The sequence below is a fragment of the Silene latifolia genome, unplaced genomic scaffold (genome assembly GCF_048544455.1).
Source record: "Silene latifolia isolate original U9 population unplaced genomic scaffold, ASM4854445v1 scaffold_215, whole genome shotgun sequence".
In the NCBI taxonomy this organism is placed as follows: Eukaryota; Viridiplantae; Streptophyta; class Magnoliopsida; order Caryophyllales; family Caryophyllaceae; genus Silene; species Silene latifolia.
Window position 1 is genome coordinate 1 of NW_027413171.1, and position 63761 is coordinate 63761.

Sequence of the window (63761 nt, forward strand, 5' to 3'; positions counted from 1 at the left end):
TGTTTTATGTTGAAAAAGGCTAGAGATGAGGTAATATAATGAAATTTGTGCATTGAAAATGGTTTGATGGATGTTCCCTTTCATGGACCTCCTTTCACTTGGATGAATAATAGGCATGACAACGATCTTGTTTTAGAACGCCTTGATCGTGCTTACGCGACACAAGACTGGCTAAATTTGTATCCGGCTGCCTTTGTTCTACACCTTCCTATCCTTGTTTCGGATCATGCCCCGATCATCTTACATCTCCTTCCATTACTAAGCCTTTCCGTCGCCATATCGTCTGGATAATTGGTGTTTGCAATTCCGGAAATTGCGGATATAGTTGGTCGTGCATGGGCAACTAATATCTCAAAGTTCTTCTATGTTTTCTCTATCTCGTAAGCTGGCTTTGGTTCGCTTTAAGGTGATGGAATGGGTGATCAACCACCGGACTTCTCATGACATAAATTGGGCAGATATAAGTAATGACCTTGATTGGTGGAATGGACATTTCGAGACCTATCCTCTTAGGTGTTTATTGCGATAAAAGGAATGCTTATTTGGGTTCCATTCAGAAACGTTATGACTATTGGGTGCAACGTGCAAAGGTTAAAGCTACAGTTTTGGATGGAATCCCTACACGGTTTCTCTTTTCTCGAGTTAAAGCGTTAAGCTCAAAACAAAGAATTTTAGCTCTAAAGGACTCTAATGGTACCTGGCTCCATTCCCCTGCTGACATTTCTGATGAAATCAACACTTTTTTCAGCAGCTTGTATCAGTCTTCTTGTGGTCTGAATAATTCCCAAGAACTTTTAGACTCCTTGGACCTACCTGTGCTTTCACCCGCAGATCATAATATTTTGATGGCTCCCTTCTCTGAGAATGATATTCTCCGTGCTTTACGAAATATGGATGGTTCTAAGTCCCCGGGTCCGGATGGCATTACTCCTAAATTTTTCAGATTTACTGGCCGCTGATTGGCACCCAAGTTTCAAAAGCACTTCTTAGATTTTTAAATTCAGGAGTAATGTTAAAGGAATGGAATAAGACACACATTGTATTGGTTCCAAAGGTTGACAAATCGGGAGACTATAACACGGTTCGACCAATCGGCTTGTGCATCGTCATCTACCGCCTTGCTTCAAAATGTCTTGCAAATAGACTCAAATTGGTAATTTCATCTATTGTCTCTGAGACGCAACAAGCTTTTGTTCCGGGTCGTCTAATGTCCGATGGTTGTATTATTGCTCAAGAAATACTTCATTATATTAATAAAACCAAGAAGGGTACAAACTGTTACTTTGCCATGAAATTGGACATGCATAAAGCCTTTGACAAGGTTTCTTGGCCTTTTCTAGCTGCTATTTTACGTAGGTTTGGTTTCCCGGTCTTCTGGCAAAATATTATTTGGGAATGCATTTCTTCCGTAAGCTATAATATTTTGATTAATGGAGAGCCTTCCTCTACTCTTCATCCATCATGTGGCTTACGTCAGGGAGACCCACTGTCCCCATATTTGTTCATAATATGTATGGAAATTTTATCAAAAATGCTTTTGCAAGCAGAGCAGCAGCGAATAATTCAGGGGCTCAAGATTTCGAGGTACGCACCACCAATCTCCCATCTTTTCTATGCTGACGACTCTTTCATTTGTTGTAAAGCAACTCCGGATTCATTTGCGGCTCTACATGATCTTTTCAAGAGATTTGAATTAGCCTCAGGACAGATGATTAATTTCAACAAGTCCTACATTAAATACAGCCCAAATACTCCGGGAGATTTCAAAACTCATCTTACATCAATTCTTCAAGTTCGGCCAGTTGACAATTTAGGCTTATACTTAGGTGTTCCAATTGATTTACCTCGGAAGAAGGTGCCGACTTTCTCCTTTTTGGTTGATAAGATTGCTTCCAAAGTTACATCTTGGTCGTCTCTCAACCTAACTCAAGCTTGTAAGCTTGTGCTTATCAATGCAGTCTTGATTGCCTCTATTAATCATGTTTTGGCAGTCGTCCCTATTCCAGTGAGTATATGCACCAAAATTGAATCTCTGATTTTGGCTTTTTGGTGGAGTCGGTCAGCAAATCATCGTTCTATACATTGGCTATCAAAGGATGTTTTGCAAGCTCCAAAATCCGAGGGTGGACTTGATTTTAAGAGTATCTCTGTTTTGAACCAGGCATCTCTGTTAAAACAATTTTGGCGAATTCAACGCTTTCCGCGGAATCTTACAGCTCGAGTTCTCACTTCCAAATACATGATTGAGGACTTTCCTTTACCGCAGATAAGGTCTAGAAGTTCTCGACCCTCTTTCTTTTGGTCTCGTATTTGTCAAATTGCGCGCTCTTGTTCAGATGGGATTGCCTGGAAGTTGGGAAATGGCAAGTTTGTTAACCTACTCTCTGACAAGTGGGTAAACGGGAATTCACCAAAAGTCCGGGTTTCTTCTCGACAGGATCAGGTTTCCCTCTCTAGCCTTCTTTTACCTAATGGTGATTGGAACCCTACGCCTGTATATAGAATTTTCGAGGTTGCGTCTGCTAGAGAAATTACTTGCCTTGAACACCCTCACCCTCCAACAGATGATTTCATTTATTGGAAATTTACTGAAGACGGTCGATATACAATTAAATCGGGTTACAAGTTTCTTTTTGGGGAGTCTCGGAGAACGCGCCCTTTGACATCGTTTCCCCATTTTCCATGGTTGACTTTATGGAAGATGAAGTACTCGACGAGTTTTTCAATCTTTTTTTGGAAAATTGCCCATAATATTCTCCCTAACCTTACAAAGCTCTCTCGTCGTGGATTTTCGATTGATATTCAATGCGCATTATGTGGGTCGGCCCCTGAAACTTTGGAACACTTATTTCGTAGCTGTACCATTGCGCAACATATTTGGAAGTCAAGTTTGCTTGGGATTAATGTTCATTCCAACATCTGCGTTCCTTTTGTCTCTTGGGTTGGAGACTTACTATCTTATTTGCACAACATCTCTGATTCATCCGATCAAAGACTTCTTTACTTACTATGTGTCTTCAAGTCAATTTGGTTATTTCGGAACAAAGTCATCTTTCAAGATAGCAAGATTGCTCCTGATCAAATCATGGATATTCTGCATTCTCTTATGAGGACTCATTCTCAATTTTCGTTCTTCCTCCCTACTGTTATGAAAGCTTTTCCTGAGGATATCGACACATATATTGGTCCCCACTGCATTTCAACAGTTCACTTTTGGGGTAAGTTACAAAAGCTTCATCACATAAACATGTTCGACTGTCAGTGGTCCGAAGACGCCAACTTGTTCACTGCCAACATTTGTATCCGTGCTTCGTCTCACTTTCAAGCTTCAGCTATTGTGTTGCTTTCAATGATGCAATACGCTCATGATAAAGACATTGTGTCTGCCACCTTTCATGTGGCATCAAAAAGACTACTCTCAGTTCTGGCTTCCCCAACGCCAGTCCCCATTTTCCTTTTTCGTACTTTACACCAGATTCGCGGGCTTATAACATGTCATCGTTTACTTCGGTCGTTTTCGTACTTTGCTACAAAGAGGCTAGGCTAATGTTGTATGTATCTATCCTGTTTATATATAATATAGTTCATCGTTGTCAAAAAAAAAAAAAAAAAAAAAAAAAAAAAAATAATGAAATTTGTGAGGAAAGTATATGGGTGCGATCATACCAGCACTAATGCACCGGATCCCATCAGAACTCCGCAGTTAAGCGTGCTTGGGCGAGAGTAGTACTAGGATGGGTGACCTCCTGGGAAGGCCTCGTGTTGCACCCCTTTTTTTCTTTTTTTCGTTTTTTCACGGTACTTTGCCTCCAAATTCTCTTGGTTTAATGATTTAAACGCGTAGATCTCGTCGAGCTAATAAACTTGAAAAAAAAATCCGCCCCAATCGGACTCTCCGGGAGCAAGTTACGGCCGTTCGGAGAGACGGGGACGTGACGGGATATTGAAAACTTGTTTTATGTTGAAAAAAGGCTAGAGATGAGGTAATATAATGAAATTTGTGAGGAAAGTATATGGGTGCGATCATACCAGCACTAATGCACCGGATCCCATCAGAACTCCGCAGTTAAGCGTGCTTGGGCGAGAGTAGTACTAGGATGGGTGACCTCCTGGGAAGGCCTCGTGTTGCACCCCTTTTTTTCTTTTTTTTTCCTTTTTCACGGTACTTTGCCTCCAAATTCTCTTGGTTTAATGATTTAAACGCGTAGATATCGTCGAGTTAATAAATTTGAAAAAAAAATCCGCCCCAATCGGACTCTCCGGGAGCAAGTTACGACCGTTCGGAGAGACGGGGACGTGACGGGATATTGAAAACTTGTTTTATGTTGAAAAAAGGCTAGAGATGAGGTAATATAATGAAATTTGTGAGGAAAGTATATGGGTGCGATCATACCAGCACTAGTGCACCGGATCCCATCGAGAACTCCGCGATTAAGCGTGCTTGGGCGAGTAGTACTAGGATGGGTGACTTCCTGGGAAGGCCTCGTGTTGCACCCCTTTTTTTCTTTTTTTCGTTTTTTCACGGTACTTTGCCTCCAAATTCTCTTGGTTTAATGATTTAAACGCGTAGATCTCGTCGAGCTAATAAATTTGAAAAAAAAAATCCGCCCCAATCGGACTCACCGGGAGCAAGTTACGACCGTTCGGAGAGACGGGGACGTGACGAGATATTGAAAACTTGTTTTATGTTGAAAAAAGGCTAGAGATGAGGTAATATAATGAAATTTGTGAGGAAAGTATATGGGTGCGATCATACCAGCACTAATGCACCGGATCCCATCAGAACTCCGCAGTTAAGCGTGCTTGGGCGAGAGTAGTACTAGGATGGGTGACCTCCTCGGAAGGCCTCGTGTTGCACCCTTTTTTTTTCTTTTTTTCTTTTTTTCACGGTACTTTGCCTCCAATTTCTCTTGGTTTAATGATTTAAACGCGTAGATCTCGTCGAGCTAATAAATTTGAAAAAAGAATCCGCCCCAATCGGACTCTCCGGGAGCAAGTTACGACCGTTCGGAGAGACGGGGACGTGACGGGATATTGAAAACTTGTTTTATGTTGAAAAAAGGCTAGAGATGAGGTAATATAATGAAATTTGTGAGGAAAGTATATGGGTGTGATCATACCAGCACTAGTGCACCGGATCCCATCAGAACTCCGCAGTTAAGCGTGCTTGGGCGAGAGTAGTACTAGGATGGGTGACCTCCTGGGAAGGCCTCGTGTTGCACCCCTTTTTTTTTTCTTTTTTTCGTTTTTTTCACGGTACTTTGCCTCCAAATTCTCTTGGTTAAATGATTTAAACGCGTAGATCTCGTCGAGCTAATAAATTTGAAAAAAAAACCGCCCCAATCGGACTCTCAGGAGCAAGTTCGACCGTTCGGAGAGACGGGGACGTGACGGGATATTGAAAACTTGTTTTATGTTGAAAAAAGACTAGAGATGAGGTAATATAATGAAATTTGTGAGGAAAGTATATGGGTGCGATCATACCAGCACTAATGCACCGGATCCCATCAGAACTCCGCAGTTAAGCGTGCTTGGGCGAGAGTAGTACTAGGATGAGTGACCTCCTGGGAAGGCCTCGTGTTGCACCCCTTTTTTTTCTTTTTTTCTTTTTTTCACGGTACTTTGCCTCCAAATTCTCTTGGTTTAATGATTTAAACGTGTAGATCTCGTCGAGCTAATAAATTTGAAAAAAAAATCCGCCCCAATCGGACTCTCCGGGAGCAAGTTACGACCGTTCGGAGAGACGGGGACGTGACGAGATATTGAAAACTTGTTTTATGTTGAAAAAAGGCTAGAGATGAGGTAATATAATGAAATTTGTGAGGAAAGTATATGGGTGCGATCATACCAGCACTAATGCACCGGATCCATCAGAACTCCGCAGTTAAGCGTGCTTGGGCGAGCGTAGTACTAGGATGGGTGACCTCATGGGATGGCCTCGTGTTGCACCCTTTTTTTTCTTTTTTTTTTTCGTTTTTTCACGGTACTTTGCCTCCAAATTCTCTTGGTTTAATGATTTAAACGCGTAGATCTCGTCGAGCTAATAAATTTGAAAAAAAAATCCGCCCCAATCGGACTCTCCGGGAGCAAATTCGACCGTTCGGAGAGACGGGACGTGACGGGATATTGAAAACTTGTTTTATGTTGAAAAAAGGCTAGAGATGAGGTAATATAATGAAATTTGTGAGGAAAGTATATGGGTGCGATCATACCAGCACTAATGCACCGGATCCCATCAGAACTCCGCAGTTAAGCGTGCTTGGGCGAGAGTAGTACTAGGATGGGTGACCTCCTGGGAAGGTCTCGTGTTGCACCCTTTTTTTTCTTTTTTTCGTTTTTTCACGGTACTTTGCCTCCAAATTATCTTGGTTTAATGATTTAAACGCGTAGATATCGTCGAGCTAATAAATTTGAAAAAAAAATCCGCCCCAATCGGACTCTCCGGGAGCAAGTTACGACCGTTCGGAGAGACGGGGACGTGACGGGATATTGAAAACTTGTTTTATGTTGAAAAAAGGCTAGAGATGAGGTAATATAATGAAATTTGTGAGGAAAGTATATGGGTGCGATCATACCAGCACTAATGCACCGGATCCCATTAGAACTCCGCAGTTAAGCGTGCTTGGGCGGGAGTAGTACTAGGATGGGTGACCTTCTGGGAAGGTCTCGTGTTGCACCCCTTTTTTTCTTTTTTTCGTTTTTTCACGGTACTTTGCCTCCAAATTCTCTTGGTTTAATGATTTAAACGCGTAGATCTCGTCGAGCTAATAAATTTGAAAAAAAAATCCGCCCCAATCGGACTCTCCGGGAGCAAGTTACGGCCGTTCGGAGAGACGGGGACGTGACGGGATATTGAAAACTTGTTTTATGTTGAAAAAAGGCTAGAGATGAGGTAATATAATGAAATTTGTGAGGAAAGTATATGGGTGCGATCATACCAGCACTAATGCACCGGATCCCATCGAACTCCATGATTAAGCGTGCTTGGGCGAGAGTAGTACTAGGATGGGTGACCTCATGGGATGGCCTCGTGTTGCACCCTTTTTTTTTCTTTTTTTTTCGTTTTTTCACGGTACTTTGCCTCCAAATTCTCTTGGTTTAATGATTTAAACGCGTAGATCTCGTCGAGCTAATAAATTTGAAAAAAAATCCGCCCCAATCGGACTCTCCGGGAGCAAGTTACGACCGTTCGGAGAGACGGGGACGTGACGGGATATTGAAAACTTGTTTTATGTTGAAAAAAGGCTAGAGATGAGGTAATATAATGAAATTTGTGAGGAAAGTATATGGGTGTGATCATACCAGCACTAGTGCACCGGATCCCATCAGAACTCCGCAGTTAAGCGTGCTTGGGCGAGAGTAGTACTAGGATGGGTGACCTCCTGGGAAGGCCTCGTGTTGCACCCCTTTTTTTTTTCTTTTTTTCGTTTTTTCACGGTACTTTGCCTCCAAATTCTCTTGGTTTAATGATTTAAACGCGTAGATCTCGTCGAGCTAATAAATTTGAAAAAAAAAATCCGCCCCAATCGGACTCTCCGGGAGCAAGTTACGGCCGTTCGGAGAGACGGGGACGTGACGGGATATTGAAAACTTGTTTTATGTTGAAAAAAGGCTAGAGATGAGGTAATATAATGAAATTTGTGCATTGAAAATGGTTTGATGGATGTTCCCTTTCATGGACCTCCTTTCACTTGGATGAATAATAGGCATGACAACGATCTTGTTTTAGAACGCCTTGATCGTGCTTACGCGACACAAGACTGGCTAAATTTGTATCCGGCTGCCTTTGTTCTACACCTTCCTATCCTTGTTTCGGATCATGCCCCGATCATCTTACATCTCCTTCCTGTTACTAAGCCTTTCCGTCGGCCATATCGTCTGGATAATTGGTGTTTGCAATTCCCGGAAATTGCGGATATAGTTGGTCGTGCATGGGCAACTAATATCTCAGGTTCTTCTATGTTTTCTCTATCTCGTAAGCTGGCTTTGGTTCGCTTTAAGGTGATGGAATGGGTGATCAACCACCGGACTTCTCATGACATAAATTGGGCAGATATAAGTAATGACCTTGATTCGGCTGGAATGGACATTTCAGACCTATCCTCTGCCGGTGTTTATTGCGATAAAAGGAATGCTTATTTGGGTTCCATTCAGAAACGTTATGACTATTGGGTGCAACGTGCAAAGGTTAAAGCTACAGTTTTGGATGGAATCCCTACACGGTTTCTCTTTTCTCGAGTTAAAAGCAGAAGCTCAAAACAAAGAATTTTAGCTCTAAAGGACTCTAATGGTACCTGGCTCCATTCCCCTGCTGACATTTCTGATGAAATCAACACTTTTTTCAGCAGCTTGTATCAGTCTTCTTGTGGTCTGAATAATTCCCAAGAACTTTTAGACTCCTTGGACCTACCTGTGCTTTCACCCGCAGATCATAATATTTTGATGGCTCCCTTCTCTGAGAATGATATTCTCCGTGCTTTACGAAATATGGATGGTTCTAAGTCCCCGGGTCCGGATGGCATTACTCCTAAATTTTTCCAGATTTACTGGCCGCAGATTGGCACCCAAGTTTCAAAAGCACTTCTTAGATTTTTAAATTCAGGAGTAATGTTAAAGGAATGGAATAAGACACACATTGTATTGGTTCCAAAGGTTGACAAATCAGAGACTATAACACAGTTTCGACCAATCAGCTTGTGCATCGTCATCTACCGCCTTGCTTCAAAATGTCTTGCAAATAGACTCAAATTGGTAATTTCATCTATTGTCTCTGAGACGCAACAAGCTTTTGTTCCGGGTCGTCTAATGTCCGATGGTTGTATTATTGCTCAAGAAATACTTCATTATATTAATAAAACCAAGAAGGGTACAAACTGTTACTTTGCCATGAAATTGGACATGCATAAAGCCTTTGACAAGGTTTCTTGGCCTTTTCTAGCTGCTATTTTACGTAGGTTTGGTTTCCCGGTCTTCTGGCAAAATATTATTTGGGAATGCATTTCTTCCGTAAGCTATAATATTTTGATTAATGGAGAGCCTTCCTCTACTCTTCATCCATCATGTGGCTTACGTCAGGGAGACCCACTGTCCCCATATTTGTTCATAATATGTATGGAAATTTTATCAAAAATGCTTTTGCAAGCAGAGCAGCAGCGAATAATTCAGGGGCTCAAGATTTCGAGGTACGCACCACCAATCTCCCATCTTTTCTATGCTGACGACTCTTTCATTTGTTGTAAAGCAACTCCGGATTCATTTGCGGCTCTACATGATCTTTTCAAGAGATTTGAATTAGCCTCAGGACAGATGATTAATTTCAACAAGTCCTACATTAAATACAGCCCAAATACTCCGGGAGATTTCAAAACTCATCTTACATCAATTCTTCAAGTTCGGCCAGTTGACAATTTAGGCTTATACTTAGGTGTTCCAATTGATTTACCTCGGAAGAAGGTGCCGACTTTCTCCTTTTTGGTTGATAAGATTGCTTCCAAAGTTACATCTTGGTCGTCTCTCAACCTAACTCAAGCTTGTAAGCTTGTGCTTATCAATGCAGTCTTGATTGCCTCTATTAATCATGTTTTGGCAGTCGTCCCTATTCCAGTGAGTATATGCACCAAAATTGAATCTCTGATTTTGGCTTTTTGGTGGAGTCGGTCAGCAAATCATCGTTCTATACATTGGCTATCAAAGGATGTTTTGCAAGCTCCAAAATCCGAGGGTGGACTTGATTTTAAGAGTATCTCTGTTTTGAACCAGGCATCTCTGTTAAAACAATTTTGGCGAATTCAACGCTTTCCGCGGAATCTTACAGCTCGAGTTCTCACTTCCAAATACAGTAAGGACTTTCCTTTACCGCAGACAAGGTCTAGAAGTTCTCAGCCCTCTTTCTTTTGGTCTCGTATTTGTCAAATTGCGCGCTCTTGTTCAGATGGGATTGCCTGGAAGTTGGGAAATGGCAAGTTTGTTAACCTACTCTCTGACAAGTGGGTAAACGGGAATTCACCAAAAGTCCGGGTTTCTTCTCGACAGGATCAGGTTTCCCTCTCTAGCCTTCTTTTACCTAATGGTGATTGGAACCCTACGCCTGTATATAGAATTTTCGAGGTTGCGTCTGCTAGAGAAATTACTTGCCTTGAACACCCTCACCCTCCAACAGATGATTTCATTTATTGGAAATTTACTGAAGACGGTCGATATACAATTAAATCGGGTTACAAGTTTCTTTTTGGGGAGTCTCGGAGAACGCGCCCTTTGACATCGTTTCCCCATTTTCCATGGTTGACTTTATGGAAGATGAAGTACTCGACGAGTTTTTCAATCTTTTTTTGGAAAATTGCCCATAATATTCTCCCTAACCTTACAAAGCTCTCTCGTCGTGGATTTTCGATTGATATTCAATGCGCATTATGTGGGTCGGCCCCTGAAACTTTGGAACACTTATTTCGTAGCTGTACCATTGCGCAACATATTTGGAAGTCAAGTTTGCTTGGGATTAATGTTCATTCCAACATCTGCGTTCCTTTTGTCTCTTGGGTTGGAGACTTACTATCTTATTTGCACAACATCTCTGATTCATCCGATCAAAGACTTCTTTACTTACTATGTGTCTTCAAGTCAATTTGGTTATTTCGGAACAAAGTCATCTTTCAAGATAGCAAGATTGCTCCTGATCAAATCATGGATATTCTGCATTCTCTTATGAGGACTCATTCTCAATTTTCGTTCTTCCTCCCTCTTTGTTATGAAAGCTTTTCCTGAGGATATCGACACATATATTGGTCCCCACTGCATTTCAACAGTTCACTTTTGGGGTAAGTTACAAAAGCTTCATCACATAAACATGTTCGACTGTCAGTGGTCCGAAGACGCCAACTTGTTCACTGCCAACATTTGTATCCGTGCTTCGTCTCACTTTCAAGCTTCAGCTATTGTGTTGCTTTCAATGATGCAATACGCTCATGATAAAGACATTGTGTCTGCCACCTTTCATGTGGCATCAAAAAGACTACTCTCGATTTCGCTTCCCCAACGCCAGTCCCCATTTTCCTTTTTCGTACTTTACACCAGATTCGCGGGCTTATAACATGTCATCGTTTCTGGTCGTTCAGCCTTGCTACAGGCTAGGCTAATGTTGTATGTATCTATACTGTTTATATATAATATAGTTCATCGTTGTCAAAAAAAAAAAAAAAAAAAAAAAAAAAAAAAATAATGAAATTTGTGAGGAAAGTATATGGGTGCGATCATACCAGCACTAATGCACCGGATCCCATCAGAACTCCGTAGTTAAGCGTGCTTGGGCGAGAGTAGTACTAGGATGGGTGACCTCCTGGGAAGGCCTCGTGTTGCACCGCTTTTTTTTCTTTTTTTCGTTTTTTCACGGTACTTTGCCTCCAAATTCTCTTGGTTTAATGATTTAAACGCGTAGATCTCGTCGAGCTAATAAACTTGAAAAAAAATCCGCCCCAATCGGACTCTCCGGGAGCAAGTTACGGCCGTTCGGAGAGACGGGGACGTGACGGGATATTGAAAACTTGTTTTATGTTGAAAAAAGGCTAGAGATGAGGTAATATAATGAAATTTGTGAGGAAAGTATATGGGTGCGATCATACCAGCACTAATGCACCGGATCCCATCAGAACTCCGTAGTTAAGCGTGCTTGGGCGAGAGTAGTACTAGGATGGGTGACCTCCTGGGAAGGCCTCGTGTTGCACCCCTTTTTTCCTTTTTTTCCTTTTTTCACGGTACTTTGCCTCCAAATTCTCTTGGTTTAATGATTTAAACGCGTAGATATCGTCGAGTTAATAAATTTGAAAAAAAAATCCGCCCCAATCGGACTCTCCGGGAGCAAGTTACGACCGTTCGGAGAGACGGGGACGTGACGGGATATTGAAAACTTGTTTTATGTTGAAAAAAGGCTAGAGATGAGGTAATATAATGAAATTTGTGAGGAAAGTATATGGGTGCGATCATACCAGCATTAATGCATCGGATCCCATTAGAACTCCGCAGTTAAGCGTGCTTGGGCGAGAGTAGTACTAGGATGGGTGACCTCCTGGGAAGGCCTCGTGTTGCACCCCTTTTTTTCTTTTTTTTTTTCGTTTTTTCACGGTACTTTGCCTCCAAATTCTCTTGGTTTAATGATTTAAACGCGTAGATCTCGTCGAGCTAATAAATTTGAAAAAAAAATCCGCCCCAATCGGACTCTCCGGGAGCAAGTTACGACCGTTCGGAGAGACGGGGACGTGACGGGATATTGAAAACTTGTTTTATGTTGAAAAAAGGCTAGAGATGAGGTAATATAATGAAATTTGTGAGGAAAGTATATGGGTGCGATCATACCAGCACTAATGCACCGGATCCATCGAACTCATGATTAAGCGTGCTTGGGCGAGAGTAGTACTAGGATGGGTGACCTCCTGGGAAGGCCTCGTGTTGCACCCCTTTTTTTCTTTTTTTCGTTTTTTCACGGTACTTTGCCTCCAAATTCTCTTGGTTTAATGATTTAAACGCGTATATCTCGTCGAGCTAATAAATTTGAAAAAAAAATCCGCCCCAATCGGACTCTCCGGGAGCAACTTACGACCGTTCGGAGAGACGGGGACGTGACGGGATATTGAAAACTTGTTTTATGTTGAAAAAAGGCTAGAGATGAGGTAATATAATGAAATTTGTGAGGAAAGTATATGGGTGCGATCATACCAGCACTAATGCACCGGATCCATCAGAACTCCGCAGTTAAGCGTGCTTGGGCGAGAGTAGTACTAGGATGGGTGACCTCCTGGGAAGGCCTCGTGTTGCACCCCTTTATTTCTTTTTTTCGTTTTTTCACGGTACTTTGCCTCCAAATTCTCTTGGTTTAATGATTTAAACGCGTATATCTCGTCGAGCTAATAAATTTGAAAAAAAAATCCGCCCCAATCGGACTCTCCGGGAGCAAGTTACGACCGTTCGGAGAGACGGGGACGTGACGGGATATTGAAAACTTGTTTTATGTTGAAAAAAGGCTAGAGATGAGGTAATATAATGAAATTTGTGAGGAAAGTTTATGGGTGCGATCATACCAGCACTAATGCACCGGATCCATCGAACTCGCGATTAAGCGTGCTTGGGCGAGAGTAGTACTAGGATGGGTGACCTCCGGGGAAGGCCTCGTGTTGCACCCCTTTTTTTTTCTTTTTTCGCTTTTTCACGGTACTTTGCCTCCAAATTCTCTTGGTTTAATGATTTAAACGCGTAGATCTCATCGAGCTAATAAATTTGAAAAAAAAATCCGCCCCAATCGGACTCTCCGGGAGCAAGTTACGACCGTTCGGAGAGACGGGGACGTGACGGGATATTGAAAACTTGTTTTATGTTGAAAAAAGGCTAGAGATGAGGTAATATAATGAAATTTGTGAGGAAAGTATATGGGTGCGATCATACCAGCACTAATGCACCGGATCCCATCAGAACTCATGATTAAGCGTGCTTGGGCGAGAGTAGTACTAGGATGGGTGACCTCCTGGGAAGGCCTCGTGTTGCACCCCTTTTTTTCTTTTTTTCGTTTTTTTCACGGTACTTTGCCTCCAAATTCTCTTGGTTAAATGATTTAAACGCTTTTTTCTTTTTTTCGTTTTTTTCACGGTACATTGCCTCCAAATTCTCTTGGTTAAATGATTTAAACGCGTAGATCTCGTCGAGCTAATAAATTTGAAAAAAGAATCCGCCCCAATCGGACTCTCCGGGAGCAAGTTACGACCGTTCGGAGAGACGGGGACGTGACGGGATATTGAAAACTTGTTTTATGTTGAAAAAAGGCTAGAGATGAGGTAATATAATGAAATTTGTGAGGAAAGTATATGGGTGCGATCATACTAGCACTAATGCACCGGATCCCATCAGAACTCCGCAGTTAAGCGTGCTTGGGCGAGAGTAGTACTAGGATGGGTGACCTCCTGGGAAGGCCTCGTGTTGCACCCTTTTTTTTTCTTTTTTTCGTTTTTTTCACGGTACTTTGCCTCCAAATTCTCTTGGTTAAATGATTTAAACGCGTAGATCTCGTCGAGCTAATAAATTTGAAAAAAAAACCGCCCCAATCGGACTCTCCGAGAGCAAGTTACGACCGTTCGGAGAGACGGGGACGTGACGGGATATTGAAAACTTGTTTTATGTTGAAAAAAGGCTAGAGATGAGGTAATATAATGAAATTTGTGAGGAAAGTATATGGGTGCGATCGTACCAGCACTAATGCACCGGATCCCATCAGAACTCCGCAGTTAAGCGTGCTTGGGCGAGAGTAGTACTAGGATGGGTGACCTCCTGGGAAGGCCTCGTGTTGCACCCCTTTTTTTCTTTTTTTCGTTTTTTCACGGTACTTTGCCTCCAAATTCTCTTGGTTTAATGATTTAAACGCGTAGATATCGTCGAGCTAATAAATTTGAAATAAAAATCCGCCCCAATCGGACTCTCCGGGAGCAAGTTACGACCGTTCGGAGAGACGGGGACGTGACGGGATATTGAAAACTTGTTTTATGTTGAAAAAAGGCTAGAGATGAGGTAATATAATGAAATTTGTGAGGAAAGTATATGGGTGCGATCATACCAGCATTAATGCACCGGATCCCATCAGAACTCCGCAGTTAAGCGTGCTTGGGCAAGAGTAGTACTAGGATGGGTGACCTCCTGGGAAGGCATCGTGTTGCACCCCTTTTTTTCTTTTTTTCGTTTTTTCACGGTACTTTGCCTCCAAAATCTCTTGGTTTAATGATTTAAACGCGTAGATCTCGTCGAGCTAATAAATTTGAAAAAAAAAATCCGCCCCAATCGGACTCTCCGGGAGCAAGTTACGACCGTTCGGAGAGACGGGGACGTGACGGGATATTGAAAACTTGTTTTATGTTGAAAAAAGGCTAGAGATGAGGTAATATAATGAAATTTGTGAGGAAAGTATATGGGTGTGATCATACCAGCACTAATGCACCGGATCCCATCAGAACTCCGCAGTTAAGCGTGCTTGGGAGAGAGTAGTACTAGGATGGGTGACCTCCTGGGAAGGCCTCGTGTTGCACCCCTTTTTTTCTTTTTTTCGTTTTTTCACGGTACTTTGCCTCCAAATTCTCTTGGTTTAATGATTTTAACGCGTAGATCTCGTCGAGCTAATAAATTTGAAAAAAAAATCCGCCCCAATCGGACTCTCAGGGGAGCAAAGTTACGGCCGTTCGGGAGAGACGGGGACGTGACGGGATATTGAAAACTTGTTTTATGTTGAAAAAAAGGCTAGAGATGAGGTAATATAATGAAATTTGTGAGGAAAGTATATGGGTGCGATCATACCAGCACTAATGCACCGGATCCCATCAGAACTCCGCAGTTAAGCGTGCTTGGGCGAGAGTAGTACTAGGATGGGTGACCTCCTGGGATGGCCTCGTGTTGCACCTTTTTTTTTTTTTTTTTTCGTTTTTCACGGTACTTTGCCTCCAAATTCTCTTGGTTTAATGATTTAAACGCGTAGATCTCGTCGAGCTAATAAATTTGAAAAAAAATCCGCCCCAATCGGACTCTCCGGGAGCAAATTACGACCGTTCGGAGAGACGGGGCGTGACGGGATATTGAAAACTTGTTTTATGTTGAAAAAAGGCTAGAGATGAGGTAATATAATGAAATTTGTGAGGAAAGTATATGGGTGTGATCATACCAGCACTAGTGCACCGGATCCCATCGAACTCATGATTAAGCGTGCTTGGGCGAGAGTAGTACTAGGATGGGTGACCTCCTGGGAAGGCCTCGTGTTGCACCCCTTTTTTTTTTTTTTTTTTCTTTTTTTCGTTTTTTTCACGGTACATTGCCTCCAAATTCTCTTGGTTAAATGATTTAAACGCGTAGATCTCATCGAGCTAATAAATTTGAAAAAAAAATCCGCCCCAATCGGACTCTCCGGGAGCAAGTTACGACCGTTCGGAGAGACGGGGACGTGACGGGATATTGAAAACTTGTTTTATGTTGAAAAAAGGCTAGAGATGAGGTAATATAATGAAATTTGTGAGGAAAGTATATGGGTGCGATCATACCAGCACTAATGCACCGGATCCCATCAGAACTCCGCAATTAAGCGTGCTTGGGCGAGAGTAGTACTAGGATGGGTGACCTCATGGGATGGCCTCGTGTTGCACCCTTTTTTTTTCTTTTTTTTTCGTTTTTTCACGGTACTTTGCCTCCAAATTCTCTTGGTTTAATGATTTAAACGCGTAGATCTCGTCGAGCTAATAAATTTGAAAAAAAAAATCCGCCCCAATCGGACTCTCGGGAGCCAAGTTACGACCGTTCGGAGAGACGGGGACGTGACGGGATATTGAAAACTTGTTTTATGTTGAAAAAAGGCTAGAGATGAGGTAATATAATGAAATTTGTGAGGAAAGTATATGGGTGCGATCATACCAGCACTAATGCACCGGATCCCATCGAACTCCATGATTAAGCGTGCTTGGGCGAGAGTAGTACTAGGATGGGTGACCTCCTGGGAAGGCCTCGTGTTGCACCCCTTTTTTTCGTTTTTTCACGGTACTTTGCCTCCAAATTCTCTTGGTTTAATGATTTAAACGCGTAGATCTCGTCGAGCTAATAAATTTGAAAAAAATCCGCCCCAATCGGACTCTCCGGGGCAAGTTCGGCCCGTTCGGAGAGACGGGGACGTGACGGGATATTGAAAACTTGTTTCATGTTGAAAAAAGGCTAGAGATGAGGTAATATAATGAAATTTGTGAGGAAAGTATATGGGTGCGATCATACCAGCACTAATGCACCGGATCCCATCGAACTCCGCGATTAAGCGTGCTTGGGCGAGTAGCACTAGGATGGGTGACCTCTGGGATGGCCTCGTGTTGCACCCTTTTTTTCTTTTTTCGTTTTTCACGGTAATTTGCCTCCAAATTCTCTTGGTTTAATGATTTAAACGCGTAGATCTCGTCGAGCTAATAAATTTGAAAAAAAAATCCGCCCCAATCGGACTCTCCGGGAGCAAGTTACGACCGTTCGGAGAGACGGGGACGTGACGGGATATTGAAAACTTGTTTTATGTTGAAAAAAGGCTAGAGATGAGGTAATATAATGAAATTTGTGAGGAAAGTATATGGGTGTGATCATACCAGCATTAGTGCACCGGATCCCATCGAACTCCCACGATTAAGCGTGCTTGGCGAGAGTAGTACTAGGATGGGTGACCTCCTGGGAAGGCCTCGTGTTGCACCCCCTTTTTTTTTTTTTTTTCTTTTTTTTCACGGTACTTTGCCTCCAAATTCTCTTGGTTAAATGATTTAAACGCGTAGATCTCGTCGAGCTAATAAATTTGAAAAAAAAATCCGCCCCAATCGGACTCTCCGGGAGCAAGTTACGACCGTTCGGAGAGACGGGGACGTGACAGGATATTGAAAACTTGTTTTATGTTGAAAAAAGGCTAGAGATGAGGTAATATAATGAAATTTGTGAGGAAAGTATATGGGTGCGATCATACCAGCACTAATGCACCGGATCCCATCAGAACTCCCGATTAAGCGTGCTTGGCGAGAGTAGTACTAGGATGGGTGACCTCCTGGGAAGGCCTCGTGTTGCACCCCTATTTTTTCTTTTTTTTTTTCGTTTTTTCACGGTACTTTGCCTCCAAAATCTCTTGGTTTAATGATTTAAACGCGTAGATCTCGTCGAGCTAATAAATTTGAAAATAAAATCCGCCCCAATCGGACTCTCCGGGAGCAAGTTACGACCGTTCGGAGAGACGGGGACGTGGCGGGATATTGAAAACCTGTTTTATGTTGAAAAAAGGCTAGAGATGAGGTAATATAATGAAATTTGTGAGGAAAGTATATGGGTGCGATCATACCAGCACTAGTGCACCGAATCCCATCAGAACTCCGCAGTTAAGCGTGCATGGGCGAGAGTAGTACTAGGATGGGTGACCTCCTGGGAAGGCCTCGTGTTGCACCCCTTTTTTTCTCTTTTTCGTTTTTTCACGGTACTTTGCCTCCAAATTCTCTTGGTTTAATGATTTAAACGCGTAGATCTCGTCAAGCTAATAAATTTGAAAAAAAAATCCGCCCCAATCGGACTCTCCGGGAGCAAGTTACGACCGTTCAGAGAGACGGGGACGTGACGGGATATTGAAAACTTGTTTTATGTTGAAAAAAGGCTAGAGATGAGGTAATATAATGAAATTTGTAAGGAAAGTATATGGGTGTGATCATACCAGCACTAGTGCACCGGATCCCATCAGAACTCCGCAGTTAAGCGTGCATGGGCGAGAGTAGTACTAGGATGGGTGACCTCCTGGAAAGGCCTCGTGTTGCACCCCTTTTTTTCTTTTTTTCGTTTTTTCACGGTACTTTGCCTCCAAATTCTCTTGGTTTAATGATTTAAACGCGTAGATCTCGTCGAGCTAATAAATTTGAAAAAAAAATCCGCCCCAATCGGACTCTCCGGGAGCAAGTTCGACCAGATTCGGAGAGACGGGACGTGACGGGATATTGAAAACTTGTTTTATGTTGAAAAAAGGCTAGAGATGAGGTAATATAATGAAATTTGTGAGGAAAGTATATGGGTGCGATCAAACCAGCACTAATGCACCGGATCCCATCGAACTCCATGATTAAGCGTGCTTGGGGCGAGTAGTACTAGGATGGGTGACCTCCTCGGAAGGCCTCGTGTTGCACCCCTTTTTTTTTCTTTTTTTCTTTTTTTCACGGTACTTTGCCTCCAAATTCTCTTGGTTTAATGATTTAAACGCGTCGATATCGTCGAGCTAATAAATTTGAAAAAAAAATCCGCCCCAATCGGACTCTCCGGGAGCAAGTTACGACCGTTCGGAGAGACGGGGACGTGACGGGATATTGAAAACTTGTTTTATGTTGAAAAAAGGCTAGAGATGAGGTAATATAATGAAATTTGTGAGGAAAGTATATGGGTGCGATCATACCAGCACTAATGCACCGGATCCCATCGAACTCCATGATTAAGCGTGCTTGGGCGAGAGTAGTACTATGATGGGTGACCTCCTGGGAAGGCCTCGTGTTGCACCCCTTTTTTTTTTTCGTTTTTTCACGGTACTTTGCCTCCAAATTCTCTTGGTTTAATGATTTAAACGCGTAGATCTCGTCAAGCTAATAAATTTGAAAAAAAAATCCGCCCCAATCGGACTCTCGGGAGCAAGTTCTGACTGTTCGGAGAGACGGGGACGTGACGGGATATTGAAAACTTGTTTTATGTTGAAAAAAGGCTAGAGATGAGGTAATATAATGAAATTTGTAAGGAAAGTATATGGGTGTGATCATACCAGCACTAGTGCACCGGATCCCATCAGAACTCCGCAGTTAAGCGTGCATGGGCGAGAGTAGTACTAGGATGGGTGACCTCCTGGGAAGGCCTCGTGTTGCACCCCTTTTTTTTTCTTTTTTTCGTTTTTTCACGGTACTTTGCCCCCAAATTCTCTTGGTTTAATGATTTAAACGCGTAGATCTCGTCGAGCTAATAAATTTGAAAAAAAAAATCCGCCCCAATCGGACTCTCCGGGAGCAAGTTACGACCGTTCGGAGAGACGGGGACGTGACGGGATATTGAAAACTTGTTTTATGTTGAAAAAAGGCTAGAGATGAGGTAATATAATGAAATTTGTGAGGAAAGTATATGGGTGCGATCAAACCAGCACTAATGCACCGGATCCCATCGAACTCCATGATTAAGCGTGCTTGGGCGAGAGTAGTACTAGGATGGGTGACCTCCTCGGAAGGCCTCGTGTTGCACCCCTTTTTTTTTCTTTTTTTCTTTTTTTCACGGTACTTTGCCTCCAAATTCTCTTGGTTTAATGATTTAAACGCGTAGATATCGTCGAGCTAATAAATTTGAAAAAAAAATCCGCCCCAATCGGACTCTCCGGAGCAAATTCTGACCGTTCGAGAGACGGGGACGTGACGAGATATTGAAAACTTGTTTTATGTTGAAAAAAAGCTAGAGATGAGGTAATATAATGAAATTTGTGAGGAAACTATATGGGTGCGATCATACCAGCACTAATGCACCGGATCTCATCAGAACTCCGCAGTTAAGCGTGCTTGGGCGAGAGTAGTACTAGGATGGGTAACCTCTTGGTAAGGCCTCGTGTTGCACCCCTATTTTTTCTTTTTTTCGTTTTTTCACGGTACTTTGCCTCCAAATTCTCTTGGTTAAATGATTTAAACGCGTAGATCTCGTCGAGCTAATAAATTTGAAAAAAAAACCGCCCCAATCGGACTCTCCGGGAGCAAGTTACGACCGTTCGGAGAGACGGGGACGTGACGGGATATTGAAAACTTGTTTTATGTTGAAAAAAGGCTAGAGATGAGGTAATATAATGAAATTTGTGAGGAAAGTATATGGGTGCGATCATACCAGCACTAGTGCACCGGATCCCATCAGAACTCCGCAGCCAAGCGTGCTTGGGCGAGAGTAGTACTAGGATGGGTGACCTCCTGGGAAGGCCTCGTGTTGCACTCCTTTTTTTTTCTTTTTTTCGTTTTTTCACGGTACTTTGCCTCCAAATTCTCTTGGTTTAATTATTTAAACGCGTAGATCTCGTCGAGCTAATAAATTTGAAAAAAAAATCCGCCCCAATCGGACTCTCCGGGAGCAAGTTACGACCGTTCGGAGAGACGGGGACGTGACGAGATATTGAAAACTTGTTTTATGTTTAAAAAAAGCTAGAGATGAGGTAATATAATGAAATTTGTGAGGAAACTATATGGGTGCGATCATACCAGCACTAATGCACCGGATCCCATCAGAACTCGCAGATTAAGCATGCTTGGGCGAGAGTAGTACTAGGATGGGTGACCTCCTGGGAAGGCCTCGTGTTGCACCCCGTTTTTTCTTTTTTTCGTTTTTTCACGGTACTTTGCCTCCAAATTCTCTTGGTTTAATGATTTAAACGCGTAGATCTCGTCGAGCTAATAAATTTGAAAAAAAAATCCGCCCCAATCGGACTCTCCGGGAGCAAGTTACGACCGTTCGGAGAGACGGGGACGTGACGGGATATTGAAAACTTGTTTTATGTTGAAAAAAGGCTAGAGATGAGGTAATATAATGAAATTTGTGAGGAAAGTATATGGGTGCGATCATACCAGCACTAATGCACCGGATCCCATCAGAACTCCGCAGTTAAGCGTGCTTGGGCGAGAGTAGTACTAGGATGGGTGACCTCCTCGGAAGGCCTCGTGTTGCACCCCTTTTTTTTCACGGTACTTTGCCTCCAAATTCTCTTGGTTTAATGATTTAAACGCGTAGATCTCGTCGAGCTAATAAATTTGAAAAAAAAATCCGCCCCAATCGGACTCTCCGGGAGCAAGTTACGACCGTTCGGAGAGACGGGGACGTGACGAGATATTGAAAACTTGTTTTATGTTTAAAAAAAGCTAGAGATGAGGTAATATAATGAAATTTGTGAGGAAACTATATGGGTGCGATCATACCAGCACTAATGCACCGGATCCCATCAGAACTCCGCAGTTAAGCGTGCTTGGGCGAGAGTAGTACTAGGATGGGTGACCTCCTGGGAAGGCCTCGTGTTGCACCCCTATTTTTTTTTCTTTTTTTTCTTTTTTTCACGGTACTTTGCCTCCAAATTCTCTTGGTTTAATGATTTAAACGCGTAGATCTCGTCGAGCTAATAAATTTGAAAAAAAATCCGCCCCAATCGGACTCTCCGGGAGCAAGTTACGACCGTTCGGAGAGACGGGGACGTGACGAGATATTGAAAACTTGTTTTATGTTTAAAAAAAGCTAGAGATGAGGTAATATAATGAAATTTGTGAGGAAACTATATGGGTGCGATCATACCAGCACTAATGCACCGGATCCCATCAGAACTCCGCAGTTAAGCGTGCTTGGGCGAGAGTAGTACTAGGATGGGTGACCTCCTGGGAAGGCCTCGTGTTGCACCCCTTTTTTTCGTTTTTTCACGGTACTTTGCCTCCAAATTCTCTTGGTTTAATGATTTAAACGCGTAGATCTCGTCGAGCTAATAAATTTGAAAAAAAAATCCGCCCCAATCGGACTCTCCGGGAGCAAGTTACGGCCGTTCGGAGAGACGGGGACGTGACGGGATATTGAAAACTTGTTTTATGTTGAAAAAAGGCTAGAGATGAGGTAATATAATGAAATTTGTGAGGAAAGTATATGGGTGCGATCATACCAGCACTAGTGCACCGGATCCCATCGAACTCCATGATTAAGCGTGCTTGGGCGAGAGTAGTACTAGGATGGGTGACCTCTTGGGAAGGCCTCGTGTTGTACTCCTTTTTTCTTTTTTCGTTTTTTCACGGTACTTTGCCTCCAAATTCTCTTGGTTTAATTATTTAAACGCGTAGATCTCGTCGAGCTAATAAATTTGAAAAAAAATCCGCCCCAATCGGACTCTCCGGGAGCAAGTTACGACCGTTCGGAGAGACGGGGACGTGACGGGATATTGAAAACTTGTTTTATGTTGAAAAAAGGCTAGAGATGAGGTAATATAATGAAATTTGTGAGGAAAGTATATGGGTGCGATCATACCAGCACTAATGCACCGGATCCCATCGAACTCCGCAGATTAAGCGTGCTTGGGCGAGAGTAGTACTAGGATGGGTGACCTCCTCGGAAGGCCTCGTGTTGCACCCTTTTTTTTTTCTTTTTTTTTTTTCAAGTACTTTGCCTCCAAATTCTCTTGGTTTAATGATTTAAACGCGTAGATCTCGTCGAGCTAATAAATTTGAAAAAAAAAAATCCGCCCCAATCGGACTCTCTCAGGAGCAAATTACGACCGTTCGGAGAGACGGGGACGTGACGAGATATTGAAAACTTGTTTTATGTTTAAAAAAAGCTAGAGATGAGGTAATATAATGAAATTTGTGAGGAAACTATATGGGTGCGATCATACCAGCACTAATGCACCGGATCTCATCAGAACTCCGCAGTTAAGCGTGCTTGGGCGAGAGTAGTACTAGGATGGGTGACCTCCTGGGAAGGCCTCGTGTTGCACCCCTATTTTTTCTTTTTTTCGTTTTATCACGGTACTTTGCCTCCAAATTCTCTTGGTTTAATGATTTAAACGTGTAGATCTCGTCGAGCTAATAAATTTGAAAAAAAAATCCGCCCCAATCGGACTCTCCGGGAGCAAGTTACGACCGTTTCGAGAGACGGGGACGTGACGGGATATTGAAAACTTGTTTTATGTTGAAAAAAGGCTAGAGATGAGGTAATATAATGAAATTTGTGAGGAAAGTATATGGGTCCGATCATACCAGCACTAGTGCACCGGATCCCATCGAACTCATGATTAAGCGTGCTTGGGCGAGAGTAGTACTAGGATGGGTGACCTCCTGGGAAGGCCTCGTGTTGCACTCCTTTTTTTTTCTTTTTTTTCACGGTACTTTGCCTCCAAATTCTCTTGGTTTAATTATTTAAACGCGTAGATCTCGTCGAGCTAATAAATTTGAAAAAGAAATCCGCCCTAATCGGACTCTCCGGGAGCAAGTTACGACCGTTCGGAGAGACGGGGACGTGACGGGATATTGAAAACTTGTTTTATGTTGAAAAAAGGCTAGAGATGAGGTAATATAATGAAATTTGTGAGGAAAGTATATGGGTGCGATCATACCAGCACTAATGCACCGGATCCCATCGAACTCCCGCGATTAAGCGTGCTTGGGCGAGAGTAGTACTAGGATGGATGACCTCTCGGGAAGGCCTCGTGTTGCACCCCTTTTTTTCTTTTATTCGTTTTTTCACGGTACTTTGCCTCCAAATTCTCTTGGTTTAATGATTTAAACGCACAGATCTCGTCGAGCTAATAAATTTGAAAAAAAAATCCGCCCCAATCGGACTCTCCGGGAGCAAGTTACGACCGTTCGGAGAGACGGGGACGTGACGGGATATTGAAAACTTGTTTTATGTTGAAAAAAGGCTAGAGATGAGGTAATATAATGAAATTTGTGAGGCAAGTATATGGGTGCGATCATACCAGCACTAATGCACCGGATCCCAACAGAACTCCGCAGTTAAGCGTGCATGGGCGAGAGTAGTACTAGGATGGGTGACTTCCTGGGAAGGCCTCGTGTTGCACCCCTTTTTTTTTTCTTTTTTTTCTTTTTTTCGTTTTTTTCACGAAACTTTGCCTCCAAATTCTCTTGGTTTAATGAGTTAAACGCGTAGATCTCGTCGAGATAATAAATTTGAAAAAAAAATCCGCCCCAATCGGACTCTCTGGGAGCAAGTTAAGACCGTTCGGAGACACGGGGATGTGACGGGTTATTGAAAACTTGTTTTATGTTGAAAAAAGTCTAGAGATGAGGAAATATAATGAAATTTGTGAGGAAAGTGCATGGGTGCGATCATTCCAGCACTAATGCACCGGATACCATCAGAACTCCGCAGATAAGCGTGCTTGGGCGAGAGTAGTACTAGGATGGGTGACCTCCTGGGAAGGCCTCGTGTTGCACCCCTTTTTTTCATTTTTTTCGTTTTTTCACGGTACTTTGCCTCCAAATTCTTTTGGTTTAATGAGTTAAACGCGTAGATCTCGTCGAGATAATAAATTTGAAAAAAAAAATCCGCCCCAATCGGACTCTCCGGGAGCAAATTACGACTGTTCGGAGACACGAGGATGTGACGGGATATTGAAAACTTGTTTTATGTTGAAAAAAGGCTAGAGAAGAGGTAATATAATGAAATTTCTGAGGAAAGTGTATGGGTGCGATCATTCCAGCAGTAATGCACCAGATCCCATCAGAACTCCCCAGTTAAGCGTGCTTGGGCGAGAGTAGTACTAGGATGGGTGACCTCCTGGGAAGGCCTCGTGTTGCACCCCTTTTTTTTTCCTCTTTTCGTATTTTCACGGTACTTTGCCTCCAAGTTCTCTTGGTTTAAGGAGTTAAACGCGTAGATCTCGTCGAGATAATAAATTTGAAAAAAAAAATAATAAATTTGAAAAAAAAATCCGCCCCAATCGGGCTCTGCGGGAGCAAGTTACGACCGTTCGGAGACACGGGGATGTGACAGGATATTGAATACTTGTTTTATGTTGATAAAAGGCTAGAGATGAGGTAATATAATGAAATTTGTGAGGAAAGTATATGGGTGCGATCATACCAGCACTAATGCACCGGATCCCATCGAACTCGCATGATTAAGCGTGCTTGGGCGAGAGTAGAACTAGGATGGGTGATCTCCTGGGAAGGCCTCGTGTTGCAATCCTTTTTTTCTTTTTTTCTTTTTTTCACGGTACTTTGCCTCCAAATTCTCTTGGTTTAATGATTTAAACGCGTAGATCTCGTCGAGCTAATAAATTTGAAAAAAAAATCCGCCCCAATCGGACTCTCCGGGAGCAAGTTACGACCGTTCGGAGAGACGGGGACGTGACGAGATATTGAAAACTTGTTTTATGTTTAAAAAAAGCTAGAGATGAGGTAATATAATGAAATTTGTGAGGAAACTATATGGGTGCGATCATACCAGCACTAATGCACCGGATCCCATCGAACTCCGCAGATTAAGCGTGCTTGGGCGAGAGTAGTACTAGGATGGGTGACCTCCTGGGAAGGCCTCGTGTTGCACCCCTATTTTTTCTTTTTTTCGTTTTTTCACGGTACTTTGCCTCCAAATTCTCTTGGTTTAATGATTTAAACGCGTAGATCTCGTCGAGCTAATAAATTTGAAAAAAAAATCCGCCCCAATCGGACTCTCCCAGGAGCAAATTCGACCGTTCGGAGAGACGGGGACGTGACGGGATATTGAAAACTTGTTTTATGTTGAAAAAAGGCTAGAGATGAGGTAATATAATGAAATTTGTGAGGAAAGTATATGGGTGCGATCATACCAGCACTAGTGCACCGGATCCCATCGAACTCCATGATTAAGCGTGCTTGGGCGAGAGTAGTACTAGGATGGGTGACCTCCTGGGAAGGCCTCGTGTTGCACTCCTTTTTTTCTTTTTTTCGTTTTTTCACGGTACTTTGCCTCCAAATTCTCTTGGTTTAATTATTTAAACGCGTAGATCTCGTCGAGCTAATAAATTTGATAAAAAAATCCGCCCCAATCGGACTCTCCGGGAGCAAGTTACGACCGTTCGGAGAGACGGGGACGTGACGGGATATTGAAAACTTGTTTTATGTTGAAAAAAGGCTAGAGATGAGGTAATATAATGAAATTTGTGAGGAAAGTATATGGGTGCGATCATACCAGCACTAATGCACCGGATCCCATCAGAACTCCGCAGTTAAGCGTGCTTGGGCGAGAGTAGTACTAGGATGGGTGACCTCCTCGGAAGGCCTCGTGTTGCACCCCTTTTTTTTTTCTTTTTTTCTTTTTTTCACGGTACTTTGCCTCCAAATTCTCTTGGTTTAATGATTTAAACGCGTAGATCTCGTCGAGCTAATAAATTTGAAAAAAAAATCCGCCCCAATCGGACTCTCGGGAGCAAATTCGACGTTCGGAGAGACGGGGACGTGACGAGATATTGAAAACTTGTTTTATGTTTAAAAAAAGCTAGAGATGAGGTAATATAATGAAATTTGTGAGGAAACTATATGGGTGCGATCATACCAGCACTAATGCACCGGATCCCATCAAAACACCGCAGTTAAGCGTGCTTGGGCGAGAGTAGTACTAGGATGGGTGACCTCCTGGGAAGGCCTTGTGTTGCACCCCTATTTTTTCTTTTTTTCGTTTTATCACGGTACTTTGCCTCCAAATTCTCTTGGTTTAATGATTTAAACGCGTAGATCTCGTCGAGCTAATAAATTTGAAAAAAAAATCCGCACCAATCGGACTCTCCGGGAGCAAGTTACGACCGTTCGGAGAGACGGGGACGTGACGGGATATTGAAAACTTGTTTTATGTTGAAAAAAGGCTAGAGATGAGGTAATATAATGAAATTTGTGAGGAAAGTATATGGGTGCGATCATACCAGCACTAGTGCACCGGATCCCATCAGAACTCCGCAGTTAAGCGTGCTTGGGCGAGAGTAGTACTAGGATGGGTGACCTCCTGGGAATGCCTCGTGTTGCACTCCTTTTTTTCTTTTTTTCGTTTTTTCACGGTACTTTGCCTCCAAATTCTCTTGGTTTAATTATTTAAACGCGTAGATCTCGTCGAGCTAATAAATTTGAAAAAGAAATCCGCCCTAATCGGACTCTCCGGGAGCAAGTTACGACCGTTCGGAGAGACGGGGACGTGACGGGATATTGAAAACTTGTTTTATGTTGAAAAAAGGCTAGAGATGAGGTAATATAATGAAATTTGTGAGGAAAGTATATGGGTGCGATCATACCATCACTAATGCACCGGATCCCATCAGAACTCCGCAGTTAAGCGTGCTTGGGCGAGAGTAGTACTAGGATGGATGACCTCCTGGGAAGGCCTCGTGTTGCACCCCATTTTTTCTTTTTTTCGTTTTTTCACGGTACTTTGCCTCCAAATTCTCTTGGTTTAATGATTTAAACGCGTAGATCTCGTCGAGCTAATAAATTTGAAAAAAAAATCCGCCCCAATCGGACTCTCCGGGAGCAAGTTACGACCGTTCGGAGAGACGGGGACGTGACGGGATATTGAAAACTTGTTTTATGTTGAAAAAAGGCTAGAGATGAGGTAATATAATGAAATTTGTGAGAAAAGTATATGGGTGCGATCATACCAGCACTAATGCACCGGATCCCAACAGAACTCCGCAGTTAAGCGTGCATGGGCGAGAGTAGTACTTGGACGGGTGACCTCCTGGGAAGGCCTCGTGTTGCACCCCTTTTTTTCTTTTTTTCGTTTTTTCACGGTACTTTGCCTCCAAATTCTCTTGGTTTAATGATTTAAACGCACAGATCTCGTCGAGCTAATAAATTTGAAAAAAAAATCCGCCCCAATCGGACTCTCCGGAGCAAATTCGATTGTTCGGAGAGACGGGGGACGTGACGGGATATTGAAAACTTGTTTTATGTTGAAAAAAGGCTAGAGATGAGGTAATATAATGAAATTTGTGAGGAAAGTATATGGGTGCGATCGTACCAGCACTAATGCAACGGATCCCATCAGAACTCCGCAGTTAAGCGTGCATGGGCGAGAGTAGTACTAGGATGTGTGACCTCCTGGGAAGGCCTCGGGTTGCACCCCTTTTTTTTTCTTTTTTTTCTTTTTTTCGTTTTTTTCACGAAACTTTGCCTCCAAATTCTCTTGGTTTAATGAGTTAAACGCGTAGATCTCGTCGAGATAATAAATTTGAAAAAACAATCCGCCCCAATCGGACTCTCCGGGAGCAAGTTAAGACCGTTCGGAGACACGGGGATGTGACGGGTTATTGAAAACTTGTTTTATGTTGAAAAAAGTCTAGAGATGAGGAAATATAATGAAATTTGTGAGGAAAGTGCATGGGTGCGATCATTCCAAAGACTAATGCACCGGATACCATCAGAACTCCGCAGATAAGCGTGCTTGGGCGAGAGTAGTACTAGGATGGGTGACCTCCTGGGAAGGCCTCGTGTTGCACCCCTTTTTTTCATTTTTTTTCGTTTTTTCACGGTACTTTGCCTCCAAATTCTTTTGGTTTAATGAGTTAAACGCGTAGATCTCGTCGAGATAATAAATTTGAAAAAAAAAATCCGCCCCAATCGGACTCTCCGGGAGCAAATTACGACTGTTCGGAGACACGAGGATGTGACGGGATATTGAAAACTTGTTTTATGTTGAAAAAAGGCTAGAGATGAGGTAATATAATGAAATTTCTGAGGAAAGTGTATGGGTGTGATCATTTCAGCAGTAATGCACCAGATCCCATCAGAACTCCCCAGTTAAGCGTGCTTGGGCGAGAGTAGTACTAGGATGGGTGACCTCCTGGGAAGGCCTCGTGTTGCACCCCTTTTTTTTTCCTCTTTTCGTATTTTCACGGTACTTTGCATCCAAGTTCTCTTGGTTTAAGGAGTTAAACGCGTAGATCTCGTCGAGATAATAAATTTGAAAAAAAAATAATAAATTTGAAAAAAAAATCCGCCCCAATCGGGCTCTGCGGGAGCAAGTTACGACCGTTCGGAGACACGGGGATGTGACAGGATATTGAATACTTGTTTTATGTTGATAAAAGGCTAGAGATGAGGTAATATAATGAAATTTGTGAGGAAAGTATATGGGTGCGATCATACCAGCACTAATGCACCGGATCCCATCAGAACTCCGCAGTTAAGCGTGCTTGGGCGAGAGTAGAACTAGGATGGGTGATCTCCTGGGAAGGCCTCGTGTTGCAATCCTTTTTTTCTTTTTTTCACGGTACTTTGCCTCCAAATTATCTTGGTTTAATGAGTTAAACGCGTAGATCGATCTCGTCGAGATAATAAATTTAAAAAAAAAAAAAAACCCCAATCGGACTCTCCGGGAGCAAGTTATGACCGTTCGGAGACACGAGGACGTGACGGGATATTGAAAACATGTTTTATGTTGAAAAAAGGCTAGAGATGAGGTAATATAATGAAATTTGTGAGGAAAGTGCATGGGTGCGATCATACCAGCACTAATGCAACGGATCCCATCAGAACTTCGCAGTTAATCGTGCATGGGCGAGAGTAGTACTAGGATGGGTGACCTCCTGGGAAGGCCTCGTGTTGCACCCCTTTTTTTCTTTTTTACTTTTTTTCGTTTTTTCACGAAACTTTGCCTCCAAATTCTCTTGGTTTAATGAGTTAAACGCGTAGATCTCGTCGAGATATTAAATTTGAAAAAAAAAATCCGCCCCAATCGGACTCTCCGGGAGCAAGTTAAGACCGTTCGGAGACACGGGAATGTGACGGGATATTGAAAACTTGTTTTATGTTGAAAAAAGTCTAGAGATGAGGAAATATAATGAAATTTGTGAGGAAAGTGCATGGGTGCGATCATTCCAGCACTAATGCACCGGATACCATCAGAACTCCGCAGATAAGCGTGCTTGGGCGAGAGTAGTACTAGGATGGGTGACCTCCTGGGAAGGCCTCGTGTTGCACCCCTTTTTTTCTTTTTTTTTCGTTTTTTCACGGTACTTTGCCTCCAAATTCTTTTGGTTTAATGAGTTAAACGCGTAGATCTCGTCGAGATAATAAATTTGAAAAAAAAAATCCGCTCCAATCGGACTCTCCGGGAGCAAATTACGACTGTTCGGAGACACGAGGATGTGACGGGATATTGAAAACTTGTTTTATGTTGAAAAAAGGCTAGAGATGAGGTAATATAATGAAATTTCTGAGGAAAGTGTATGGGTGCGATCATTCTAGCAGTAATGCACCAGATCCCATCAGAACTCCCCAGTTAAGCGTGCTTGGGCGAGAGTAGTACTAGGATGGGTGACCTCCTGGGAAGGCCTCGTGTTGCACCCCTTTTTTTTTTCCTCTTTTCGTATTTTCACGGTACTTTGCCTCCAAGTTCTCTTGGTTTAAGGAGTTAAACGCGTAGATCTCGTCGAGATAATAAATTTGAAAAAAAATAATAAATTTGAAAAAAAAATCCGCCCCAATCGGGCTCTGCGGGAGCAAGTTACGACCGTTCGGAGACACGGGGATGTGACAGGATATTGAATACTTGTTTTATGTTGATAAAAGGCTAGAGATGAGGTAATATAATGAAATTTGTGAGGAAAGTGTATGGGTGCGATCATACCAGCACTAATGCACCAGATCCCATCAGTACTCCGCAGTTAAGCGTGCTTGGGTGAGAGTAGTACTAGGATGGGTGACCCCCTGGGAAAGCCTCGTGTTGCACCCCTTTTTTTCTTTTTCTTTTTTCGTTTTTTCACGGTACTTTGCCTCAAAATTATCTTGGTTTAATGAGTTAAACGCGTATATCTCGTCGAGATAATAAATTTGAAAAAAAAATCCGCCCCAATCGGACTCTCCGGGAGCAGGTCGAGCGGGACCTTAAAAACCGGCGCTGCTCGAGAGGCAATCCGGATTGCACGCTTTTTTTAAAAAACTCTTTAATTCGCGCGTGTGTGTGTGCTTTTATTGCTTTTTATTACTTTAGTTCTATCACCAAGTGTTCTTGCAGTTTTTGCGTGCGCCTCTGCCTATTGTGGACGGTCAAAATGAAGGAAACACGCTGCTATTCAGGTAAAAAAAAAGTCGATCGACTAAACTACATAGTCGATCGACCAAATTTTAAATGCAGAACTAGCGAAAAAGTCGATCGAGTGATAATAGTGGTCGATCGACGGAAAATCAAATGCCCAGAGTTCGAAAAAGTCAATCGAAAAAGTCAATTTGGAGCGGGAATGTAGCTATTTTGAGATGCGCAAAGAAGAAAGATAGCTAGGCGAGCAAAGGAAGAACTTGAAATTGCTAGTGCCTACTTTGAAGAGCTATATCTCGAGTTCTACAACAGATATTCAGGTGATTCCAATTGGAAATGAAAGCTTGTCCTCTTAGCTTTCCAACGCCACTGGAATCACCCTGTTTGCCCAAGTAACGAAAAAATGGCAGCCGTTTGAAGTTCAGCGCGCAAAGCAGGAAACTGTTGCTGGAAAGTACTCGATCGAGTAGAATTTTGCTCGATCGAGCCCTTTTTCTACTCGATCGAGTAGTGGCATTTATTGATTTACTCGATCGAGTAGATTTTCTACTCGATCGAGTGGTTTAAGCTTTAGTTACTCGATCGAGTGGTTTTAAATCACTCGATCGAGTGGATTCGCTATGGGTTTGGGCTTTTTAGCTTATTTCCGTCAATTAGGTTTAATAAATCCTATTTTTCTTATAAATAGGATAGTAGGACGTCATTGTAAACCCTCTCCCTTTTTCATCTGACACACTGTCAGACGTTACTTTTGCTCTATCATTGTTACTACCGCTTTTGTTCTTCATTTCCGGATCTTTTAATTTAGTAATTCTTTCTTCCCTTCTCTCTTTTTAATTTAATGTTTATTGTTCTTATTTCTTTTATTCTTGTTTCCCTTATTTCCATGTCTAGCTAATCCTCCGTAGTATGTTAGGATTAGGGAAGCCGTGGTAATAGCATGTTTTAATTGACTTGAATAGATTAGCTTTGCGATAAGAATTGTATTAGGCAATTTAATTGTTATCAGGTCGAATGAATGCATGCAAGAGACCAATTTATCTAGTTAACCCCGACCTGGATCGAAAGATTGGAAGGGAAGGCTTGCTTAATTACAATAGGTGATACCTAATTAGGGCGAAAGCTAAGTTAGGAGACCCTAGGGCGGTTTAAGGACCGAAAGGTGACGACCATAGCTCTTCTTATCAATAGTTTAATCGTCTCAGTAAACCCGATAGTGTAGCTGCCACGGTAGACCGACTCCTAGCATATTTCCCTCCTCTTACTGTTAATTCCTCGCATCTTTATTCCTCTCGCCTTAGCCTCTTAGTTTAATCAAAACATTTCAAACCCCCATTAGTGACATTAGACAGATAGAATAGACAAGTAGATAGTAAACCGCCTCCCTGTGGAGATCGACCCTACTTACCGCTGACTTCTGTTAGTAGTATCTAGGTATTTTATTTTTGGTACGAAACGACAGTATCACTCAGCCTGGACCACAACTTGGACTACGGAGGACACAACTGAGGTAAAGGTGAGGTACCGTGCCGAGCTTGCTTCACGCTCCTGAGCGAGGGAGGAGGCGGACGACAACTATGAGGAGGGCGATGACTAGTAGCAGCTGGCTACGACCTCCCCTTGTTGTTGGCTGGTTTGGGGAGGTCTTTTGTGCCCCATTTTGTGAGTTCTTTTTCTTTTCTGCTTTACTTGTATTTCATTTCGTTTTATGTACCCCTTCTCCCATATATTTTGATGCTGCTGGTGTTTGCTGAACACAATGAGGCCATTGTGTGATTTAGTTTGAGAGGGTATGCATCTGTCTATTTGCATCCATTTGCATTTTTGTTGCATTTTTGTTTACATGTTTATTGCATTTCCGTATGCATTGTTTTTCTTTTTTCCACTACTAAAAAAAAATCAAAAAAAAATTGAAAAATTGAAAAAAATACAAAAACATGTTTTCTTTTGCATATTAGGTCGAGTCGGAACGGTTAGATAACAATGATGAAATTGCTTCTGTGCTTTATTTTTCGCCTAAGCCTTGCTTTGCCATACTTGTACGGTTGTTGCATAATCTACGAGTTTGTGATCAAGTTTTCTAAACGAATAGACTTGACTTAATATCGGCAAACTACTCAAAATTTATGAGGTATAGAGCTTAATAAATTGATGACATTCATGATCAGTTTCAGTCTAGGATGAGAGTAGTACTCCTTATAAGACATGTAACATCAATTTGCATAAACATGATTTTTTTCTCTTAGTACCTGTATGCATTCGGGTTAGTGGCGATGTCACATGTGGAGAGGCATCCTTTTTCTTCTTATTCTACCCTTGAGCTTCACATTAGCCAAATTGACTTGTTTTGACCCAAATGTTAACTACAATCCTAAAGTAGCCTACCCTAGTCAAGCTAGTTTATTCTGTTAATTGTGGGAATGTGTTATCCGTCAGTTTGGTACTTGCATTGGATAATGAGAAGAGGATTGAATTGAGCCGAGAAAAAAAAATCAAATTCAAAAAAAAAAGAGTTGAAAAATCAGCAAGAAAAAAAAAAGAGATCAAATTGAAAAAGAAAAAGAAAAGAAAAAACGGCTGAAAAAGGAGAAAAAGAGAAGAAATTGTGTTGATTTTCACTCCCATATTGTCTTTATATATTACGGGGAGTCGTGTTTTATTGGAATGAGTGAGTTTTGCCGCATTGGCATTATTTTATTCTTTTAAGGTGGGTTTATGAGGCGGATGAGTTTACTTTTTGGTTCCGTTTGATACTAGGTTGACTCTTATCTCCACACTTCCAAAAATATTTTGCCCCTTTTTACCCAATTACCTCACTTTACCATATTTGTAAGTCCTCGGCATGTGACTTGGTCCTGTTTGGTTGGAATGCATATGTACGGTCGGTAGAGATAACTATCATGTTAGATTGCATGCATGTTCTTATAGGTTGCAGTTAGGTGAGTGACTATATTTCTTTATATCTTACATTATATACTCACCATGTTCTTTAACGAGTGATGAGCGACCCGTGAGAGTCCAATATACATGAGTCTTGCAAAGTTGAAGGTTTAGTAAGTTGTTTCATACGTATAACTCGTTTGCAATTGATTTTGCACATTAGTTTTGGCTGCTTGCATTAAAATTGGTTTGGGCGTATGAAGCATAGTTAGCTCTGAGATTGTCTACCGTTCCATTAGTTGTTTTTATCTTTAGTCGTTGCTTGCTTCGGAATAGGCAAGGGTTTGGTATGGGGAGGTTTGATGCGTGCTTCATTTATATGTTTTATCTTGCCATTTTGCACGCATTTCTATGCCATTTTGAGTAGCGTAATCTACTATTCTCCTTTGTTTCGGTTACTTTGGGTCATACTATGTTTCATGTAGGTTGTTGACCCAAGTGGTGTAGAATGAGCCAAAACCCGTCCTCGGAGTCGCACTTTGGATACTAGTGAAGCTTGAGCTCGGAAACGATCGTCTTGGAATGTGTGAGGCTGCATGGAAGTGTATGAGGAAGATGCTGAACGCTGCTGCTTACTGGCAAAAGTCGATCGACTTCTTGCTTTGGTCGATCGACTGGTTTTGCCCGAAGATGTGGTCGATCGACTGGTTTGTGTGGTCGATCGACCATTTTTACTTATCAGACCGTGTTTACTAAATCAGTTAAATCGGCCCATTAGTTGTTTAGTTAATAAATCTCAGCTATTGTTATATAGAGAAAATCGGAGAATATTATTAGGGTATCTTTCATATACTGTTAAAACACTTTTACACGTTACTTTGCTTTGGGATTCGGATTTGAGAACTTGTAGTCATTCCTCTTTCATTCGGTAATTTAATTCACCTTTCGTTTTTCAATTATTATTTTCTCTTATTCGTTTTACTCTTCCTTGTCTTGCTTTTATCGTATGCTTGATTATTGTTTCTATCTTCTTATCATGTTTAATTTAGTTATCATTATTGTTGTTAATTTCATTAATTCGATCATGAGTAGGTAATTTCTTCGTGCCAGGATTTAGGGGATCCATGGTTGCATGCCGGTATTTAATTAGGATATTAGATCTGGAATAATTGTATGTCTGAATTGTTAATCGTAGCAATTAATTCTTATTTAATTAGTTAAATGCATGCGGCTAATTATTTAATCTGGTGGCTTCCGACCTATATCGAGAGATTGGAAAGAGTGAGATCTGCTATGAACAATAGAATACTTTAAATAGAGCGAGAGCATATTAGAAAGTTTCTAGGGTGATTAGTGGACCGAAAGGATCTTATCACTACCCTTCAAGCCATAATTAGACTAATCTTTGACCCTACCTTTAACCGTTATTAGACCATGGTGAACCGACAATCCTAGTTGTCTTCCCTTATACTTTTAGACTCGATTTCTACACTTGATTTCTTTACTTTTCGCCACTTTAGTTTAGTATTCAAACAAATCAAACCCCTTTTTTTTTACTTAGACGGACTTATAATTAGCATATAGAACACGTTTGTCTCCATGTGGATACGATCCGACTTCCTCTACTACATTAGTTTAGGCCAGTGGTTTATCTTTGATAGGTGTGCGATTTAGCCGATCATCAACCCCTTTTCATTATGCCTCCACCGACTGCTCAGGTGAATACATATAACTCAGATGGTCTCTTATTTAATACGGGTCAAATAACACCTCATTTGGATTGATGGGACAAACTTATTACTAGTCTTGACTCTGGAGACATTTTGCTTTTTTCCTACGATTCTGTTTTACCTATTTTAAGTTAGTGCGAATATTAACTGACCTAGTACCTACCGATCTCGATCTAGATTCACTTGATCTAAATCATAAAATCTGATCAATTTACCACAATTCTTAAAATTAATTTAGTCAACTCTCTACAAATAGAGTTACAATCAAATAGTAAAAACATGAAATAACCAAATACTGACATGTTGTATAACCAGAGAATCTGGTGAGGTTGTTGTTCCAAAAATTTGGAGACTGGTTGGACAAGACCGATGAAAATAGATTCTCGATACTTCATCAATGGGTCGAGGATGAGGAGGCAATACCGTGTAAGATACTTTTCGAGGGAGATGATCATGTTGCTGACGCGAAGACTAAAATCTTTAAGGAAATTATTTTTATGAAAGAAAACATGGCGTCTGACACTCCGTTGCAGTATACTTAAATGCTCCAAAAAAATGGGGTGTACTTTTTCACATACGAATTTACTCTTTCACATACATCTTTTACAATTTTACCCTTCTTATTTTTTTCCTCCTTCACCCAATTGATTTTTTTTATCTCCCTTCGGCAACCCACTCCGTTTGACCTTACTCCGATCAACTGTGTTCCGTCTGACCTTACTCCAATTTAGCCCGGCTACGACATCATTTGTAGCGGTTGGCCTTGGTTCATAGTGTTGCAAGTGAAAACTTGCAGAGTTACAGTATTATGGCATCAAAATCCATTGAACGCAAGGAGTATAGTGATCAAATAATTAATTACACATTTACATTAGATGAGGAGACGATTCGAGTATACTGCAACTCACAACGTAATGCTTAGAAATCAATCATGAGATGAGTGTTTTTTATCATTAAAATCAATTCAATATCTATCATCCATGTTAGTGGATAGTATCAGTCGCCGAAGAATTAACCACCATGCCTTCCACTAACACACCACCGGTTCACCACCGGTCCATTAACCCTAATCGATAATAATTGATAAACAACTAAACACATTAATTTAACTAATTGATAAACCCTAATAATTTCAACATTGTGGGAGAAAAATTACTATACTAATTGGAAAATTATGATCCATTATTCGAGTTTTTAGAGCAATTAGATTCGATTCTAAGGAAAAAGGTACATACAAGAGTAATTTGTTTAGATTTAGGGAAAAAAAGGTATGATATGGAAAGTTAATGAAGGAGTGTATGTGGAAGAGTAAAATCCGTATGTGAAAAAGTAATTCCGATTTTTTTTATAACTTATTATAAAAGAGGATAGTACCATGACATGACTATTTGAGTGCGCTTGAGTCCTTATATTACGTCACTATTTACGGCTTTGCCATTCTTCAATTTTTTTATATGATTTCTACTCTCTGTATGCATCTTCATGTCTTTCGTCTTTCTTGTGCTCCGCATCGTCATCGTCATCTTACCTCCATCAGAAGTAATTCATTAACACTATCAACCGAAATTAATTACCATATTATTTGATTGACACCATATTATTTCATTCATCTATTCCAATCATTAGTACTTACCATTTCATTCTTTTTTTTTTCATTTTCTATGTTTCTATCATTTTAGTTGATAGTTTACTTTGTCATTTATTTTCAACATTATTCAACTTCAATCACTATACAAGATCCGGATTGCTTATTTGGTTTCTTTCGATTCGACGGATTGCCGATACACACATTTACCTTTGAATCGAACAAAAAAAGATAAACATTAGGTGAGGTAATCAAAATCTATTTCCTGAATTTTTGTTTCAAGTAGAGTTTTTTTGGGAGTAGAGAACATTGTGCTTATAAGTTTATATGAGTTTCGGTGTTTAGTACTTATTGATTTTTTTTTCCGTAATTTATTTTACAAATATGCTTATCAAGTGTTTGATGATCACACAACGAAAAATCAAATGCTATTTCTTTCTTTTTGGGTACAGTTTACATATAGTTTTAGGTAATTCAAAATTTTACGTATACGATGATCGATGTTGTTATAAAAAGAAAATGCTATGTTGTTTCTTTTACGTATTGAGCTGTCGAAAACCGTTGTTAAATATGGTTTACAACTAAATGTCCTTTTTTTTAGCTTTAAAAAATGCTAATCATTAGGCTTCCTCCTTTCGTGTTCTTGTATCATATGTATCCTCCACGTTATACATTTTGTCCGTATAGTATACATAAACTGTCTTATACATTTTGCCGAATGTACATGCAAATTCGTTGAAGTATTTAGTCTTTTACGTATTTTTATAACACAATCCTATTTTTAATGCTATACTTCATTGTCTTTACTACATCTAAATCTCCATACAAAAAATTTCGTTTTTTTGTAAGACATACCTGTCGAAAGTTTGCGACGGGTAATACTTGACCTGTCACAAGCTTGAACCATCACAAGCTTGTGACGGATATATTTGTCACAAGGGAGAGTTATTGAAGAAATAAATAAGAATAAATCTATTAACTAAAATGTATGTACTTCTTTTAAATTATTCTTTACACTTACTTTTGGTATAAAGATTTATGGACCCTAAAAATTAAATCAATTGATTAGTAATTAACGTATAGAAATGACCAACCCATAAAGAAAAGGTAAAGAAATTCGCAAATTTTTATTTCATATGGGCTGTTTTCCCGTTTGAAATAAGACGGATAAAAAGATTGCCATTTTTTAAGAAAATGTAACCATTGAATCTACAAAATTTTTTAACTAGAGATGTCACTTTTTACCCTGAAAATGATGTGAAAAAGAATGTAAACATGTTGCCATAAAATAAAAAATTTTTATTGTAGAATGACAACGTGTTATCCATCTTATTTAAGACGGAAAATAGTCGTCTGAAGCAAGACGCACTGAAAGAAATTATCAAAAACAGAGTTCACCAACACAACCTCCATAGTCCACACACTTAAAAATAACGACTACTATGCACATCATCTAGCATAGACAAAAAAGACTACTAGCAACAGTCCATTTATTATTCAGCGATTTTTTTACTAATTTATGAGTTGTGGGTGCCCTACAACTATTGTCTTCTTCTGCATGGTTGGCTTTTTGCGTTGATTTTTGGTGTTGACCAGGAGTATCCCCTACCGACAGCTGGGGCAATCTCCTTCGGGGTACTGAAGGCAATTTAATGGGTTGACCCCTCCCAAGTTTGGCTTTTTCATTCGCAAGAGTCAGGAATCGAACCCCTGACCACTTGTTTAAGAGATGAGAGCCCTTACCACTCACACCAGCCAACTTTGGTAGCTTTTTGCGTTGATGAAGGGCTAAGTTTGCATTAAAGTCTTCTGATTTTAGAGCTGCAAATAAATATCTTCCGGACAGTTGTACTACCATGCATGTATTCCTGTCCTATACTCTTCATGCGTATCGTCTATTACTCTAAAAGATATGCGTATGCCGTTCTTTTTAAGATAGACACAAAATAAATTTTTTTATTTGTAGAATGGACCTATGTTTTCTATAAATACATGAGCAACTATACCTCATTTTTCCTTATAACGAAAGCAAAAAAACAAAGAAAAAATTTCCGCTTTTACATTCTCTGTCTTCGCTTTACATCAACCTTAAATCGGTAATACGTTTACCTAATTTTCAAGTTCAGTTTGCATGTAATTGCATTTAATCATTTAATGTGTATGTAATTTTAGATGAATATATTAATGGTAGAGAATTGAATCGTTTTATTTTAACGTGTACATCTATTTGTAGTGTAAGATATTAACAAATACATATTACTTTTTAAATTGCAGCTGAAATTTCCAAATCAGAAACGGAGCCGAGTTTAGTGTGAAATCTCTAAAGACGTTTTAAGGTCAGTATGTGCTGAAAAATGTTATTTAATATTATTTACTTATAGTTTTTGCACTATATTAATATCATATTGGTTAGATGTTAAGTTTTTTTTAATAAAGAAAATTGTTCATTACAGTGCTATTATTAAGCGTCTCGGAATTTGTAGCTACGATTTGTCAAATTCAAAAATAACCAAAAAAAATAAGATTAATCGACTGCTCTACGTAGTTGTTTTTTTTAATAATTTTTTAAAACTTTTTTAGATTTAGTTAAAATTTTAAAAATTGAATTCAATGAAAATATTATTTCGATAAAACAATAAATAATTCAACTAATAGTCGTGAAACCACGTAAATGAGTTGTAGAATTACACCTCTCATAACGTTTATCCCCGATTAAAAGCAACTTTAAATCCACAAATGATGTTGTTTGCATCGAAATATAATTACTTAAAGACGAAAAGGATTAGAGTGGTATCACTTCAATAAAAGTAGAAAACTAATTTTATGTACTAGCATAAGTCAGTTTAGAGTGTGGATTTAAAACGGGAAAGATACTCATTTCATTTTTATTTTTGACGATTAATCAAACAGTTGATAAATATAATTGTATAAGTAAATTTATTATACAGAAATGTTCTTACAAAATTTAAGAAAAGCTTAAAAAAATCAAATTTAAAACAGCATATTCATCGTTGTAAATCGACTATGCAAAAAAAAAAAATCCAAAAGATACTAAAATTACGAAAATAGACAACTGTTGTATGTAGGTAAAATTCAATACCGTCGAAAAAGCTTTGTGGGATATAAAATATAAAATTACAGTGTAAGTTAACTTACATAAACGCTGACATACACTCAAGAAGATGTATCGTACTCTATTTCCTAAGTCTAAAACTAACAATAATCGTAATCTATTTCGTCAGTTTAACATAAAAACTTTAAATGTTTTTTTTTGTCTCCGATTGTGTTTTTCTTTTAGTTAATTACTGATTATTTTATGAATGAATATCATATCAGCTGTACTTTTATTTTGAAAAAAAAAATTTATATGTAATCAATAAGTTAATATTACGTTGAATTATAATTCCGTTTAAACTTAGTAGTATATACAGTTTATTTTAAAACAATTTTTTTTCATATTTTGATTACAGCTATACATAATTTATTTTGGTTTAAAATTTTTAATCTTGGAAGCATTTACCTAAATTATGTTATATCTCAAATAATTTCTTATTATTTTTTAAAATTATTTTAAATAAAAGGTTTCATTAATTGTTTTACCACATAGGAAAAAATGTTGTAATCAATTTTTTTTATTCTTTTTTATATAACGAGAATTACAAAAGTGTTTAATATTATATTTTTTTTTTGTAAATAATTTTTTTATATTTTGATTACAGCTATACATAATTTATTTTGGATTAAAATTTTTAGTCTTGGAAGCATTTACCTACATTATGTTATATCTCAAATAATTTCTTATTATTTTTTAAAATTATTTTAAATAAAAGGTTTCATTAATTGTTTTACCAAATAGGAAAAAGTATTGTAAACAATTTTTTTTATATTCTTTTTTATATAACGAGAATTACACAAGTGTTTAATATTATATTTTTTTTATAAGATATTTTTTATGAAGTTTTTTTTTCTTTCCATAGTTAATAACTGAAAATCGTTTATTCTATCTTACTAACTATCACAATGTGTTTACAAGGAAAAATAAGTTTCATTTTTTTTAATGTTTTTTTATGGTATTATGTACATAAACTTCGTAACAAAATACTAAAGAAAACCAATTATGCATTTCTAATTTATTTAAATTAATTGACACGTTAATGTTGTTTGGAGAATTTGTGGTTTATTTTCGTCTTTTTTCTGTTTCATTTTTTTGTATTGTTTTATGTACATTTGTTTTATTTAGATATTTTACTTGTGGTTTTAACAAAGGTGCTTTCATATTCATAAAAGCTATATAATATGCATCTACTGAAAAAAATTGCATCATACTCCCGTACAAATAAGCCACAAAAGAAAAGTCGTTCAATTTCATCACCTACTATTCTAAAGGGTAACCACTTCTCCCTGCAAACATATATGGCTTTTTCCATTCCTTTTTAGTGGTTTATAGCCAATTTCCACATTTCACATCCCACTTTATTAAATCGTTGTTAATAACTTTAAAGGATTTTCATTTCCTCCAGAACATCCAGCTGTTCTTCCTTTGCTTTGATTGTGTTTACACTGTGGCGCAAAAAAATTCAAAAATGAATCGAAAAATTTCTGCTGCTGCCAAGGAGATATATGTCTAGCACAGAACGTAATGCCGAATGACCCCCGCATGTTGTTCATGTCAAACGACGCTCTCTCTATAAATTTCAGAAAATATGTTATGTTGTATAAAGTTCTTTCGCTTTTACTTCCTTTGGAGTTAAGAAAGATCGTGAACTGGCGCAGAGAAATCGTGGCGTTTATAAGTTTAGAGTTCAAGGTCAAGTTTATCATTTCATTAACGACATTTTGCCGACTGAAGAACAACCTAGATATATAAAACTGTATTTTTTCGATACAGATCGAGAATTGTGGCATAGACTTCAGATTTCTCAATAAATTGAGAAGAATGTGATTCGTATTCTGATGCGTGTTATGTAAATGAACTCAGACACTCAATTCTTCAGATCCCTAAGAGAAGTGGGTATAGACGAGGAAAGTCATATTTTAATGAAATCAGATCCAATCCAGGATCAAAGAACGCACAACGCTCCAACGACATCGCAGGTTGCGACGATTTGGGTCGATGATGAAAACTCATCACAGCCTCCTCGACATGATGTCGTCATATATGCTAATTCTGGAACAAGTCACCGAATATTACATTATTACGGTTGCTATGATCCTTTGCAGTATCCTCTTTTGTTTCCTTTTGGCGAAAGTGGATGGCATAGACGTATTTATCGAGTCAGCAGCCATCCTAGACATCGTCTTGAACCCCAAACTTTTTCGATTAATAAAGTTCTTATACAAACAGCTGATGATTTACTTGAAAGCGAAGAACAAGGTTTCTGCTTTCAGATCTGTCTTTTTTTTGTTTTTTATAACAACACAGTAGCTAAAGTTGTTGTTTTTGTACAGTTGCAGGTACTTCTGAGTCTGAGAAAAAAATATCTTGTAGAGAGTACTACTGCTATCGATTGCAGATTCGCCCAAATGATTCATCGATTTTACTAAGAAGCGACCGTCTTCTCCAACAATATACAGTCGATATGTATATTAAAATTGAGATAACACGACTTGATTACATAAGAAATAATCAAAATATAATTCGCGCTGACCTGTATCAAGGAATCATTGACAACTACAACTCGGGATACACACGAGGCGCAAATATTGGCGAATTTTTATACTACACCGCTAGCTTTATGGGTGTAATCGTGACTTCCGGTGTCGCTATCTTTGTTCTATGACGGTAGTGCAACGTTATGGAAAGCCAGATATATTTCTGACTATGACGTGCAACCCTCGATGGCCAGAAATAGAACGAGAATTATTGCCTTGTGAAGAAGCGCAGAATAGACCTGATCTTGTTTCTCGTGTTTTTCGATTGAAACTTTTGAGTTAAAAAGGACATCGTATTCGGAAAATATTTGGTAATGTTGCCGGTTACGTTTACGTCGTTGAGGTCCAAAAGCGAGGGCTCTAACATGCACATTTTCTAATCATACTTGATTCTGAAAGCAAAATCAGAACGCCTAACTAGTATGATGAATTTGTTTCTGCAGAATTACCTGATGCTACCGAGAACCTTCACCTTTTCTCTGCAGTTGTTCGTCATATGATGCATGGTCCATGCAGTAGACAAAACCCTAGTAATCCTTGTATGATAAATAGTACGTGTAAGTACCATTACCCTGGTGAGTTTGCATATACAACAACAAATGGTCGTGATTCGTATCCAATTTATCGTAGAAGGCGTACGGGTGTTCAAGTGACTATACGTAAATCGAGGCTTAACAATGGATGGGTTGGTCCTTACAACCCATTCTTATTGGGCAAATATGACTGCCCCCTAAACGTTGAGATATGTTGTACAATTAAAGCAGTAAAGTATATGTACAAGTATGTATATAAGGGCCATGACCGTATTTCGTTTGCTGTTACTGATCCAAGCAACATCAGTCAAGAATCATTTGATGAGATTACCGCGTACCAATCAGCTAGATGGATTTCCCCACCGAAGGCAGCGTGGAGAATTTTTGGATTTCATTTGAACGAGATACATCCTAACGTTATTCCTTTACAAGTACACTTACCAAACATGTAAACAATTAGTTTTCAGCCGTGGGAAAACCTTGGGAATATTTTGAATGACAAATCTCACAACAGAACAATGTTAACGGCTTTTTCCAAGCAAAACGAAACTGATACTTTCTCTCAGACCTTATTATACAGTCAACTTCCCGAATATTATGTATGGCATAATAGAAGAAGGGACAGATTTTGGGCTCCTAGGGAGAAAGGATTTGCCTTAGGGCGTTTGGTTTATGCAAACCCCTCAGAAAGAGAACGGTATTATTTACGCCTTTTGCTCTCAAACATTAGGGGTCCGAAGTCTTTTGATGACCTAAAATCAATAAATGGCATAACATGTAGTTCTTTTAGAGAGTCGGCTTACATGCATGGATTGCTTGAAACAGATAACTCAATTGAAGAGTGCTTAGCAGAAGCAGTTCAATATCAAATGCCAGGAGCGCTACGCAGATTATTTGCAACTTTGCTCATTTACTGTCAGCCAAATAATCCAAGATTGCTGTGGGATAAATTCTATACTTTATTGTCGGAAGACTATGCATATGCTTTTCCTGCATAAAGGCATAAAGTGTTACAAATGACTGTTACAAATATTTGTTGCATACTTGAATCAATGGGCAAGAGTTTTAGTAAATTCAACTTTGGCGATCTGAAATTTGATGCTGCTTATTTCAGTCATTCAAAAACCAAAGAAATTGAAGAAGAGCTTAATATTCCAATCAGTTCTGAAGACATAAATGATGTAAACATGTTAAATGAAAAACAACGTCTTGCCTATAATACAATTTACAGAAGGGTTACAGAGAATGGGACTAGTTCTTTTTTCTTAGATGGCCCCGGAGGTACAGGAAAAACTTTTTTGTACACAACACTGCTTACAAATCTAAGAGCAAGGGGACTTATTTGTCTTGCAGTTGCAAGTTCAGGTATTGCAGCAGCCAATCTTCCGGGTGGTAGAACTTCAAATTCTCGATTCAAGATCCTTCTTGATATAGAAAATAACCAGAGTTCTCAAATCTCAAAGCAAAGTCCTTTGGCGGAACTTATTCGAGCATGTAGGTTAATCGTTTGGGATGAAGCTCCTATGGCAAAAAGATAGTCAATTGAATACTTTGAAAAAAACATTGCGTGACGTATGCTCAAATATAGAAATTTTGGCCGGAAAAATTGTCGTTTTGGGAGGAGATTTTAGACAGGTATTGCCTGTTATACCGAAAAGTACATTACAAGAGGCAATCAATTCCAGTTTTTTTATGTTTTCTTTGTGGCACGAACTTGAAAGACTTCATTTAACTGTTAATATGAGGGCTATGGGTGATCCTGCCTTTTGCGACTTCATTCTAAGTGTTGGTAATGGTTCCCATCCTTAAGAAAATGGGAAGGTTGTCAAATTACCAAGGTCGATTGTCATATCTGGAACAGAAGAAGCTACACTAATTGAACAACTCATTGACACAATTTATCCAGATACAACGACTTAATATAAACCCGTCTCTGACAACCAAAAGAGCAATACTAACTCCCAAAAATGATGACACACGGATGTTAAATTCTATATTAGTTTCTCGACAAGAAGGTGAACCATTTACCTACAGAAGTTTTGACGAAGCAACAGACGTCGCAACAGAACAATATCCAGTGGAGTTTCTCAATACACTTCAGTCAAGTGGTCTTACGCCGCATGAATTGGTCCTGAAAATACATAGTCCTATTATTTTGCTGAGAAACTTAGATCCTACCTCGGGTCTTTATAACGGTACATGGCTCATTTGCAAAGCCTTTGATAGAAATGTTATTGACGCCGAAATTGTTGTGGGACATCACAAGGGAAAAAGAGTCTTCATACCAAGAATTTCACTTCAGCCATCTCCTTCCGACAAATTTCCTTATCAATTCAGGAGAAAACAATTTCCGATTCGATTAAGTTTCGCAATGACTATTAACAAAGCGCAAGGACAAACGCTTAGTACAGTTGGAAAATATTTTCCTAGACCAGTCTTCTCGCATGGTCAATTGTATGTAGCCTTGTCAAGAGCAAGACAAAGCTCTGACATAACGGTTGCCATCCTTCCGCATTGTACGGAGACGTACTAGAAATATTGTATGTTACGAAGTATTAAATAAGGCGAAATAGAGGTAAATGTTTATGTAAGAAAAAAATTATTTTCAATGTACATTAATGTTGTTATACATAATTTTTTTAAGTTATCATCTTACTGTTTTACTTTTATTTTGAATGCATGTTATTTGTTTCCTGTTTCTGTTTTCCATTGTGGAACAATTAATAACGACATACAAAATACACCTTTATAAGCTATTGTTTGTTGTCTTTTACATGTTGTTCTCTGTTGCCTTCCTTGAATAACTACATAATTTTTTTTTCTAAAACAAAGACAATTTAATACGTTACATTAGCCTTGTTCTCCACAACCAAATTTATACAGTAATTTAGTTATCAGGTTTTCGTATATTACTTATGTTTAAAGTTTAAACAGATGATTTACTTTTTCTTTAAGACAAAATTGCTAATGTCCATCTCTGACATTGTTGCTATAAAATTGCAGGTTGTAATGGCTCCTCCAACAATACCGCTTTCCTCAGTAACGGAACGTAGTAGAAACTTTACTGTTGTTTTGATTCTTGAATCCATAAAGGCATCCAAAAAATCGACCCGAGGAGATAAAACGCTTCAAAATTTACTGTTTACTGATACAGAGGTACGACAATATATAAGAATTAGAATTACTTACATGTTTTTATTTACTGATTTACTTTTTTAACTTTACTTGTGTAATAGGGAACTGAAATGACTGCGACAATCTTTCAAGAGGATATTTCTTCTTTTAAAAATACTTTACATGAGGGCCATCAATATGAAATTCAAAATCCAATTGTAAACGTAATTCCTGAAAAACACAGATACGGAAATCAGATGTACCAAATGATTTTTCAGAAAGGTTTGCATATAAGTGACCTTGGTCAGACTGAAAGTACAAATACATATTGGGTGCCAGTAAATTCCTGTTGACGAGAATCTTGAACGCAGAGATAGAATAGGTATGTAATTTCGTCGTTATATTTACCTACTGTTTTCTAAACTTTATTGACAAGTCTTTAATTTTTTTTACTTTCTTCAATACAGATTTAGTTGGTGTCGCCATTTTTGTTCGGTCTCTAAGAAAAACTATAAATAGAGCTACAGGCGACGAAAACGAAGCAAGAGATATAATAATCGTCGATCATCAGTAAGTGCTTTAACACATAAATTCTTCCCTACAACAATATTTTTACAAACAATAGCATATATTTTTTAAGCTTACTATATATGCAGAATTACAGCTTGGCGTGCGCTTGCTCTAGAGCCTACTGAAAAATTTGCAAGAGCGATAGACTCCTTACCTGTTATTCAGATAACCCGTGTGAAGGCATCCGATTATAGAGGTATGTATACATACTATAAATTGGGTTCGTTTATAAACAAACCTATAATAACCATTTGCACGCATTACCAGGAGGTTGCTGGGAGACAACCCGTTTTTCAACTCTAAGATTAGATAGTATCGCGCCAGCCGCAAAAGAACTACGCATTTGGTATGTTATATTAATTTTTTCTTTATTGTACATGTTATTATCAAACAACATCTAAATATTGTCTAATTATAGGGCGACGGACAAGAAAGAATTTCTGAAAAATCTTAGTAATAATTTTCGTCCAAACATTTTTGGAGAAAACTCGAGTCAAGAAACCGAAACCTTACAAACGCCAGTACCGATTAGCGCTTTGCCAAACCAAGAGGTCTTTTGTTTTTTTTGATAATCGGGTTAAGAGAGTTCTATAATTTAGTAGCACGCTTAGCTAACCTATGAGCGTCTTTATTACAAATTCTAGGAACATAAGCAAAAGAAACGCAGTGAAAGTTTGCCGCTAATTCAGTGACATCTTCAACAGTATTCCTAATCCAATGTTTGAGTTGAGAACACTTCAGAACTTGAGCAAGAACCTGTAGACAATCAGAGAAAATTGTAACATGGAGGATATTGTGAGAGAGTGCCCACTTCAAGGCCTCCCCAATTGCCAAAGTTTCTGCTTGCTCAGCATTCTCAGCACTTCCTTTGATACAGAATTCAGACACAACCTTATTATCAAACATGATACTGTAGGGTAATATCCGTATAAAACCCATAATTTGAAGGATTATAACGCAAATTTAATACGTGATTTATAGTCATAAACGAAAACAACAATGAAACGATAAAGATAAGAATTAACCTTCGGTCCTAGTGCAAATTGGCAATGAGAGATCAAAGTAGATCTCCTCCTAAATGATGCACCCAAGATTGTCCGAGAAATGCCCTTGTGCTAGAAAGAATCCTCTAATTGCCTTGAAATATTGAGAGGATTGTTTTTTGTGAGTTTTCGTTGGATGAGAGATCCGAATTTTGAGAGGCAATTTTCTCAAAACCCTAATTATTTTGCAAATGATTATCATTAGGTTAACAAAGAGGAGAGGGCTCCCTTTTGTTCATGTTTGGCTCGGCCAAACCGAGTGAGAGGGAAGCTTTTGGGCTTTTCATTTCCTCTTCATATTAACTCGTGGTCCGATTCCAAATTCCTAAATGTATATGACGCGGTTTCATTATAAATCGTCATCGGTTATCGGTTATTAAAGCATCAACTAATAATACGTATTAGTTGAAACATTAATACATGTCCGACAAAGACGATATTGTATAATTATATTCAATATACATTTAATTAAATATAAAACGCTTATATTCAATTTACGAATTAACTGCTTAATTCGCCTTAGCCATTATTATTTAATCCGTATTAAATAAAATATCTCAACATCACATTTTGACTAATTATTAGTCAAATAACTCAGACTAACTGGTTAGTCAAATTTGGCATCTAAATGACTGTATTTTCATACCGTCACATCTCTCAAACGTATCCTATAGGTGTGACTTTTAGGGACCAGTTGATCACCGCCATCTGTATGACAATAACGTCAAACTTATCTAGCAAGCCAACCGTTATTGATAAACGTGGACCAACTGATTATGTTACAAAAGTATACCCTTTGATCCTTTTAGAGATTTATAAGTCCTTGCACTAACTGTAAAGGACACCAGCCCCAACAGATACACCCACCCAAACCAGCAACAAGCTCTTTTGACCATGCATCATCCACATAAATATGAGACAGTGAGCAGTTAAAAGAACCCTGGATCAAAGGAAAGAGAACTCCATTCCTAGGGTTAGTCAAGTCTTCCTCCAAAGGTGTTTGGAAAGTTATGGACCCTGATTTCTTATCATCAGCCAAAAGAGCCCATTTAAGAGAATCTTGGTATAGTAAGATAGCACCAATAGGGGAACACTCAGAATTATCAAAGACCTTTCTACACCTTACCACCCAGATAGTCCAAATAGTACACAAAAAGGAAAGACAAGCCTCTTGTTTATTATCAGTCTTAAAAAGAACAGAAAGCCAATTGCAAACCCAAGACTGGAGGTTCAAATTATCCCCTGATTGAGGCCGGATCCCCAAAACACTTCCAGCCCAAACTCTACTAACAAATGAACAATCACGGAAAAGATGATCAGGCGTTTCTGTTTCTTGTGAATCACAAAGCACACAAGTAAATGGGCCATCAAAACCCCTCTTTAAGAACCTTCCCCACAAGACAATGATTCAGTGATAGTTTTCCAAATAATAATGATCCAGCTTTTCGGTCCTGGTAGATTCCATAGGATTTTCTGAAAGACACCCATACACGCAGCTGGAACTCTTGAAAGGTCCTTCGGTGTAGCTGAAGTATTCCACGAGTTTTTTAGTGCAATTTGGTAGCCAATCTTAACTGAGTAATTTCCAGACGAAGAAGCCGACCAAAAGATGTTATCACTGCCTTCAGAGCATCGAATCGGAATAGCAAGAATGTCTTTCACAGAGGTCTCATCAAAAAACATAGACATTAATCTACGGTCCCAACAGCTATTGTTATAAATAATGTTTTTGATTCTCAAGTTACTCAAATTAGGGGGATCGGTAAGAAGCTCTAAACATCGTGGTTTCGGCACCCTTCCATTAACCCATTTAGTGTTCCAAACACTAAGATCAGAAGATGGAGAGATGTTCCAAGCTAAAAGAGGTTTAATGAGTTGAAGGCCCCAAGCAATACCTTTCCATCCCCACGAAGAATTACTCTTACCATTATTAAACAGCAGACCGTCATCTGGCCACCTTAGGCCATATTTAGTACCAATAGACTTACTAAGAATAGAATCTGGGTGGGTGATCATTCTCTATCCAATCTTTGCTAAGAGAGCTTGATTAAACTCTTTCATACGTCTAATACCCAGACCACCATTCCCTTTAGGTTGGCTTAGGAATAGCCGACTACACCAACTAATAGAAGGAGATTTCTTTTGACCCGCCCACAAAAAATGTGACAATATAGCATCTAATATTTTTTTCACACTTATCGGTATTTTAAATACCAATAGAAAGTAAATAGAAAGGGAAGACAAGACAGAAGAAATCAAAGCCAATCTATTAGCCGACGATAGAAGAACACAATTCCATGATGATAATCGCTTCCTAACCTTCTCAATGATAAACTCAAAAATTTCTCTTTTACTTTTATTACACCCTGAGAGACCCACATCAGTAGGAATACCCAAGTAGGAACCCATATTAGTGCCACACGGTATATTGAAGGTTTTCAAACATTTTCGAGCAAAGGAAAGACTAGAGCACGAGCTTAGTGTCATAGAAGATTTATTATCATTAATTACCTGACCCGATGCATGACAGTACTCCTTAATAACTTTGTCCAGGTTAACGTAACTCTTAGAATTGCCTTCTATAAAAAACATAGAATCATCCGCGAAGAGCATATGAGAGATAGGGATATTCTTCCTGCTAGCCTTAATTCCTTGTATAAGCCCGTCATTCTCCATACGCAGAATGTTTAACGAGAGAATTTCAGTGCACAGAACAAAAGTATATGGGGAAAGTGGATCGCCCTGACGAAGTCTGCAACTCGGGTGGATACGCCTAGAGGGAACACCATTAACCAATATTTCATAGGACACCATTGTGATACACTTCATAATCAGTTGAATGAAGTTGCAGGGAAATCCCATCAAAACCAGCGTACTTCTAATAAAATTCCAGTCTAACCGGTCATAAGCTTTGCTCATGTCCGCTTTAAACGCCATTCTACCTACCCTGCCATTTTTAGAAGATGAATTTTTTTGTAAAATTTCATTAGTAATTAAAATATTATCACCAATATTCCTCCCGGGAACAAACGCATTTTAAAAGTCGCCCACTAGTTTTCCCATGAACTTCTTCAATCGATTAGTGATACACCTTGTAATAATTTTCATTATAACATTGCACAAACTAATAGGGCGGAAGTTATCAACCGTTTCAGGGGCACTAGACTTAGGAATAAGAAGGTCTTATTCAGGAATTCTGGTGAACTATTACCATTCAGAATAGCTAAGACTGTCCCAATAACATCATGCTTGATGAAGTACCAACATTTATGGAAGAAAATAGCAGAATACGCCGGTCCGGGAGATTTTAACGGGCGGGCTGAAACATCGCTGCGTGCGAACCTCCTTAGGAGTGAAATGGTTGCCAATAGCATCACTGTCTTAGGAGAAAGGAACCCTTTATGACAAAGTGAACAAATTCTTAACATAAGGGAAGTACTCATCAAATGAGACCTCATTCACTCCTTCCTTAAAAATGGACAGAGTAGAATTGGAAAAATAATCCCATAATGTCCCGGTGTCAAAATTCCACTCCCGTTATCCATTTTAATCCCAAAGAATATAATTCCCTGACTCTACCCTTAACCCAATTAAAGAAGTACTTGGAGCATGTATCTCCCTCTATATTCCATTTAATCTTGCATTTGTTTCCAATATTTAGCCGAGACCTTAGCATACTCCACTTGACTAGCATACGCGTTAGTGAAAGTCCGGGTCACTCCCATTGTCTCGATTTCATGCAAACCTTTTTCTAAAGTGTAATCAAAATTACTCTATTTCTTATTCCACTCTCTTCTCTTAGAAATAAACCAGAGACGCATACAATTTCTAGTCCTAGAAAATTTCCGAATCATTATGACCGTAATAGAGCCCGGGGACAGGGGATGCACCATTCGTTATGTACCAAGCAAATACACACTCGTAGTCCGCATTCCAGGCCTCCATTCTCGTAAGGTCTTCTATCTTTACAAGTAAGTAAATCCGTTTCAAAAATAATAGGTGCATGGTCTGAAACTTGAATAGGAAGGTGAGTGATACCAGAATTTGGAAAAATATCATTCCAATCTCAGGATCCGTAGCCCTTATCAAGTCATTCCAATACTATACTATGATCTTCCCTCTTGTTACACCATGTAAATCTTGACCCCTTAAAAAGAATATCCATAAAAGAATGTTGAGCTTTCCATTTATTAAAAGATGAAGCTCCTGGGATCCTACCTTTATTACCTCCCCATTTATCTTCTTGATAGTCAACTTGGTTAAAGTCCCCTATAAGAAGGAAAGGGTTTTCAAAAGATCGGATCCATTGACTGAGATCATTCCAAACGACTTCTCGCTTATGAGTGACTGGTTCGCCATAAGTAAGACACAAATACCAAAAGCTATCTTTGCATTGCATGACTTTGATGATAATGAAGTTTGGACAAGCAAAAATACACTCAAACTGAGCATCAGACCTAAAACCAAACCAGAGACCTCCTTTTGTTTCATGAGCATCTACACCAAAACTCTGAGTGAACCCAAAGGAACGAAAAATAGGATCAACTAATTTTACTTTACACTTTGTTTCAGATAAAGACGAATGATACCCATTTTAACATAGTAAAGAAAAATGGGTTTCATGGTATGTCCATTACTTTTTCATTACTTTTTCTTTACTAAGTTAAAATGGTAAGGGAGCAACAAGGCCAATCATAAAGACGACACAGACACAAGTGACAAAGTAAAAGGGTCCGAAAGGTGGGGAGAGGGGGAAACACCATAACCGACCCAAATCAAAACCACAAAGAACAGCTCCATATCAACGACCGTAAAACCATAAACTCCGTAAACAAGGGATGATCTCTGCTCATCAACACCGTTCAAAATCACAATAAATAGGCCATACCAGGGGTAGGGGGAGTGGGGGGATCACCCCTAAGTTGCTCACACAGTTTTCGATGATAGGACGATGGATCGATGGGACGGGAATCTGACTGAAACTGATACAGGTGGTGCTTCAATAAAGGTGCTTCAACAAGGCAGCTGCTAAAACAAGACGGCCAAAGACAAACAATGTGAGACGAGAATGGAATCGCATTACACAACCTCCATAGCTGTAAACTCGGAGAAACTTATCCCCGGAAAGGCGAAACCGCGAAAGTGGGGGAATTATTTCACCTGAGATGAGCAAAGAGCCCATCTCATCTCCGGCGGACGGCCGATCGATAGAGGAGCGCAAGCAGTAGGAGGTGGCGGCTGGAGGTGGTGGAGCAGATTAGGTTTTTATTTGGGGGTTTTTTGGGAGCTATAGAGAGAGACTCGCTTTCTTTTGAATAAATATAAATATTTTACACTTGTAAGACTATGTCATTCACACATATTGACAATAATTTTCTTTACAACAATTTTTCAGGTAGACAAAATTATACTAATAGAAGGAAAAATAAAATCTATCACAAATCCTGATACTTTTCTATATAGTTCCTGCAATAAGTGTAAGAAATCTACGATTAATCGAAACGCGCAAGCTTGGGTGTGTAGCAGTCAAACTACTCATTATGGCATTTCTCAATCTACGTAAGTGAGCCAGACCATATATTTTCATAACAGTTAATCTTTTTTTCTATATAACCTGCTTGACATTGTTCATAATAACATTTGCAATAGATGTTCTCTAAAAATAATATTTATCGACAACACCGGAGAAACTCGCATCTCGCCGTTCGATTCTCTAGCAGAAAACGTTCTTGGAAGAACTATCACTGAGCTTGTAGCTTTAACATAAGAGGTATTGTGTACCCTTTTTTTAAACTTATATTTTACTATTTACTAATTACTATTTGTTACAACCTAACTTTTTACGTTTTTTGTGTACGCCTTTTAGGAACGAAGATCAGTTGTAGACGAAGCTCTTACTAAAGTCAGGGACCAGTACTTCGTTATAGAGCTGCTTTCATAAATAAAAAATGATCCAGCTCCGCAACTACGTTTCAGTCCTCAACAGATTAAAGAAACAAATCCCTATATCCAAAAAATAAAATAAATGTTCAATACTTTTGTCATTAGTTATTTCGCATAACATTTTTTTTAAGTTTTTTAAAAATACAAAAATAGGAGATGTTGGTAATATTATGTCCGTAGTTATTTTTAGTGTATTTCTAAAATAATGTTTTTCCACTAATTGTAATACCCGTCCTTTTAGGGACCCGTTGACCGACCTTAGACACCTGCTTTAACCTTCGGAAACCTTAAGAGTGATGACTTGTGACGACGTGAGTCTTGGGATGTGTGTTACTTGATCTAGCTGAGGCTACTCGATTGAGTACCTTGGGAGCTCGATCGAGTAGGTATCACTCGATCGAGTAAGTTCGTCACTCGATCGAGTAACGGGTTTGCGGCGGGGAATTATAAATCGTAAGTCGTGAAATATAAATCATTTCCCTACCTTTCTTCCTAAACCTAAATGTCGTCATTTCACTCCTCCTTCACCATGGTTCACCTCCTTGAGGCCTTTGTGGGTGATTACACCTTAGGGATGGGATGCTTGAGTCGGGTAGCGGTCTTGACGCCGGATTGTAGATACCTCATTTCTACACCTCCCGCAAACCACCCGGTGATGATTGGGCCGCATGTTTGCTACGCGGAATGATTTGTGACAGTTCATAAGTTTATCGTCAAGTGATTGCTCAAATACTAATGTCTACCTCTTAGTTGTCATCTACGTGCCGATACGGTCGTTTTGACAGTAATTAGAGTACATTTGGAGTCCGGGCCTAAAACCGTCATCATTTTCTGATAACCGTTAAATCCCGAGTCAGAATATTTCTATTCCATATTTTATAAATATTTCATAATCTTTATCCTTTGGTATACAATTTCCCGTAATATTCACATAAAATATTAAGGAAAACCAAATTATTCCGTCCTACCATAACTTAAACACGGAAATCTTTCTTCCGCAGGAGGAAACCACTTGGGAACAGACGCAGCAGGTGCTGCGCCTCTTCCAAGAGACGCAGTGGCTGCTGCGCCTCTTCCCAGGTCCTTTTCTGCGTAATTTTCGTATCTTTTTCATATCTTTCCGAGATTCACTTCCAAAGACTCTCCGAAACCCTAATTCCTTCACGTGATTAGTATAAATAGGAGCCTTCGCTCCTCATATTTCTCACGCGAGTGTCCGCCCTTCTCTTCTACCTTTGCATTCTAGACCTTTGTTCTTACTTTTTGGCGTCTACGTGCTTGAACATTCGACCACGTAAGCTCGGATCCTTCTGAGTACCAGCCTCGTTTGCATGACCGACCAATTTGACCAACTCCACAATAATCAACTTAATTAATCTAATCGTTTTCCTCTTACGAGAGCACTTTCTTTACATTCACGTCGAGCATCACTAATCGATATCTTAGTTCATCTCGTTTCGTCAAACATGTAAGTCTGAGGGTGTAAATCCTTCTTTATTTATTGTATTTTATTTTTTATAATCATCAATGTAAAGTTTATGTCGAAAACACCTTGTTAAAACCGATTTCTAAAACCGTGCTTTAAAACCTCTTTTTACGGATTTCCAGAAGACTGACCGTCGAGAAAGGACGCAGCAAGAATCGCCGCGCCTCTTGAAGGAGCGCGATTCTCGCGCGCCTCTTCGTGAGGGCCGCGCATTCTCGCTTCCTTTCTTCTTCCTTCGTCCTCTATAATTCGTTTCCTTTTTTATTTGTTTCGTTTGTTCTTTAATTCTCTGATATCATATAACATAATAATTTCACATGTATATCATTCATCATTAATATGTTTTAATTCATCTTTAAATTCGACTTAAATCCCTTATAATCTCATATTTGCGGGTTTTTCGTCATTAAACTCAATCCGGATTGTAGAAATTCGATTTGTTCATATTGGATTTCTGTAATTCACTTCTTTGATATATTTCCATCTGTCTTTTGTCATATTCATCGCATGTTTGTCGTCAATTCATCTTTTTTAGTCTATTTTGTTCACTCATGTCACCAATCAATCATTCTTTCATGTAATTAATTCGTTTGCATCCGTCTCATCCATGTTTTATTGCTTTTATGACCATTAATCACATGTAAATAACCTATTAATCACTTTCATCCGAGTAAATAATTTAATCAATCATTAAATTTACCGACGAGTATTAACAGCACGCAATTTCGGCTTCCCAGCCAGAACTCAAAGTCAGAACAGAGACAAAGAATCTTTGCGCCTTATTCCAAGGGACGCAGCTCATTCATACTGTTCCGGTTGAATTTCGTCTCCGAACTCTTTTGCCTTGACTATGTTAATTAGCTTACGTATTATTGACTATTATTTGTATTATCACCTTCTGTTTTGTTCGTTAATTCATTCCTTTATTCGTTTTCTCAAATTATCCGTTTTAAAGGTATTTTCGACATAAATCGCCTAATCCATTGTAATTATTGTAATTTTCTTTATTGTAATTTTATTGTATTTGTCATATTTCTTGTATTACTTGTATGTTTTCACATGTAATTGAGCCTTAAATCCAACTTCGACCCAATTGTATGCTAAACTAATTGTCCACCGACCTAGTCTAATCTTCACATGTTAGGATTAAAACTTGGATGTTGCATTGCATGCATATAATCGACAATATATTGAGTATAGATGATGTCCCTAATCATTAGTAGAGGCCGCTATCGAGGCGGGCGGGATTAGGTGTTCGATCAAAAGAGCTTCCTAATACGTACCCTCACCCCTTACTCCAGATCTCCGTGAACACCCGTGTTCATTGGCATCCACGAGAGTCATTCTAGACATAGAATGCTAAGGGTAATGATTGCTTAGTGTTCATGTCTTTACTTTGTGTCTAGACATGGCACGAGGTATTCGAACGGTTCTAATTTCCCATAAAAATTGGTGGCGACTCCAACAAAAAATGCAAACGCTTGTTCTCTTCCTCCCAAGCGCCCCCGTGGCCCCCGCCGTCCACGGTTTGGCGACTCACTGGGGATAATACACTTACGTGTAGCCAAGGGTGAAACTTGAACAAGGTTAGGGAATAGTTTTTACAAGACAATTGTCGGTTTTCATAACTCGGTCGTCCTAGACCGTTTTATTCGGCCTTCCTAGGCCCAACCCAATCCATTCGACCAATCGTCCCGTCTAAACGGTCCTAATTCTTATTTGGGCCTAAGGATGGATAGCGATTGACGTTATCCATACCATGGTACTTACTCTTGTTTGTATCAAGGGCCTTCACTACTTGAGGAAATGGACTAGGAATCGGCCTTACTCTTGTTTGGTACGAGCCTCTCCACAGACTTCGGGTTTGATGGTTCGGTATGGCAACCCACCCTTTAAACCAAAACCCTTTTAAATGCACTCAGCATCCCGTTATAATGCTTGTATGAATGTTTGTACCTTATGTGATCACCATTTCTAAACAAAACCATGACGATTTTGCAAAAATCAAAACCCCTTTTTTTAAATGAATATTTCGAAATCGGCCATCGATTAGCACAAAGCCCAGTCAAAACTCTGTCCATTTGTTGAGTCAAAGTCCGGGTCACAAGCCCATTTCAAAACCTCACTTCGAGTCCACTCCTACAACTACACTATAGTTGACTAGGATACACATTTTCAAAATCCTTATCTTTCTTCAAAGCTCACTCAACACAAGTGGCACACACCCACTTCACGAGTAAAAACATTTCTTCTTTTAGCAAGTGTGTTAGAATGGTCGATCGTGTTTTGATTTGTCATCGATCTCTTATCCAGTTTTCAAGATGCCTGGATCCAGCGAAACAAACCTCCACCAACTTCAAGATGGTAATGATCGAATCCTAGCCGCGCTAGCCCAAATCCAAGTTACCCAAGACCAAGTCCATGATCGCCTTGAGATCATCGAGGGCCGGATCTATGCCATAGAGGGGAGGTTGCCTCCTCATGAAAGTGATGTAATAGGTGACTCCGCGGATGAATCCAGGGATGAAAACCCTACCATGGGACTAACCGTAGCCGAGAAAAGACTCCAATACTTAGAGGAGCAATTGATGTACCTTAAAGGGGATGATATTTATAGTGAGAACAACCGCAGGTACGAGGCCGTCAATTCCAAATTGCCAACCAACTTCAATATGACGGATATCCCTAAATTCAAGGGGCACGAAAACCCTTTGAACCACATCTGTGCCTTCAAAGACTACATGTCTATCAAAGGCATCAAACCCGAGATGTTCTTAAGGATCTTTCCTTCATCTCTTGACACCATCCCGAAGCAATGGTTCTATTCCTTGGAACACAAGAAGGTCGCTACTTGGGAAGATGCCGCGATCGAGTTTTCTAAGCAATATGCGGATAATGCCGAGATCCATGATACCCCGTCGTTGTGAGTACCAAAAATAAGATTTATAATTTCCTATTAAAACTAACCTAGGCTAGTGGTAACAGGGTCGAACCACAAGGAGGCGAATGTAGTTTCTAATTGTCTAATTTAGTCTAAGGTAACGAAGGTGGGGGTTGATTTGATTTGGTCTATACTAATAGCAATAAAAGATAATAAACTAAATAAACAGTTAAAACAGATAGAGAAGGGGTACTAGGATGGTCGGTTCACTATAGTTTCGGCGGCAGCATACTAAACAGGTCTAAATCAAACACATGAGGCGGGAAATAAAGAGGCCCTCTCGGTCCACTCTTAACAAAACAAAGCATCTTTCGATCTCGCTTATAAGTCCCTAATATCACTAATACTAACTTTCGTCCGAAAAGTGACTAACGGTCTAAACTTTACCTATCTTTCGATCTCTCAAAGATAGTTTAGTCATTTTAATTGGTGATCTAACAACTGTCCCTATCTTTCGATCTAATGGGTCAGTCAAATATTAAGTATTCAACTAGTCGCATGCATTCGATTCGTCAAACACAACATTTAAATCAATTAAAACGAGGGTAAACCTCACGTGGTCGGGATCGATCGACCAAGTATGTGTCGATCGACCGACACGCGATTCAGCCGTATTCATCCTATTGCCGCCTATACTATAATTCCCCTACATCCTAGCACAAACTATTTAGCTACTCATACTAAGGGTGATAACAACAATAAAACCAATAAAATAGACAGAAGAATTCATGCTTAAAATAATAGAACAAACAATTAACATAAACGATGAATCGGTTTTGGGAAACTAACTAGCAATTCTATCCTACAAAACGATAATAAAGCAAACTGAATTATTAGCAGAAGAATACCGAAATTACAGAGGAATGATTAGAAGTACGAATGAAAATCTGATGCAAACCAATATTCTAAACCCTAATTATTGTCTAAAGAACTGAATGTAAAACTAGGTAAATTTCTGAATGAGTATCCCTGTAAACTAGGTTACGTTATATAGGAATATACGTAACACTTATTATCAAAACCTAAACACAATGGGCTTGCGTTTCCTCGATCTTTTAATTCTCGTCTGGGATAGCGGCTTGGTCGATCGACTAAGGGTGGCAGTCGATCGACTGAGTAGCAGTGTACAGTAGCTTCTGGAACCCGCAAGTCGGTCGATCGACTGAAGGCAGTGGTCGATCGACTGAAGTAGCTGACACTTGACTTCCAATTTCTCGTGTATTTGTCTTTTGGGCCTTGAATTGCGCACCAAGCTCGTTCCTTAAGCGAATGCTTCACGTCAAATGCAATGCAAGACACTCGGGGACGGATTTAGCTCAATTTATGTTGAATTCTTCACATTTCTGCAATAATGTACAAAAACACGAAAGTAGACGGAAATAGGGGAAATGGTAGCTTAAACTACACAAATGAGCTCTGAAATGCGTGGAAAATAGGATGTAAAACATCATATAAAAGACACGCATCAAACTTCCCCAAACCAAACCCTTGCTTGTCCCCAAGCAAGAACTAGACTCGATCTAACGACCTAATGGAACGAGTTCAATTTCAGAGCGAATTACAATATGTAAAGCCTAAACCAATTTAATGCAATAACTATCAATCAATTAGTAATGCGAATCATGCAAACGAGTTATAAGGTCGTTAAAAACTGTTAAACCGTCAACTATAGAGACTTATCAAATCGGACTCTCACGGGTCTCTCAAATCACTCATAAGCACAGGTGCATATATGTAAGATCGAAAGAATTCATTTTGTAGTGACTCTCACCTAACTACGACCTATAAGAACATGCCTGCAGTATAATATGAAAGTAATCTCTATGACCGTACATATGCATTCCAACCAACAAATGACCATGACACATGCCGAGGTATATATGGGATATGTGAGGTATGGGTAAGAAGAGGCAAAACATATATGGAAAAGTGGAGGTACAGGTGATCAAGCTAGTACCCAAACGGAACCATATGGCAACATCCAACTTCTTGCTCAAAATCAAATGAAACGGTGCTGTAGCAAGCACAAATCTCACAGTCTCCAGTATGAAAGTAATCAACTAACTCCCCATAAGATATGAATAATACATGGGTGCAAAAATCGCCATAAGATAAAGGTTTGAATTATGCGAATTGATTCTTTCTTTTTTCTTTCGAACTCCAGTCGATCGACCAGAATTGGCAGTCGATCGACTGCTTTGAACAGTACAAAACCTCTTTTTCTCTTTCTCGAATCATTTTTCTTTTCTTTTTTTTTCAACTTTTTCAGTTCTTTTTTTTTTCCTTTCTTTCATTTTCCTCCTTCATTCTTTTTATCCAACTAAATCTCAATAAGAGCATATGCCACCAAAAACGAAGTAACAATCTCAATAACTAAGACTACTAGCTTGACAAAGGACAGGCTAAATGTAGGATGTAGTAATGGGACAAAAAGGCTATTTCTGGCAGTGTGAAGCTTATGGGCAAAACGAATAAAGGGAAACCTCTACCACATGTGTCAACAAACCACAAACCGAATGCATACAGGTATTAAGCAGATTAAGTTCATATTTATGCACAATTATGTAACATGTCTCATAAGGAGTACTACTCACATTCCTAAATAAACCGGTCATAGATGTCACCAGTTATAGGCTCTAATAACTCAGAATATATAAGTAGTTTGCCAAAAAATCTAAGTGAAGTTTCAAATCCAGCAAGTAAATTAACGAAAACTCGTAGACTATGCATATATGATTCTACTAATAATATGTCAATTAGCAATGCTTAGGCATAAACAAATGCAATATCATCCTTGAAATACTACCGTTCCGACTCAACCTATATGCTAGAATAAACATGCATTTTTTGAAATCTGATGAAATTTTTTCAAATTTTTTTCAAATTTTTCGTATATATATATATATATGAAATGAAATAAACAATGCAAAACAGAATGTAAACGTGAATGCAAGCAAATGATATGCGACGCAAAACCCTTCCCCAAACCAAATCGCACAATGTCCCCATTGTGCAAAATCATGTAATGAAGAAAAGATAAACGGGAATTTGCGAGAAAATTAAATAAATAAAACATGAAGTAAAGACTTAGAAACTCACAAGACTTTTAAGCGCAAAGAAAGGAAACCTCCCCAAACCAGCGTGAGCTAGGAGGTTTCAAAGAGATGAGCTCAAAGTGATGCTACTAATAAGTACCTGAAAAGACAAACAAAGTACCACGCATAAATCGAGAAAGCAATGATGAAGCGGTATTATGTGCAAAATTGAGAAAAATAGAAGAAATAAATAGTGACGGAAGATAAAGTGGAGTAGAAAACTCCCTTAATTCCGCAAATCGACCAAACATAGCAGGAGAGAGGTCGTAAACAGTCAAAGATGCAGGTCGGTCGATCGACCACATCACTCAGTCGATCGACCGAGGTGAAAGGAACAGTAGCTCTCCGGGGAACTGCAGACGTCGATCGACTATATAGCCCAGTCGATCGACTGAAAATACTGCTGTACTTCAGATTTCTTCGTATTTGCTCAATTACTTGAGCTAATGAGGTCTAAAAACCTGCAAATGCACAATAATACGCGCCCAAAATTGCGCAAAACCCAAACCAAAGTTTAAAGTACTTAAAAATCCTAAGCAACAAAAATAAATGTGAAGTCTCGCGCACACAAAATACGGTAAATAGTCGTAAAAGCAATAAAGTAAATGTTTGATAAAGCATTTGATCAACTAATAGTTGATCAAGAATGGCCATGGTATGGTCCACTTCATTGGCTTCTGGCTACTAGAGGTAGCCTCAATAGTCCTTATCTTATCAGCTGCACCCTTCTTAGCTTCCACGTCCGTATGGCTCAACGGATCAACACTTTCATCATCTCCCCAGTCAATGATCTCTTCGAACTCGTCAGAATCCAAATCGGACTTTCTCACTTTGACCGGCTCGTCATCAACTTCCTCATCGGTGGCATAGCTAAGGCAACCAAGACCTCCTCTTTGAATGATCGGCTCCTTCATTTGGAGCAACATGTGGCTCTACCTTCCCAAACCAGCTCCCGCAATGTCGAAATAGACAAATTCTCCTCCAATTTGCTCCCAACGGGGTGGAGGGGTTACAACAGAATGGGACTAGAGATAGGCATGTCAGGAAGCACAAAGTAGGATTTCTTTTCAGAAACCGTATTACATGTTACAGGCCACATGGGGTCTTTCTTCTTAGAAGGTTGGGCAAAAACAATGGAATGCTTGCCAACTTTGAAGGTCAAAGTACCCGAACCGACATCAATAACTGCACCAGAAGTGTGCAATGGTCTACTCATTATGATAGGTATGTGTGCATCTTCGGGCATATCGAGCACCACGAAGTCAACAGGGAAGAAAAACTTCCCTATTTGCACGGGGATGTCCTCTAAAACTCCTATTGGCTGGACCACAGATTGGTCAGCCATATGTACTGTCATATCGGTGACTGCGAACCTAGTCAGTTTCAGCTTCTTAGCAAGACTCAAGGGCATTACACTTATACTAGCTCCTAAGTCACATAACGCCTTTTCGATAGAAAAGGTTTCTATGCTACAAGGAACGGAGAACCTCTCTGGGTCTTCTAGTTTGTGGGGTGCAGTGTGGGTCAGATAAGAACATGACTCTTTAGTGAGTGCGACAGTATGCACAGTTTCAAGTGACCGCTTTTTGGACAAAAGTTGTTTCATAAATTTAGTGTAAGCGAGCACTTGGTTGACTAACTCAAGGAAAGGCACTTGTACATTCAAGCTACGAATAAATTTTTTAAATTTATTGAAAGATACTTGTTCCTTCGTCGGCACTAGTCTTTCCGGATATGGGGCTGTAAGAAGTAGCTTAGCCCTCTCCTCTAAATCGCGCATGCCGGCATCCGTGGACTTAGGCTGAAAGTCCACTACTTTCTCCTTGTTGAAGCTTGAACCCTCTTCAGGCCGTCTCAAATAGGAACCATTGACCGTCATTGGGTCGAACCGGGATCGGACACCGTCAAGACTCGGGTCTTTCCCCAATATTTTCGGGGATCGTTGCGTTCTCAAACAAATGATCCCTCAATTTGTTGGGCATCGGAGGACGAAAAATCTCACTATCAGCAGCGATCTCAGTCGATCGACCAGTGATGTCAGTCGATCGACTGAGTGGAACAGGACCAGAAGCTTCTGTAACTCGCACTTCAGTCGATCGACCGGGTATGTCAGTCGATCGACTGATATACCTGGTAGACACC

At 39.6% G+C, this 63761-nt stretch overlaps 3 protein-coding genes, 57 non-coding genes and 8 pseudogenes across 60 annotated transcripts; 67 read left to right on the plus strand and 1 right to left on the minus strand.

Moving 5' to 3' along the window:
* The first annotated feature begins 3652 nt into the window (after nt 1-3652).
* Nucleotides 3653-3771, plus strand: LOC141638808 (5S ribosomal RNA). The gene has a single exon (XR_012542235.1). It is a non-coding gene; the product is annotated as a 5S ribosomal RNA (ribosomal RNA).
* A 244-nt stretch (nt 3772-4015) lies between these two features.
* On the plus strand, nt 4016-4134 carry LOC141638823 (5S ribosomal RNA). Its single transcript, XR_012542249.1, has one exon. It is a non-coding gene; the product is annotated as a 5S ribosomal RNA (ribosomal RNA).
* A 245-nt stretch (nt 4135-4379) lies between these two features.
* Nucleotides 4380-4497, plus strand: LOC141638731 (5S ribosomal RNA). Its single transcript, XR_012542221.1, has one exon. It is a non-coding gene; the product is annotated as a 5S ribosomal RNA (ribosomal RNA).
* A 245-nt stretch (nt 4498-4742) lies between these two features.
* On the plus strand, nt 4743-4861 carry LOC141638819 (5S ribosomal RNA). The gene has a single exon (XR_012542245.1). It is a non-coding gene; the product is annotated as a 5S ribosomal RNA (ribosomal RNA).
* A 245-nt stretch (nt 4862-5106) lies between these two features.
* On the plus strand, nt 5107-5225 carry LOC141638820 (5S ribosomal RNA). The gene has a single exon (XR_012542246.1). It is a non-coding gene; the product is annotated as a 5S ribosomal RNA (ribosomal RNA).
* Nucleotides 5226-5470: 245 nt separating this feature from the next.
* LOC141638824 (5S ribosomal RNA) lies at nt 5471-5589 on the plus strand. The gene has a single exon (XR_012542250.1). It is a non-coding gene; the product is annotated as a 5S ribosomal RNA (ribosomal RNA).
* Nucleotides 5590-5834: 245 nt separating this feature from the next.
* LOC141638709 (5S ribosomal RNA) lies at nt 5835-5952 on the plus strand. The gene has a single exon (XR_012542199.1). It is a non-coding gene; the product is annotated as a 5S ribosomal RNA (ribosomal RNA).
* Nucleotides 5953-6198: 246 nt separating this feature from the next.
* On the plus strand, nt 6199-6317 carry LOC141638696 (5S ribosomal RNA). Its single transcript, XR_012542187.1, has one exon. It is a non-coding gene; the product is annotated as a 5S ribosomal RNA (ribosomal RNA).
* Nucleotides 6318-6561: 244 nt separating this feature from the next.
* Nucleotides 6562-6680, plus strand: LOC141638791 (5S ribosomal RNA). Its single transcript, XR_012542233.1, has one exon. It is a non-coding gene; the product is annotated as a 5S ribosomal RNA (ribosomal RNA).
* Nucleotides 6681-6924: 244 nt separating this feature from the next.
* LOC141638732 (5S ribosomal RNA) lies at nt 6925-7042 on the plus strand. The gene has a single exon (XR_012542222.1). It is a non-coding gene; the product is annotated as a 5S ribosomal RNA (ribosomal RNA).
* A 246-nt stretch (nt 7043-7288) lies between these two features.
* On the plus strand, nt 7289-7407 carry LOC141638821 (5S ribosomal RNA). The gene has a single exon (XR_012542247.1). It is a non-coding gene; the product is annotated as a 5S ribosomal RNA (ribosomal RNA).
* A 252-nt stretch (nt 7408-7659) lies between these two features.
* On the plus strand, nt 7660-10761 carry LOC141638690 (uncharacterized). The gene has a single exon (XM_074448035.1). The coding sequence runs from the start codon at nt 7660-7662 to the stop codon at nt 10759-10761; it is 3102 nt and encodes a 1033-aa protein (XP_074304136.1).
* Nucleotides 10762-11238: 477 nt separating this feature from the next.
* Nucleotides 11239-11357, plus strand: LOC141638822 (5S ribosomal RNA). Its single transcript, XR_012542248.1, has one exon. It is a non-coding gene; the product is annotated as a 5S ribosomal RNA (ribosomal RNA).
* A 244-nt stretch (nt 11358-11601) lies between these two features.
* On the plus strand, nt 11602-11720 carry LOC141638758 (5S ribosomal RNA). The gene has a single exon (XR_012542230.1). It is a non-coding gene; the product is annotated as a 5S ribosomal RNA (ribosomal RNA).
* Nucleotides 11721-11964: 244 nt separating this feature from the next.
* Nucleotides 11965-12083, plus strand: LOC141638826 (5S ribosomal RNA). Its single transcript, XR_012542252.1, has one exon. It is a non-coding gene; the product is annotated as a 5S ribosomal RNA (ribosomal RNA).
* A 248-nt stretch (nt 12084-12331) lies between these two features.
* Nucleotides 12332-12447, plus strand: LOC141638783 (5S ribosomal RNA; annotated as a pseudogene).
* Nucleotides 12448-12691: 244 nt separating this feature from the next.
* LOC141638832 (5S ribosomal RNA) lies at nt 12692-12809 on the plus strand. Its single transcript, XR_012542258.1, has one exon. It is a non-coding gene; the product is annotated as a 5S ribosomal RNA (ribosomal RNA).
* Nucleotides 12810-13053: 244 nt separating this feature from the next.
* LOC141638786 (5S ribosomal RNA) lies at nt 13054-13169 on the plus strand (annotated as a pseudogene).
* A 245-nt stretch (nt 13170-13414) lies between these two features.
* LOC141638723 (5S ribosomal RNA) lies at nt 13415-13532 on the plus strand. The gene has a single exon (XR_012542213.1). It is a non-coding gene; the product is annotated as a 5S ribosomal RNA (ribosomal RNA).
* Nucleotides 13533-13846: 314 nt separating this feature from the next.
* LOC141638814 (5S ribosomal RNA) lies at nt 13847-13965 on the plus strand. The gene has a single exon (XR_012542241.1). It is a non-coding gene; the product is annotated as a 5S ribosomal RNA (ribosomal RNA).
* Nucleotides 13966-14210: 245 nt separating this feature from the next.
* LOC141638813 (5S ribosomal RNA) lies at nt 14211-14329 on the plus strand. Its single transcript, XR_012542240.1, has one exon. It is a non-coding gene; the product is annotated as a 5S ribosomal RNA (ribosomal RNA).
* Nucleotides 14330-14573: 244 nt separating this feature from the next.
* Nucleotides 14574-14692, plus strand: LOC141638839 (5S ribosomal RNA). The gene has a single exon (XR_012542264.1). It is a non-coding gene; the product is annotated as a 5S ribosomal RNA (ribosomal RNA).
* A 245-nt stretch (nt 14693-14937) lies between these two features.
* LOC141638828 (5S ribosomal RNA) lies at nt 14938-15056 on the plus strand. The gene has a single exon (XR_012542254.1). It is a non-coding gene; the product is annotated as a 5S ribosomal RNA (ribosomal RNA).
* A 248-nt stretch (nt 15057-15304) lies between these two features.
* Nucleotides 15305-15423, plus strand: LOC141638829 (5S ribosomal RNA). The gene has a single exon (XR_012542255.1). It is a non-coding gene; the product is annotated as a 5S ribosomal RNA (ribosomal RNA).
* Nucleotides 15424-15665: 242 nt separating this feature from the next.
* On the plus strand, nt 15666-15782 carry LOC141638768 (5S ribosomal RNA; annotated as a pseudogene).
* Nucleotides 15783-16038: 256 nt separating this feature from the next.
* Nucleotides 16039-16157, plus strand: LOC141638840 (5S ribosomal RNA). Its single transcript, XR_012542265.1, has one exon. It is a non-coding gene; the product is annotated as a 5S ribosomal RNA (ribosomal RNA).
* Nucleotides 16158-16405: 248 nt separating this feature from the next.
* LOC141638706 (5S ribosomal RNA) lies at nt 16406-16523 on the plus strand. Its single transcript, XR_012542196.1, has one exon. It is a non-coding gene; the product is annotated as a 5S ribosomal RNA (ribosomal RNA).
* A 233-nt stretch (nt 16524-16756) lies between these two features.
* Nucleotides 16757-16871, plus strand: LOC141638788 (5S ribosomal RNA; annotated as a pseudogene).
* Nucleotides 16872-17112: 241 nt separating this feature from the next.
* LOC141638794 (5S ribosomal RNA) lies at nt 17113-17230 on the plus strand (annotated as a pseudogene).
* A 247-nt stretch (nt 17231-17477) lies between these two features.
* On the plus strand, nt 17478-17594 carry LOC141638737 (5S ribosomal RNA). Its single transcript, XR_012542227.1, has one exon. It is a non-coding gene; the product is annotated as a 5S ribosomal RNA (ribosomal RNA).
* Nucleotides 17595-17843: 249 nt separating this feature from the next.
* Nucleotides 17844-17962, plus strand: LOC141638834 (5S ribosomal RNA). The gene has a single exon (XR_012542259.1). It is a non-coding gene; the product is annotated as a 5S ribosomal RNA (ribosomal RNA).
* A 244-nt stretch (nt 17963-18206) lies between these two features.
* LOC141638837 (5S ribosomal RNA) lies at nt 18207-18325 on the plus strand. The gene has a single exon (XR_012542262.1). It is a non-coding gene; the product is annotated as a 5S ribosomal RNA (ribosomal RNA).
* Nucleotides 18326-18569: 244 nt separating this feature from the next.
* LOC141638792 (5S ribosomal RNA) lies at nt 18570-18686 on the plus strand (annotated as a pseudogene).
* A 246-nt stretch (nt 18687-18932) lies between these two features.
* Nucleotides 18933-19050, plus strand: LOC141638711 (5S ribosomal RNA). Its single transcript, XR_012542201.1, has one exon. It is a non-coding gene; the product is annotated as a 5S ribosomal RNA (ribosomal RNA).
* A 239-nt stretch (nt 19051-19289) lies between these two features.
* On the plus strand, nt 19290-19408 carry LOC141638825 (5S ribosomal RNA). The gene has a single exon (XR_012542251.1). It is a non-coding gene; the product is annotated as a 5S ribosomal RNA (ribosomal RNA).
* Nucleotides 19409-19655: 247 nt separating this feature from the next.
* LOC141638730 (5S ribosomal RNA) lies at nt 19656-19773 on the plus strand. Its single transcript, XR_012542220.1, has one exon. It is a non-coding gene; the product is annotated as a 5S ribosomal RNA (ribosomal RNA).
* Nucleotides 19774-20017: 244 nt separating this feature from the next.
* On the plus strand, nt 20018-20136 carry LOC141638838 (5S ribosomal RNA). Its single transcript, XR_012542263.1, has one exon. It is a non-coding gene; the product is annotated as a 5S ribosomal RNA (ribosomal RNA).
* Nucleotides 20137-20380: 244 nt separating this feature from the next.
* On the plus strand, nt 20381-20499 carry LOC141638827 (5S ribosomal RNA). Its single transcript, XR_012542253.1, has one exon. It is a non-coding gene; the product is annotated as a 5S ribosomal RNA (ribosomal RNA).
* A 246-nt stretch (nt 20500-20745) lies between these two features.
* LOC141638721 (5S ribosomal RNA) lies at nt 20746-20864 on the plus strand. Its single transcript, XR_012542211.1, has one exon. It is a non-coding gene; the product is annotated as a 5S ribosomal RNA (ribosomal RNA).
* A 244-nt stretch (nt 20865-21108) lies between these two features.
* Nucleotides 21109-21227, plus strand: LOC141638816 (5S ribosomal RNA). Its single transcript, XR_012542243.1, has one exon. It is a non-coding gene; the product is annotated as a 5S ribosomal RNA (ribosomal RNA).
* Nucleotides 21228-21456: 229 nt separating this feature from the next.
* LOC141638835 (5S ribosomal RNA) lies at nt 21457-21575 on the plus strand. Its single transcript, XR_012542260.1, has one exon. It is a non-coding gene; the product is annotated as a 5S ribosomal RNA (ribosomal RNA).
* Nucleotides 21576-21823: 248 nt separating this feature from the next.
* LOC141638846 (5S ribosomal RNA) lies at nt 21824-21942 on the plus strand. The gene has a single exon (XR_012542271.1). It is a non-coding gene; the product is annotated as a 5S ribosomal RNA (ribosomal RNA).
* Nucleotides 21943-22178: 236 nt separating this feature from the next.
* On the plus strand, nt 22179-22296 carry LOC141638733 (5S ribosomal RNA). Its single transcript, XR_012542223.1, has one exon. It is a non-coding gene; the product is annotated as a 5S ribosomal RNA (ribosomal RNA).
* Nucleotides 22297-22537: 241 nt separating this feature from the next.
* LOC141638712 (5S ribosomal RNA) lies at nt 22538-22656 on the plus strand. The gene has a single exon (XR_012542202.1). It is a non-coding gene; the product is annotated as a 5S ribosomal RNA (ribosomal RNA).
* Nucleotides 22657-22901: 245 nt separating this feature from the next.
* On the plus strand, nt 22902-23020 carry LOC141638780 (5S ribosomal RNA). Its single transcript, XR_012542232.1, has one exon. It is a non-coding gene; the product is annotated as a 5S ribosomal RNA (ribosomal RNA).
* Nucleotides 23021-23265: 245 nt separating this feature from the next.
* On the plus strand, nt 23266-23382 carry LOC141638789 (5S ribosomal RNA; annotated as a pseudogene).
* Nucleotides 23383-23621: 239 nt separating this feature from the next.
* LOC141638735 (5S ribosomal RNA) lies at nt 23622-23740 on the plus strand. The gene has a single exon (XR_012542225.1). It is a non-coding gene; the product is annotated as a 5S ribosomal RNA (ribosomal RNA).
* Nucleotides 23741-23984: 244 nt separating this feature from the next.
* On the plus strand, nt 23985-24103 carry LOC141638831 (5S ribosomal RNA). The gene has a single exon (XR_012542257.1). It is a non-coding gene; the product is annotated as a 5S ribosomal RNA (ribosomal RNA).
* Nucleotides 24104-24360: 257 nt separating this feature from the next.
* LOC141638843 (5S ribosomal RNA) lies at nt 24361-24479 on the plus strand. Its single transcript, XR_012542268.1, has one exon. It is a non-coding gene; the product is annotated as a 5S ribosomal RNA (ribosomal RNA).
* Nucleotides 24480-24725: 246 nt separating this feature from the next.
* On the plus strand, nt 24726-24844 carry LOC141638699 (5S ribosomal RNA). Its single transcript, XR_012542190.1, has one exon. It is a non-coding gene; the product is annotated as a 5S ribosomal RNA (ribosomal RNA).
* Nucleotides 24845-25111: 267 nt separating this feature from the next.
* Nucleotides 25112-25230, plus strand: LOC141638804 (5S ribosomal RNA; annotated as a pseudogene).
* A 244-nt stretch (nt 25231-25474) lies between these two features.
* LOC141638697 (5S ribosomal RNA) lies at nt 25475-25593 on the plus strand. Its single transcript, XR_012542188.1, has one exon. It is a non-coding gene; the product is annotated as a 5S ribosomal RNA (ribosomal RNA).
* A 245-nt stretch (nt 25594-25838) lies between these two features.
* On the plus strand, nt 25839-25956 carry LOC141638722 (5S ribosomal RNA). The gene has a single exon (XR_012542212.1). It is a non-coding gene; the product is annotated as a 5S ribosomal RNA (ribosomal RNA).
* Nucleotides 25957-26200: 244 nt separating this feature from the next.
* Nucleotides 26201-26319, plus strand: LOC141638818 (5S ribosomal RNA). The gene has a single exon (XR_012542244.1). It is a non-coding gene; the product is annotated as a 5S ribosomal RNA (ribosomal RNA).
* A 244-nt stretch (nt 26320-26563) lies between these two features.
* LOC141638847 (5S ribosomal RNA) lies at nt 26564-26682 on the plus strand. Its single transcript, XR_012542272.1, has one exon. It is a non-coding gene; the product is annotated as a 5S ribosomal RNA (ribosomal RNA).
* A 245-nt stretch (nt 26683-26927) lies between these two features.
* LOC141638815 (5S ribosomal RNA) lies at nt 26928-27046 on the plus strand. The gene has a single exon (XR_012542242.1). It is a non-coding gene; the product is annotated as a 5S ribosomal RNA (ribosomal RNA).
* Nucleotides 27047-27290: 244 nt separating this feature from the next.
* LOC141638830 (5S ribosomal RNA) lies at nt 27291-27409 on the plus strand. The gene has a single exon (XR_012542256.1). It is a non-coding gene; the product is annotated as a 5S ribosomal RNA (ribosomal RNA).
* A 244-nt stretch (nt 27410-27653) lies between these two features.
* LOC141638836 (5S ribosomal RNA) lies at nt 27654-27772 on the plus strand. The gene has a single exon (XR_012542261.1). It is a non-coding gene; the product is annotated as a 5S ribosomal RNA (ribosomal RNA).
* Nucleotides 27773-28015: 243 nt separating this feature from the next.
* LOC141638707 (5S ribosomal RNA) lies at nt 28016-28134 on the plus strand. The gene has a single exon (XR_012542197.1). It is a non-coding gene; the product is annotated as a 5S ribosomal RNA (ribosomal RNA).
* Nucleotides 28135-28390: 256 nt separating this feature from the next.
* LOC141638734 (5S ribosomal RNA) lies at nt 28391-28510 on the plus strand. The gene has a single exon (XR_012542224.1). It is a non-coding gene; the product is annotated as a 5S ribosomal RNA (ribosomal RNA).
* A 247-nt stretch (nt 28511-28757) lies between these two features.
* Nucleotides 28758-28876, plus strand: LOC141638713 (5S ribosomal RNA). Its single transcript, XR_012542203.1, has one exon. It is a non-coding gene; the product is annotated as a 5S ribosomal RNA (ribosomal RNA).
* Nucleotides 28877-29142: 266 nt separating this feature from the next.
* Nucleotides 29143-29261, plus strand: LOC141638848 (5S ribosomal RNA). Its single transcript, XR_012542273.1, has one exon. It is a non-coding gene; the product is annotated as a 5S ribosomal RNA (ribosomal RNA).
* A 241-nt stretch (nt 29262-29502) lies between these two features.
* On the plus strand, nt 29503-29621 carry LOC141638845 (5S ribosomal RNA). Its single transcript, XR_012542270.1, has one exon. It is a non-coding gene; the product is annotated as a 5S ribosomal RNA (ribosomal RNA).
* A 253-nt stretch (nt 29622-29874) lies between these two features.
* LOC141638844 (5S ribosomal RNA) lies at nt 29875-29993 on the plus strand. Its single transcript, XR_012542269.1, has one exon. It is a non-coding gene; the product is annotated as a 5S ribosomal RNA (ribosomal RNA).
* Nucleotides 29994-30240: 247 nt separating this feature from the next.
* Nucleotides 30241-30359, plus strand: LOC141638708 (5S ribosomal RNA). The gene has a single exon (XR_012542198.1). It is a non-coding gene; the product is annotated as a 5S ribosomal RNA (ribosomal RNA).
* A 266-nt stretch (nt 30360-30625) lies between these two features.
* Nucleotides 30626-30744, plus strand: LOC141638841 (5S ribosomal RNA). Its single transcript, XR_012542266.1, has one exon. It is a non-coding gene; the product is annotated as a 5S ribosomal RNA (ribosomal RNA).
* A 13201-nt stretch (nt 30745-43945) lies between these two features.
* On the plus strand, nt 43946-44425 carry LOC141638691 (uncharacterized). The gene has a single exon (XM_074448036.1). It carries the CDS (start codon nt 43946-43948, stop codon nt 44423-44425), a length of 480 nt encoding a protein of 159 aa, XP_074304137.1.
* A 3274-nt stretch (nt 44426-47699) lies between these two features.
* Nucleotides 47700-50170, minus strand: LOC141638692 (uncharacterized). The gene is made up of 3 exons (XM_074448037.1): nt 49543-50170; nt 49022-49486; nt 47700-47977 (listed from the first exon to the last, which is right to left on the minus strand). The coding sequence occupies exons 1-3, from the start codon at nt 50168-50170 to the stop codon at nt 47700-47702; spliced, it is 1371 nt and encodes a 456-aa protein (XP_074304138.1).
* Between the last annotated feature and the right edge of the window lie 13591 nt (nt 50171-63761).

What these genes read in the sequence shown, in the direction of transcription:
- LOC141638690 (XM_074448035.1), top strand. Translation starts at nt 7,660, where the DNA reads ATGGATGTTCCCTTTCATGGACCTCCTTTCACTTGGATGAATAATAGG.
- LOC141638691 (XM_074448036.1), top strand. Translation starts at nt 43,946, where the DNA reads ATGTTAACGGCTTTTTCCAAGCAAAACGAAACTGATACTTTCTCTCAG.
- LOC141638692 (XM_074448037.1), bottom strand. Translation starts at nt 50,170, where the DNA reads ATGATCACCCACCCAGATTCTATTCTTAGTAAGTCTATTGGTACTAAA. An exon ending in ATCATTGTCTTGTGGGGAAG is followed by an intron (nt 49,487 to 49,542) that starts GTTCTTAAAGAG and finishes GTGATTCACAAG; the next exon opens with AAACAGAAACGCCTGATCAT. An exon ending in AGAGCTTGTTGCTGGTTTGG is followed by an intron (nt 47,978 to 49,021) that starts GTGGGTGTATCT and finishes TCTGTATCAAAG; the next exon opens with GAAGTGCTGAGAATGCTGAG.